Consider the following 72089-nt stretch of genomic DNA (forward strand, 5'->3'; position numbering starts at 1 on the left):
CTACCTGTCCCCTGCTCAGGGTCAGAAGGTCACACATAGCTCTCTGCACAAAGCATATGGCCCATCTCCCATCCAAGCCAGGGGCAATCCTGGCTTAGCTGCACAAAATAGGGGTTTGGCTGGGGACCCATGGGCAGGAATCTGAATATGTCTAGGGGGTCAGGTAGCATCAGGTCTTTCTGTAAGCCCTAGATGGTCCCAGGCTGTGGTCAGCTGTGAAGAGGGAGTGGTCAGGAAGGTTGAGAGTCTGTGGTTAGAGAGGGCAGGAGAAATGGCCAGAGGCTCACTTCAGGGCTTAGGGTGGCTGTCCAGAGGGAACATCTGAACAGAATCAGCAGAATGGAAAGGGAACAGAATCGCAGACAGCTATGAAAGATAGAGTAGGGTTTAAAGATAGTCCAGGAGGGGTAAGGCTTTGTGTTTAAGAAAGTAGTCATGCTGGACAGTCAGGCAGCTGTCAAGAGCCCACAGAGGACCATGCATCATTACCCTGCTAAGAGGAACGTCCTCCCATGTCCACAGGTACTCCATGGAGGCCCAAGCCATGGAGCATCAGTGCACCTGCTGTCAAGAGAGCAAGGTCCATGACGTAGCTGTGACTATGCAGTGTCCCGATGGTACAGTCATCCAGCACACCTATACCCACATCGATGAGTGCAACTGTGCCCCGGCCTGCAGCTCCCTGCCTATGACTTCCATGAATGCTTCCTAGAGCCCACTGCTGGAAGGCAATTATGTCCCCAACCCCTTATGTCCCTCCATCTGGAGCAGAACCTGCACAACTGACCATGAAAACCTTAGGCAGGCATGTTCCACGAGGCCCACAAGAACCCTCTGTGGCTCTCACTGCCTCTGGTCCACCCTCTGCCTGCCACTGGTGAGACCAGCATCAAGGAGGTTGGTGGGGCAATTAAGATCCACTTGAGGAGGGTGCCAGGTGAGGATTTGGCCCCGAGGAGCCTGCTGTCTGTTTTGGCCTCATCCTCTGTGAGAGCCTGTGGCTATAGGGCTCCCCACAGCAAGCCTGTGTGTCCTCTGTCACATAAAGTAAGCCCTGTGTCAGTCACTTCACATCCACAAAGGCAGATGGGACTGTCCAAGCAAGACCAGAGAGCTGTATCAGGCAGGGTGGCTGCCTGCTGGAGGGGCTCTGGGACCTGGGGTTGAAGAGGGGTCTGTGCTCACTCATCCCTAAGCTGCAATAAATCCTGGCACTGTGTGTCTCCTCCTGGTGTCTTTTCCTGGGCACTCTGTATGGCTCCCCGTTTGTGGTTCAAAGTTTCCAGGAACAGAGCTAGAGTTATCAACAGAACATGAGGAACAAGAGGGTGTCTAATAGGAATAGGGGAGAGGTAATTAGCCATTGGCTGGACACTGAGAGCACGGGCAGGGGCAAAGCAAGCCAGGGACTCACACACTAGCCTCGCAGCCACTGAACCCAAGATTAGCATCAGGACATCCTAGGTAGACAGAGGAGCCTGTGGGCTGAGAAGACCATCCTAGCATCCATCAGTGTGGTGGATGCAATGGGCAGAAATGTGGAGATGGGTGATTTGCACTGCTCAAACGCCAAGAGACTATGGCTACAATGGTGCTAGGACCTAAGTCCTGTTCTGCCTCCTCAGGTGCACTACATTTGAGATACACGTCAATGACTGACTTACTATACAAGAGGCTATCTGTTGCTCCTTTCTTTCCCTCCCTCTGTTGAGAGTGGAGAACATTTCACACATGTGAAAGGGAATCACAGGGCCAGGAATGTGGGGCTCTATGGCTTGAGTTCCAGAGGTAGGAGTGGCAAGAAGGAAACATGACACGGGGAACCTATGTGTGGTGTGGGGCAGATAAAGTCCTGGCTGGAAGTGTAGCAGAGCTCCTGGGCCTGGGGTAGGAGAACCTAGGTCCTCACAGATGTGGCCAGTAAGCCTGCCTTTCCTGTGCACTTGGAGAGGTCTGTCTGGCAGACAGCACACCAGGGACTGACAAACGTGGTCCAGAGGTTGATAAGGCAGCGGGTGTGCTGAGGGACAGCAGGAGGACACTGAAGCCAGCTTCTCTAAGTTCACCTTTGATCTCAGAGTGTGGCTTCCAGTACAAGAAATTCCATGTCCCTGTCCTCATGAAGCCACAGCCAAATGCTGATTCCTCAATCCCAGTCACTCTCAGGCATCCTCACCGGGAGTCAAGGGCATCATTTGACGGAGATGCTCTCCAATGTTGAAATCTTCCATGCCAAGGGATACTATGGCCAAATATATAGTGTGTAACATCGCTGTTCTACCCACTGAGGAAACAGAGGCACTAAGAGATGAAAACTGCTTTAGCAGGACAAGGCCTGCTCCAGCCAGGGCAGTAGACTCAGAGTCCACTCTGAAAATCTAAGGCCTGACTAGGGCCCAGGGAAAGTCACAGCAAGACACAGTGAATAAACAGGCAGGTCTAGGTCCTCTTTAAATAGATTCTAAGAGGGATTCTGCCTTCTACATGGGAGAATGGGCATCTCTTCCCCACAGTGACAAAAAGGAACTGCAGCCACAAGATGGATTAAGTGGAAAGCAGACAGACATCCTTGTGAAAAAGACATTAGCAATACACCAGCCATGACAGGGCAGGCCAGGGGTCCACATTTGGAGGCCCAATATCCCTCCTTAAAGGGAGTATACACTTAGCTCCTAAATCTCTAGGCCCCTGAGTCCCCAAGTGAAGCAGAGTCAGGAAACAAAATGGGACCAAGTACCAGGCACTCAGATTTGCAGGTAGAGTAGGGTGGTTTTATAGAAGTGATTGAAGGTGATTGGTGATACATCTGAAGTTCCCTCAAAGGAAAGAACTGAACGGGAGCTCTGGTGGCTAAGGGATCCAGATCACCAGTTGTTGGCCAGCCTGGGCTATACAGTGAGACTCTGAAGAGAGAGGAGGGTGTGTGTGTGAGGACCGGAATGTTCTTGCTGGTGTTACAATCATGAGAAGGAAGGAAGGATGCTGCTCAACCTGGAGAAAGCTGTTATCCCACATGCTTCCCCTCTGTTTCCACATTTACACTCCATAGCTTTTAAATGGATCTTGGATGCAGGTCGTGTTTCCATAGATAGTAGAGGTCTGCAGCTCAAAAAAAAAAATGCTGGCAGAGTTGGCTTCAAAATATAAATGAGAGGCCAGAGAGAAGGCTCCATGGTTAAGAGCACTTGATGTTCTTCCTGAGGATCCAGGTTTGATTCCTAACAACTACACAGCAGCTTACAACCATTTGTAATTCATTCCTGGGGATGTGACAACCTCTTCTGGCCCCCATAGGTACTAGGCATGCACATGGTACATAGACATGCATGCAGGCAAAACACCCATCCACATAAAATAATAAAAAATTAAAAACATAAATGAGGGGCTGGGGCATAGCTCAACAGGTAAAGGCACTTGTCATTCAAGCCTGGCTACTGAGTACTGAGTTCAACCCCAGGGACCTGCATAAGGGTGGGAGGAGAGACGTGACTCCAAACATTGTCCTCCTACCTCCATATGCACAAGGCAACACACACACACACACACACACACACGATGGCATGCACATGCCCATACATACACCATACATTCACACACAATATTGATATATGAAACTTAAAAATAAGTAAAGGGAAATGGCTCAGTTGGTAGAATGCTTGCCGCACAGGCCTAAGGATTTTAGTTGAATTCCCAGAACCCACAGAAAAGCAGGACTTGGTGCTGTGTGTTGAAGTCTTAGTACTGGGGAGGTAGAGAAGACAGGCAGACTCCTGGGACTCACTGGCCAGCTAGCCCAGTCTACTCGGTGAGGTCCAGGCCTGGTCTCTACCCTGTCTCAAAAATCAAGGTGGGCAGCACCTGAGGTACAACACCTAAGGTTGACCACTAACCTCCACATGCATGTGAATACACACACACACACACACACACACACACACACACACACACACACAGCAAAAATAGAAATAAAAGGAGTCATCTTGATCCTTTGCTTGAAGTTAAAACAAATGTGCTCTCTCTAATCGCCCAGGGAAGTCTTGAGGGCCCAGCCTGCTAAGCAAGAAGGCAAGCACTCTGGGAAAGGGTGCTCAGCAACTCTGCCTTGTGTGGCAACATGGTGGACACTGTTCCTCCCACACACAGCACTTGGGAAATGTGATGACGAGGAGGTACACACTGCTCTTGTGATCTCACAAGCACAGCTGGGTAAGGTCTGCTCCACCAGAGGCAGGGAGGATGCTGAGGAAGGAGGGGAAGTGTCTTAATGTTCTATTGCTGTGAAGAAACACTCTGACCAAGGCACCCCTTAATAATGGAACATTTAATTGGAGGCTTGCTTATAGCTTCAGAGTTGGTTCATTAGCATCATGACAGGAAGCGGATAGGCAGACTGCTATGCTGGAGCAGTAGCTGAGAGCTTTACATCCTGATCTACAGGCAACAGGCTGAGAAGAAACACAAGGCCTGGCATAGGCTTTTGAAACCTCAAAGCTCACCCCCATGACATATTTCTTCCAAAGGTCACACCTACTCCAACAAGGCCAAACTTCCTAATCCTTCTCAAATGGCTACCAACTGAGGACCAAGCACTCAAACTTATGAGCCTATGAGGGCCATTCTCATTCAAACCATTATGAAGCTAAGCAGGAAGGAGAAGTTTGAGGAATGAGGAGCCCGGGGTGGCCCTACAGGGACAAGTGAACAAGTTCAAAGGTCACAAAGAGAGCATGCAAGCACCCACAAACAGAATTGTCAGAGAGCTGGACACTGCCTTAGAGGGTCTCTGTCAGCCACTGAGATGAAGTGACAAGGAACTTGGACCATGAGGGATGCAGGACAAATGTGGGGCATAGAATAGAGTGTAGCTGTCAAGAGAACAGAAACACGGAGCCAGCGCCCAACCCTAACACAGGTCCTTATTCTTCCTGTGTTCACATGATATTCCCGGGAAGAACTGACCTCACTCTCTGCTGTTCTGTTTACTCTTCCACCATCCTGCTGATGTCCTAGATCCAGTGATGTCTCCATCTCTGCATCTCCACACTATCTGGCTGACTATGCCCTGCCTCCTGGAACCTTCTTCCCAGCTCCTCCACTGTGCACACCCTGGTGGCTGCTCTCCAGCAGTCTGGGCTGCCACCTTGCTGAGCCTGCTCTGTACCTTAGGGGCCAGGAAGGGACTCTTCTGTTCTCTGGCATTTCAGCTGCCCTGGAGCCTGAGGCACACAGTATCATGATGAGCCGTTTAGCCTTCCTATGAGGCAATCTGATTTCATGCTCTGCTGTCCCTTTGGATGTGGCTGCTCCTGCCTCCTCACTCTTGCTGCCCAAGTCTTGTCAGTCCTATGATCCTGTTGTGGTTTAAATGTGAAATACTCTCTACCAGCTCGAAATATTCTTTACAGACTCGTGTGTTCAAATACTTGATCCCCAGTTTTTTAGCACTGTTTGGAATGTTTGAGAGGTAGACATTCAAAGTAAGGCACTCGGTCTTAAAGTTTTACAGTCAGACCTGCTGTCCGCTTGTAACTACAGATTCAAGTGGCCAGCTTCCTTATACTCAATTTTGCCTCTCCTCCATGATGACCTTAGGTTGCCTCTTGTCAAGTATTTGGTCACGGCAATAAGATAATTAACAAATGTAAGTCTTTTCTATTCTCTCCTGGTGATCTCATCCTGTCTCGGTGCTTGGAAAGAACTGGGGAGACATGAATGCCACCTCTAGGCCCAGCTCATGGGATGTGGAAATTTTCAAAAGATCTACAGAAAAGCCAGCTAGGGAGAGACATGGGATGAGTACAGAGAGCAGAGGCAGTTACTGTCAACAGATCTTCTGTTTCCATCCACCCCAAGGCTAAGCACTTAGGAGAGGAGATGGGCTTAAGATTCCATCAAAACAGCAAAATGAAAGCATGATGAAGTCTAGGCACAAAGGTAACAACGATGCTCAAAGCATACTCGAGGGCAGAATAAACGTAAGACTGAGTGCTGCAGAGGGGGGCTTGCCTCTTAACATGTTGATTGTATAAATTCCAGCACGTTTCCATGCTTTTCCTTGAGCCTAACTTATCTACTATGAAATGTATCCAGGAGTTCCAATAATAATAGCCATCTTAGTTAGGGTTTCTATTTCTGTGAAGAGACACCATGACCATAGCAACTCTTATAAAGGAAACATTTAATTAGGACTGGCTTACAGTTTCAGAGGTTTAGTCCATTATAGCCATGGAAGGAAGTATGGCTGCACATGGGTAGACATGGTACTGGAGAAGGAACTGAGAGTTCTACATCTGGATCCACAGGCAGCACAAAGTGACAGGCACACTGGGCCGACTAGAACATCCAAGACCTCAAAGCCTGCCCCCTTAGTGACACACCTCCAACAAAGCCACACTCACTCCAACAAAGCCATACCTCCTAACAGTGCTACTCCCTATGGGCCTATGGGGTTCATTTTATTCAAAGCACCACAATAGCCTAGCCAGAACACTGAAAAGTGATGTCACAGACCAGGCCTGCTGGATGGTAAGAAAGAAAATTGAAGTGGTAAGGGTCCCATGGACAGAACATGGGCAAAAGAAAGATGCAGATCCTGTATGTGCAGTAGCATGGAGACGAAGGCAAAAGAGATTTGCAACTAACTGGATAATGGCCATGGCCTGGATCCAGCCTTCACATTCTGTCTTCTTGTCATTTTTGCAGTGGGCAGTGAATGGACAGACTCATGCATGTTAGATGAACACTCCGCTGCTAAATGACACTCACTCTGGGGAACAGCAATTGGGCTGGCAATTATGGAGATCTGCGTTAGAATGGCCCCCATAGGCTCATAAATTTGAATGTTTGGTTCCTGTTTTTTTTGTTTTTTTGTTTGCTTGTTTGTTTTACATAGATTAGGAGGTGTGGACTTGGAGAAATGCTGCTGTGTCTGGGTTTGGAGATTTCAAAAGCCCATGCCAGGCCTAATCTCTTTTTCTTTGCCTCCTGCTTTCCAATCAGGATGTAAGCTCTCAGCTACTACTGCAGCATCAAGCCTGCCTGCCAGCCTGCCAGCCTGCCTGCCTGCCTGCTACCACACTCTCCACAATGATCATGGACTAACCAAAACTGCCCCCAATTAAATGCATTCTTTTATAAGCCTCAGGTGCTCCAACTGCAGATTCCTGAGATGGTCACTTGTGCTGAGTCAGGACAGGATGGAATATGAGGAGGTGCTGTGGGCATAGTCCCCTGGCCCATGGACACAGGTATATGAACCACAGGCCTCCTCATGGGCTTAAATATGCCACTATCTGTATGATGACCCAACAGTCCAATAGGGAGCCAGGAGTAAGGACAAAGTACAAATGCCTCAGTGGACCCCGTTTAAGTGTCTGGGCCTGGCTGTCTGGAGTGGGTATAGCAGGGCAGAACCAGGAGGTTGATGATACAGCAAATGCACTCAGCACTGACCTGGGGTGCTGCTGGCTCCTGGATGCCGTGAACAGTGTCCCAGTAGAGACCCCAGAACTGCATTATCAATGGTGAGGGGCGAGACCATAGAACAGAGGACAGATCTGTTCTTTGTCGGGTCTTAGAGGATGCTTTACTTAAAGCAGTGAAGAACAAGGAGGGGATGAGCTGTCCTTCATAGGATGGTCTTTGAGGAGGCATTGTAAGATCATGTTCTTCAAACAGCAGGGGACCACAGGACTCTGAGATAGCAGAGAAATGGCAAACCTCTGCCAGAACTCCCATGATAAACTTAGGTTCAAGGGCACCCCAGGGGTTCTGGCCAGCAGAATCTGTGGTTGACTGGTCCTGGGCCATATAATGTTAAGGTTAACTTGACAAGTATACATACTTAGAACCAAGCATCAAGATAGCATAGGTTGAGGCCAACCTTCTTAGTGGGAAATTCTGACTCTCACCCATCTGTAAGCCTCAGGCTAACGAGGAATACAGCTGAAGGAGAGGCAAGACTCCCTTGAAAAACCCTCAGAGACGTTACAAGGCACTGGGTCTCCAGCCTCCCCAGGGCTGTGAGGCCTACTGTATGCATGAAGTGAGAACGGCAGATCAAGCTACTGCTGACATCGGGGTCAGGTGACATACCACTGTGCCCATGCGACACAGGACTTTGTGGAGAAAGGTGCCAGGTTTCCTGTCCACTCCATGACAGAACCTTGATATTTCCCATGACTCTGGATCCAGCTGGTGTGCATCCATGGCCATTTGTCCTGTTTAGTAAGAAGTACAGCAGCTAACAGGCCAAACAAGACCCAAGACAGATAGACCAAGTCCACATTGGATCTGAGGTGAACCACAAGAGTCCAGAGCCCCAGAGTCAAGATGCTCAAGTCCCTATATACATTATAACTGAGAGCCTAGTTGAAATGCTGGAGCCTGGAGCTTGGAGCTCAAAGTAGGGTCATCCTTGGGACAGAAAGTTCAGAAGCAGGTGGCCCTCATCTGTCTTGCATAATTCATCTTTCAGGCCCCACAGGAGACATGTGACCAAGACTGACCCTAATTAACCCTCTATCTATAAGAGGCCTGATAGTGTGGGCTGCTGGGGGCCAGCCCTGGCATGGTGGGAAGGAGGAGAAGGTCTTCTTTCTTCTCCTCGTTGTCAGTTCTTCTTGAGGCAGCTGAGGGGGATGGGAATGGGAGAGCATCAGCAGGGGGTAAGACTTGGCCTTAGGAGATTCAAGGTAAAGCCTTGGGCCTTACAAGATTCTTGGTAAGACTTTGGTCTTATGTGATAATTAGGGTTGATGTTTAATAAAATCTTACTTATCTACATTACTAAAGTTTACTATGTCACTGTAGCTGACCTGCCCTCTGATATCCTCTGAAGCCAGAAACTGCTGGCACTTGACTCCTCAGCCCAAGGACAGCAGAGAATTAGGCAAACAGCCTTTGTACTTTATCTGCAGGAGCTGCTAGGCTCTAACTTACTCCGCTAGTTTAAGGTCGCAGGAAGAAAAAAACACTTGGAGAAGTTATTACAGAATTTATTGCTAAGTGTGAAAAGTTTCCTATGAAAACTAAGAGGGAAAGTGGTAAGGCCTTAAGTGGGAAAAGGAAAAAATTCTAACAAAGGAAAAATTCTAAGTGAAAAAATTCGAAGCAGGGGAAAAGGGAAGGAAAGGACAAATGGCTTCTAACGAACGTCTACATCTACGACTACTCTATTCTACCACTACCACGACTACCATGACTACTACTCTCTTTGTCTTTGTCCTTAGTACTTATGCATCTTTCAGAGTACATGGTCACATGTTACAAAGTTCATCACAAGTTCACACCAAAATCAAATCATAAATTGAAATAGAAGTTTACAACAGAGAATGTTTACATGCATGTCCATTAGGAGTAATTATCCGGCTAAACATCTATCACCTGTCTAGCTCCACAGGTTCACTGAAGGTTTAAAACTATAACTAAGAAATTAGTGAAGTTTTGTATAGATAAACGCAGGCAATATTTTCTCTTCTGTCCTAGCACCTATAATAAATCTTGAGTTCCCTTTTAGTGACCTTTGGTTAATTGTTTTACAACCTCATTGGAATGTGCTCTGAGCAGGAGAAATATTGGTTACTATCTAAGGGCAATTAACTGATGACACTCAGGAGACTGGCAGAGTTCTCGTTGCAGTTTTGACTATCAGAAAGGGACCTAATAGCAGTCCCGCTATAAAAAAGCTTAATAATCATTGACATAATTTTAGGAATTTTTATAGGATCATCATTAAGACTTAAGAAGTCATCTATTTGTCTATATAGCATCACTACAAGATAGTACATCTTCATGGATCTGCAGAGATCTGCTCCAAAGGGGGGTGTACTATTGCTTAGTGATTGTTACATATGTTTAATAATAATAATAATAATAATAATAGGAAAAGCGTATTAATAGCAGGAATCTTTCCTAAAATAAGTCCCTCACAGCCTTGCTGGATGAGGGCTCACTTTGTCGCAGATTATATAATAATCCGAGGCAAGCAACCAGGATGATCATCTGCTAATAATTAGCTTGTCCCATTATGGCTCCTGACAGTGGACATGCACATTAGAACCACTGCAGAGCCCTGAAATGGCAATGTAGGGGTCTTGCTCTTTCAGAAGCTGCTCTGAAAACTTAACACGGTAGCTCACACACTCAGGCCTGTCACCCCTGTTTTGCCTCCAGTGACTCTCATTTTCACACTACTGCTGCCAGACATTAAACATTATGGCTTTGTGCTGTGCCTACAGATGTTTTTGTACTCTGGGTGTCTCTGAAATCCTTCTATCTTGTCAGTGTTCTCTGACACTGTCCTTTTGGCATGCTGCCTGCCTCCCTAAACCCTGAGACTCCATGAAGGGCTTAGTCTCCTCTGCTGGTGTTTGAATCTCACACAGTCCATTCTCCAGCTTATTCAGTTTTGGCTCATCTATGGAGGTGAGCTGATCTTTAAGAAGTACATCTAGCAGAGGATGGCCTTGTCTGACATCAATGGGAGGGGAGCCCCTTGGTCATGTGGAGGTTTGAAGTCCCACTGTAGGGGGATGCTAGTGGGTGGGTGGGTGGGGAGCATCCTCATATAAACAGGGGGAGGAGAAAAAGGATAGGGGTTTTACGGAGGGAAAACTAGGAAGGGGGACAACATTTGAAATATAAATAAATAAAATAACCAATAAAAAAACAAGAAGTTCATCTTAAGGCTTAGTTTTTACCTCTCAAGCTCAATATTCAATTCAGGTCTTGCCAGTGTTATGTGCTGATTTTTTTCAGTAGTCTGTTGATTTTTGCTTGCAATGTTTTTTCATCCTGTTTAAAAAAAACAAAAACAAAACAAAACAAAACAAAAAAAACCCCTGCACACATGCTTCAGCAGTGATTCTGGGCATTACTGCTTTGGCTGGTCCCGGCTGGTCCCAGCTGACAGCTTGTTTCTCAGTGCTCCTAACTTTTCATTGCATTTACATGTGGTTGCCATTGGATGCTGGTAGGCCTGCTTTTCCAGAAGGAATGCTTTTATTCCTACACAACCCAGAATTTGGACTACATGACTGTGGACCACAACCCAAGACAGCAGGGAGAAACTGAATCATGAATTCCTGTTGTTTATCTCTTGCCTTCTTGTCTCTGTCAGGCCAGCTTTTTCCTAGCTTGAGCTGGGGATGAAAATCTTACTCTGTCTTAGTTAGGGTTTTACTGCTGTGAACAGACACCATGGCCAAGACAATTCTTATAAAAGACAACATTTAACTGGGGCTGGCTTACAGGTTCAGAGGTTCAGTCTATTATCATCAAGGTGGGAAGCATGGCAGTGTCCAGGCAGACATGGCGCTGGAGGAGCTGAGAGTTCTATACCTTCATCTGAAGACAGAAGACTGACTTCCAGGCAGCTAGGAGGAGGGCCTCCAAGTCCACTCCCACAGTGTCACATTTCTTCTAACAAGGCTACACCTCCCAATAGTAGCACTCCCTGGGCCAAGATTATGTAAACCACCACACTCTTCTGACATCCCAGCTTGACAACAGTCTCATTCTTGAGCCGAGGCTGCAGGACCTCGTACCTGAGGCTTCAGATCTATATCCATCCACACATGCCCAGCACTGTGCTCCATCGCTCTCCTGGCTGCAGCTGCAGACCCAAGCAGGATTCTTCTACTCTTTGGCTCCTTCCTGCCAGGCCACACGGTCTCCAGCAGGGTATTTTTAACAAAGCCCACAGGGAACAGGAGGAAAGAGCCTAAAACAGACAACCCCTGCACAGGGCCAAAAAGGTGGGCCTGGGTGAGGAATGAACTGAGACCACAACTAGTATGGCACTATGGGGCCCGGACAGGGGGCTAGACTGAGATGACCACCAGTCTGGTACCATATTGCACTGGCAGGGCATGGCACTCCTGAAACTACTTGTGAGCTGACCCCAGACACTCAGAAACCTTGGTGCCACTAAGAGGAACAAGCAAGTGGTATAAAAATGGAAGAGAAACAAGAATGTAGACACAATGAAGAAAGGCAGAACTGGAGAGTCGAAGGTAGCGAGGAACGGCCTGATATAAGTAACTGGTGATGCCATCCGGGACCATGGTAGAGTTCTGGCTTATGCTGCCACTGGAGGCCACATCTGGTTCCATGGCCCTGCAGTAGCAGGAGGGGTCTGTTATTATCAAAAGCCAGGTGGAGTCCCTCCCTGGTCTGCACTGACACCTCGGGACATGTTGATGTCTGAGGGTTGTACAGAACTGGCTCTATCCTTGCCTGGGCATCATAGGAGAGCCTGGGGGTATGAGAGCAGGAGAGTTCACCCTCCCCCACACCCCCAGCTAGCTGCAGTACTTTGAAGAACAGGCCCTGCACATCACCCAGAAAGCAAAGTAGATTTGACTCTGGTGATGGTAGTTTTAGGTGACTCAGCCTAGGGGGTATGAGTGTAGGTCCTGCCATTCATTTCCTGTGTGGTGGTATGGATCAGAGAGAGATATCTGCCTCTCCAGTCACCCCTAGCTACCTGCAGCAGGCTGGAGACCTGGCCCTGGTGTCATGAAAGCAAGAGAGCAGGCCCTGCACCCCACCTGGGCAGCAGTTGGCCCCGATGGTGCAGCCGTGGATGAGCCAGCCAAGGGCACGAGAGCTGAAGAGCAGGCTCTGTCCTCAGCTCAGATAGCTTCTAAGGCCCAGATCCAGGGCTTTGAATTGGCCCACCCAGCATCTACACCATGAATAAATTGCTGGAGTGCATGAAGTAGCCGGTCCTATAGATCCAAAGCTGCAGGACCTCCATGACACAGAGCACCAACAGGATATCCCAGAGGAGTCCCAGCATCTATACAGCAGCAGAAACCCAAAACCTTATACCAGACCAATCCACATTCTAACAATGAACATTTGCAAAAAGTGAAGACAAAAGGATATACTGTGGGGCACACTGTGACCCGCTACAGCTTCCACAACAAGGTATTTTCCCCTCTGAAGGAGAAAGAGGTTGCAAGAGTGGAAGGCAGGTACTAGGGGAAGGGGAGATAAGTGGGATTGGTGTGTATGATGTGAAATTCACAAAGAACTAATAAAAAGTTAAAAAAAATACTCAGGAACAAAAATGGTAAACATTTCCTTAGAGGACTTTATTTTTCTATTTTATATAGACCACTTATTAAATTAGAAGGCTGAAAAGTAAAAATATATCATATAATCAAAGAAAAATCTGGACATGGACCCCCATCCCCAAGATAACTGCAGACAAGAGTTCTGAGAACCATTCCCACCAACCTCCAGACAGCGTACCAGATGATACCAGCTCTGTAAAGAGTGGCTGGGAGGCGAGGCAGAGCCCAGTCGCACAGCTCTTCTCTCATCAGGTAAGCATCACTCACACGGTGAGATGCAAGCCCTGGCCATGTCAGACCACAAGCGTGCAGCAGGGTACAACTTCAGCCAACCAACATGTCCAGAGAAGAAAACAGCCAATGCCATCCCTAGACCCATGTCTACCGAGAGCTGGCCTGAGGGCAGGGGCTCCAGTGGACACCTGAGAAATTTTGCTACCTACGCCAATCTTCAAACTTGGCCAGAGCAGCAATGACACCCAGTGAAAGCCTGGTCCCCATGCAGAAGCTTGTCTGCCTCGTTGTGGCCTCTGCCTTTGAGCTCCTTCCAGAAATGACTTTTCCTCTCAAGAAGATTCAGGATGGGATGGAAGGCTAAGCAAGCCATGCTCTGATGTCTTGGTACCTGCACAGGTGCTGACAAGCACTGCCTCTTTCCTTGCACTAGATGGGTGCTGGCATGAAAATCCAAGACAAAACAGCACAAAACCTAGGAGAGTGGAGTATCACTCAGGCCTTATAAAATGTGATCTTTCTTCAATCTATTAAAAAAATAAAATGTTCATGACAAAGGGAAGTCTGTTTCAGCTCAAGTCTTAAATCTGTCTTAAAACCATCACTCTTCCTCATGTGAGCAAGCACAAGTTAGTGAATGCTGCCTCTGAGTGCTGTGGGGGCTGCTCAGGGGCTGGCAGCAAATCTCGATGCTCCTTACAGAATCTCACATGAACAAAGTGGCCCTGTGCTAGCCCATACCTCCTTAAGGCAGAAGCTGATGCACATAGCCACACCTGAGACCTAGAGACAGGTGTTGAAGTTCCTGTTCTGCTGGTAACACTAAGCAGACCACTTAAGGAGGTCCTGCCTGCTTGACTCATCCACCCTGTAATAGGGCACCTGCTTACCAAGCACAAGGCCGCACAACAGTCTAGAATGGAGACTTCCAGTGCTTGGTTATGTTAAAGTGAGTGGTTGAATCTATTTAACAAACATTGGTCTTTCTTCTCCATTGCAGTTAAAAGGTTTAAAGACCTACAACTAAAGAAAAGTGCTTGTTACCACCACCCCATGCTCACTGTCACCACATACTGCCTTTAGGCTTACAAAAATAAATACTTATGAACAATATATTTGACAAAAAGCACCCCCATGGAAAACAGAAAGTAGTATATTTTACTGCGTTTTTAGGAGGCAAAGACCAAAACTGAAGCACTAAATTTTCTTACTTGAAGTCCTTCACAATAGTCCAAACTGCTAGGAGTCACCTTCATGCCCATATTGGGGGATCACATATTCAAACACTGGATGTGCAAATTCTCAGAAAAACAAAAAGCAATTGCAATGTAAGGCAAAACTGTTACACCATAAACATGTGACAATGCTCTATAGCTTCTTAACAGTACCTGTACAGTGTATCGATTCTGAGAAAGCTTTCAAGGTCTGAATCTTAGGACAAGGTGCCACCCAACTTCTCCCTAAACAGATCTATAGCCAGGTCATGGGCTCAAAGGTTTGCAACCCAAAATATAACACACAATATCCACTGGTCAGGTACAGGCACCTCTACCTCCATGAAGGTTTAATTTAAGCATAGATTTTTATCACTCAAGCCAAGCTACAGTATGGGTCCACAGAGTATACTGCAGGTCAGTAGTGTCACGATGCTTGAATTTTAGTAGTAAGCACAGAGTGCCACACCCACCCATCTCCTTCACTTGACTCTTGGGTCTGTGATGAAGGTCTATCAATAAGAACAGCCGCTGGAATAAGACCCACAATGCTGGTACTAAACAAGAGGATGTGAAAAGCAGCCTCCAGCAGTGAGAGCCAACGTGGGGCCTTGCCAACCAAGCACCAGGTCCAGACACCTTCTGTTTTCAAGTTGGATTTCTGTGGCTGAAGCCTAGCCAGACAGTGGCAGGTAAGCTAGACAGGAGGTTAGAGACCTGCTGGATATGGCTGGGAAGCATATCTCACTGGCCTAGGACTAGCTGAGAGGCCCAGACTCATATACAACATCAAAGGAGAGAAGGAGCTTTTAGCTTGAAAGTTCTAAAATAACCTGTAAATAAGGGCACACAAACTCAGTGCACCCTCAACAACCATCTCAGCTGGGCTGAGTAACTAACTCCATGCCATCCATCAACTCAGAAGGATGCTGTACAGTTTCTAGAATCCTGGCAGAGGCAGTTACTTTCTGTGAGAATGTATTCCAGAATAAGGTGAAGACAGGAGATGCAGGTCCTCAAACAGGACCACTGGTCTGTGCAATAACAGGGCCATGCCACCATCACCCAGCTAGAGACAAGGAGAGAACTGTCCCCCAGCAACAATGAAGAGGACTGCCTGCCTAGAACCAAAAATCCACATGCATCCCCAAAATATGTGGGAAGGGGCGGCGCAGATGTCCAAGGAAGGGTATGTGGATGATCTTTCATTGGAATCTTGTGGGGATGGTGACCCTGGGGAGCCCTGGATGGACAAGTCCAAGGGTCAGTGGTGTGAAGCCAAAGGCCACAGGTGGGTCTAGGACTCTTCACCCATTTGCAGCAAGGAATTGATGGCAGCATCTTTGTTCCCTCTCTGGGCTTCAAGCACAGAACGGATTACTTCCCTGTCCATGTTGGGAAACATGTCCTGGATAGCCTTGAGGTCCTCCTCATTACAGCGAGGCTGAGGAGCCACAGCTGGTGGGGGCATGGCCACAGGCACCATGCCAGGGCTGCAGACAGCAGGCATCCCTGAAAACAAAAGTGAAGTCTGGTTAAAAAGAGTGGGACCAGGCAGGCATGGCGATGTATGACTTTAATCCCCAGTACTCGGAAGGCAACAGGAGAATCTCTAAGTTCAAGGCCAGCCTGGTCTACAGAATGAGTTCCAGGACAACAGTGGGGCCACAAAGCTGCAGTGCCAAAGGAAGAAATAATACATCTCACTGGCCTCAAGGGGAAAGGCTACCTTAAGTCTGACTTAAAAACAGACCCCACAGGGATGCCTATGGCAGATGGAATGGGCCATCCTCCTCACTACTGAGGCCCCCTCTCCTCATGTTTTTTTTTTTTTTTTTTCCTGAACAAAAATTCAAGTTGAATCTATCTAATCAGAAATTTACAGGGAGCAAGATGGAAATTTGGTAACCACATGTGCTACTTCAAGAACTTAGGAGACTCATCACAAACATGTGTCTTTACTGAGAATGATGACACCAAAGTCTAGAATTTACTTTGACAGCCTAGCGAAGACATAACAGTAGCCATGCATATGGTAAGGTCTTAAAGCTACATAAAGCACTCCCTGAAAACTTCAAGAAAAGCTGCATACTAGCCTTTCACAATGAAGACAGTACACATCAGAAGTATATCACTTTTCAGCAGCCTGAGGCATCAGGGCCCTTAGTGGGGCAAGGGAGCCAATCCTTTTGCCATGAGAACAACAAAAGGATGCTGGCAAAGGGCTCAGCATTGATGCTACATGGTCCCTGCACCCTGTAGATGAAGGGCTACAAACTGAGAAACAGAGGCAGGTTTCCTAAGTACCCTCTGGGCCCGGCCTTCACCTTCATGCCTTTGTCCTGACTGACCTGGACAGGTTGTCATCAGACACCTTACAAGTTGTCACCATATAGTGGTGTAGCTGGTGTTTGCTACTTTGAGGGTTTTTCTTTCTTCTACCCTTCTCCACCCCTTTGAACTCCTAATATTAGACAGAAGAGGAAAAAAAATGAGAGAAAGGAGGAGGGTGCTTATCATTAGATTACTTCCTGCTGATCAGGGGCATCAAGATCTTTGGGGCGAGTCTGATCTTTGTCATCAGCATATCTAACTACTTCTTGTTTCTTCTTTGCACATGATTACTTAACAAACCACAAACAACAACAAACAATAAACAACCAACAACCCACCCTGCCTCTTGGGGCCCTAGCATTTATATACCCTCTGAAAAATCTTCTAAATACTACACAATCGCAGAAACTATCTGTTGCTGGCAAAATCATGCCTCTGCTAGAACATGAGGCAAATCATAGTCGGCTGCTGTGAACAATCTGAAGCAGTCTCATGTCCCACACCTGGGATTAAAACAAAAACCTATTGTTATAATATTTCTGTATTTTTTTTTAAAGAAAATAAAATCGCATACCTTTAATCCCAGCACTTGGGAGGCAGAGGCAGGCGGATATCTGAGTTCGAGGCCAGCCTGGTCTACAGAGTGAGTTCCAGGGCAGCCAGAGCTACACAGAGAAACCCTGTCTCGAAAAACCAAAAAAAACAAAAACAAAAACCAAAAAAAAACAAAAAAAAAAAAAAAGAAGAAGAAAAGAAAAGGCCAAAATTGTTGCCTGGCCCAGGTGTAAGACAGCAGCCTGTTGTTTCTAAAGGGACTCAACCAACCTCACTAGAATGAATGTAGTGCCTGTGTGCACACACTGCCAACTGAGGCAACACAAGGAAAGGTGCAAAATGATATCCAGGCCAGGCAGTTTCCTTTGAGTCCTGCTCAGACTATTCCAACACTTTTCAGCCTAGCTGGGTACAGGGAAGAGAGAGGACTGGGCACTGCTGCAAAACCTGCAGACCAACTGCATGGGGTCGACGTAAGAAAGCTGTCTGTAGTCATCTGTTCCAGACCACTACACACAAGGAAGACTGACCCTGCTGTCTTCCATTCTCTAGAGTGGATATCATATTCCCAATCCAAGTCTGACCTGTCACCATGACTGAGTATGGACCAGTTTACCAAAACTTCCTTGTCTTTGTGAGAACAGATGTGGGGTGACCAGCCAACTCTGCTGGTAAAGAATGGACAGGACCCTGCAGTCTTGGGATGCAAACAATGTGTCCTCTCAGGTTCAACTGGGTACTGTGAGGAGCCATGCTGATGGAAGTGAACATGTAGCTCACACTAAAGCACTATGTTGAATAAGAGCAGCTCAATGCCATAACCCTATGACCCCTTCATCATAAACTGACACAAACTGATAGAGTAGGACCAATTCATTTCCAGTAGGAGGACACTTAGCTACAATGTACACATTATAAACAGTAGGCAGACACAAGTCAGTGAAGCAAGAGCCTTTTCACCAATAGAATGCCACCCAGTAAACAAAAGCAAGGGAGCTTTCCATTCAAGAAAAACTGGCGCTTAACACGGCAGCAGGGACAGCCTGGGTCCTAAATGGCCTCACTGCAACAGCCCAAAACTGACACCAACAGCTACAGGCCTCGGAGGCCTTGGAGGCTACCCCTGCTGGCTAGGGAACTCAGGAGCAGGTGCATATCACAGAACATTTCTAAGTTCTCAAACTAATAGATTCATAAACACACAGGTAACACTTGATCCTTAATCTTCAGCTTCAGCTCTGCAAAGCAGCAGCTGTGATCTTGAATCTAAGACCTCAGACACAGACAACAGGGTCTCTACTTCCTGATATGCAAAGGGCATCTACTGGCTATGCATTGCCCCCTGGGCATATGGCAAGGTTACACCAATGCGCAGTGAGAATAGGCTAATGTGAGTCTCCTCACTCCTGTCTAACTGTGCTTGAGTGCAGTCCTCTTTCACGAAAGGTCTGTGTACACATACCTCACACCCTGAATAGTCAAGGGTATGAGTATTCTCAAGAGAGCAAACTCTGCAGCATGAAGCTGATATGAAGCAAGAAACATCATGTGACTTGACCTTACTTTTGAGAAGCCAGAGAGCACAGGAATAAAATGCCCTGCTGCTCCTGCTTCTGTAGACTGAGATAACCTGACACATCGACCAGATGGCAGCCTAATCATCTCTGCACAGGATCCCCCAAGTACTCTGCTAGGATGGCTCTGCCATCATAAACAGAGTAATTATAAGAACCAAAGCTGGGCATCCAATTTCAATGAAGCAACATGCTTATTAATGGCCCCAAGATTAAGACAAATTAAAAACAAAAAGCAATTCAACAACTTTGTTAGAACCGATTCTCCATTAGTGGAAGCCTTGGTTCAGAGAGAAGTGGCTAATTCTGGGGTGGAAGAAGGAAATGTACAAGATAGCCAGAGGCTTCCTGTGCCAAAGTCAGGAAGCTCACACAGCATGGAAGACATCAAAAAGCACACAATTCAGCCTAAACGCCTGGCCAATCTGGGATCACCGAGTGACAAAACAATACAGTAACAAATTAATAGCTCAGAAAATAAAACAATCCTCAAATCCACAGTGCTACAACTATCAGTGGTCAGCTCAGTCTGACAAAAACTAGGCAGCAACTGTGACCTTGAATACAATCCTCGAGGAGATACAAAGGGTTCTCAAGAGAATGAAAAGGCAAACTGTGTCACCTTGCCAAACACTAAGATGTGAGGCAGCAGAAATGAAAGAGAGCCGCTTTCTAAACAGCATCTGGGTGCACCTTGCCAGAGAGTGAACAGGACTGCAGAGCCTGTCACAAGTTCTGGGCAGACCTAGACCACTAGCCCTGTGACCTGCAGCACATCTCCTTGGGAAGAGTCCTCAATTTCAGGAAGGATGCTTACATGGGGACAGAGCAGACATCAGAGGCTGTTCTCCAAAAGAAAAATATCCTTTTACTTCTGTGGCAGCTTTTTTATCAGTAGGAAACTATTTCTATCTTTCAAAATGTACATCAAAAGTGAGGATCAAAGTCTATTTGTAGAGGAGCCTTCCCTAAAATACACATTCTAGAGCAGTCTAGAGGCACTACAGAGAATGAAGGACAGGAGCCAAGAAAGAGTAAACTGGTCAACAGCTTTATCGTTTGTTTAGAAGTAGTTCTCCTATTTGTAACTGGACAGAAGTTTGTCTTTGTTGCTTCCCTACCCCTTCTGCCGCCACTCAAAGATATGCCCAGTGCCTGTAGATGGACTTGGAAAGAGGGTACCCTTGTTCAGATAAGACCATGAAGGAACAGAAGAGCCCCTGTCCAGTGACCTTACAAGACATAAACATACAAAGAGGGTGGCGATCACAAGAGTATGAAGACAGACCAGGGAGATATGGCCAGAAACCAAGTCACACCAAGAGCTAGAAAACATAGAAGTTCACTCTCTGGAGCTTCAGAAAGGATTGCAGCCCTTGTTTTGGCTTCTGGTCTCAGAATCTGAGGGAAGAGACTTCTGTGGCATTGTCCCATCTGTAGCCCGTTGCCTCTGCTACACTGGGGTACCCTTTGTGCTCACTGCACTTCATTCGATTCTCCCTCCTCAGACCTTCAGTTTGGGACGAATTCCATACCCTAGTCAGACTGCAGTTCAAAAAGGAACCTGGGAGCCACTCTGGGAATCCAACCTTCATACCTCAGGATCCGATCACTGAACTGGACAGGTCAGGATCTTTTATTGACGACTCCAGAGTGCACACATCCTAAAACCCCACTCTCCAGATTTCTAAGGCTCTCGGTGAACAACCACACTGCTTTAAGGTTCTCTAAGGTCTTGGGTCACTCACTCCCCACTTGACTGTTCGCCTTCTACTGCAGGCTGTACATTCTGGTCTCTGCTGATCTGGTGGCAACCTACTCCAGTCTCAAATACTGCTGGGACCAGGAAACCTGTGAACTTACCCTCCCTTTCCTTTGCAAAGTGCTACCCTTTGTTCCTGCAGGAAGATTTGTCATAGGCAGAAGGCCCAAGTTCTGTCTGTCAGGGCTGTTTTCAGGATATGTGTGGGTGGATTTCATTCCTGAGTCCTGCACTATCTTCCCTAGCTCAGTAGGCATAAGGGCAGAGTTTAATAAAGGCTAATAAGTCACTCCATTCTGGCTGTGTGGGACCCTCAGACCCCACACCACTGAGCCAGAGCAGCTCTGTGCCGTCCTAGATCCAAGGCAACACTCACCCTGAGCACCAGCAAGTAGGGACTATGTAGGCCAAGTCCCATCCAGGACCTCATATTCCCTCTTGCCCTATAGACTGGCCATCGCCACTGCCTTAGCCTTTGAGTTCCTTGGGATAGCAGACTTCCATGGTCTGCTTGGACTCCATTTCCCTGGACTCTCGCAGAGAATAGGGAGCCTGCAGGCCTGCCCTGGTGTCTACTCTCAGAGCTTTTCTTGTTGGCTGAAGCTAAGAAAGCAGCTGTGTGATCTCATCTGGCTCGCCCTATTCTGGTAGGAGGACCAGTTGGACACCACACACTGTGGACACCACAGGAAGATTGGAAAACTAAAAAAATACATAAAAGCCACATCTTGAGTTTGTGACCCAAGCAGATATTAATTTACTGGGTAAATACTTCCAATGAAAGCCATGATTTTTTTTTTAAGATGTATGCCTTGTCTAATAGGAACCAGGTTTTCTTATTCCAGTAACTCGCACATGAAAATGTACCTAGACAATGTTTCTACACCTCCAAAAATGTCAACTCACCTTACTTGTGGCAACAATTAGGGCAAACACTATTTCCTATGTATGCATAAACAATTCAAATATGACACTGGAATAAGCTTTAGAAGGATCTTCATTTAAAGTAGCCATGCTTACACAATTCTACACTACTCAAGTTTTGCAGGAATGCTGGGCCCGTCCCTCCTCCTGTCCTACTTTGCCCCAGGATTGCCTACCAAAGAGGCAGTACACACCTGCAATGGGCACATAGCCAACACCCTGCTGGTACACAGTTGGCATCAGGACCACAGGCTGAGGTGGCATCATCATGGCAGCTGGGAGGGACTGAAACACAAGAAAGAAAAACATGGTGTCAAGGAGGACCATACCATATGTCAATCTTGTTACTTCCGGTATCATAGGAATAGTCCCAGCCACAGCCCAGACAGTAACACCCAAGACAGGGAGTCCTCAGCAACAATGAATGTTCTGGCCACTGGTTTCATCTGCACCAAAACTCCTGTAGACCACTGCCCTTAAGTTGGAAAACTTGGGCTGCAGACTTAGTTAGAAAAGTGCTTGGTACACAATCACAAGGACCTGAGTTCAATCCCCAGCACCCATATATAAAGCCATGTTTGGTAGCTCATATCTATAAACTTAGGGCTAGGAGGCAGAGACAAGAAGATCCCACAAGTTCATTAGCCAGCCAATCTAATGAAATAAATGAGCTTCAGTTTCAGTGAGAACAAAAGTCAGGGTGAAGATTAAAGAAAACAAATGATGTCAACCACTGGCCTCACATGAGCTGCAACCGCCACCACTTTTCACACAAAACTTACAAAGCTCCCTTCAGGGTCTGTTCCAGAGACTGCACCAGTATCAGTAGCTTCTCTCAGAAGTTATTTATTTCACGTGTCTTAGTATTTTGCTTGCATGTATGTACGTGCATTATGTGTGTGCCTAATGCCAGTGAAGGTTAGACTAGGGTACTGAATCCCTTAGAATTGGAGTTACAGTTGGTTATGAGCCACCATGTAGGTGCTAGGAATCAAACCTGGAAATTTCCACAAGAGCAGCAGTGCTCTTACCTGCTTAGCCACCTCTCTGGCCCCAGCTCAAATAATCTTGAACTGTAGATGAGCTAGTAAAAAATGGACCTATGCTCCTGTAAAGACAGGTCACACTCAACTCCAGAAGGAGAGGCATGCAGGATGGTCAAGCTGAGGAGGCCTGCATACAGGTCCTTTATTCTCCCCTGTTCTTTCTCAAAGGCTCAAGAACAACTAAAATGAAAGGCCTAGATAACACAAAGGAGACAGTAGGAGTCCAGCCCTGCCTCCCGTGACTTCCCAGGGTTATGGGAGTAATAGCTGCCTCAAGGAGGTGCCAGAACCTCTTTGAAGATGGCCTCTCTGGACAGTGAACTTACCGTGTAGGACATGACCAGGTTAATCATGCCCTCCTTGTCATCGCCCTGCCTCCCACTCAGGCTATACCACTCGTCCTCCACTTGGCCCTGCTTCAGGGACTCGGGGATGGTGATGTGGGTCCAAGCTATGCGGTCATCCATGGAGAAGGCTCGCTGAGGAAGACAAGAGTAAAATGACCTCATCATGGCCCACAACAACCCATATCACACACAGAGACCCGCTTCTCCTATGGCTGTGACTCCACCTGGACTGCTGCCTGCATCTACCTTCTGTCTTCTCGGCAGGACAGGGGTCCGCCTCACTGCTCCAGCTTCCTTCAAGGAGCTTTTCATTAAACCACAATCCCAGACCTTCATAGATCACCTGTACCTGGCCGCCACCACCACTTCTGCATCTTCTGAGTAACCACTATAAGGCCAGGCCAAAGGACAATAAAGACTCTCTGGGCTGCCATCCTTGTCAGGGATGGACACTGTGTTCCCCAGTCCTTGTGGCTCTACTCTAAGTCTCAAGCCCAGTAGTTACAGATGAGGACAAGAGCTCCAAGCCACCATCCATAGCCCCACCCCAAACCTGCTTCTGATAGCCCTACTATTCTCAGACACAGAGAAGGAGAAAGGGACAAAACCAACCAACTAAATGAACAAACAAGAAGAAAGCAGAGGAAGAGGCAGAAGGTCAAGACAAAGGAGAAGCTGTGTCCCCCTTGCTGGACTGCCCATGCCCACTTCCTCTCTGGTTCTCACTGCCCTGGTTCTCTTCCCACTGTCCTTTGCTCTGTTTCAACGAGGCAAGCACATGGTCTCCAGAACTGAGCTACGAGGAGACATCTTCAGCCACCTGCGTTTCCTGACTGGCCTCAAAAAGTTGTGTGCCTAACTGCTGGCACGGCCATGGGACATTACTGGCAGAACCTTGAACTCATGCCTGCACAAGAACAGTGTTCCCATCCCTAGTAGAGCCTGACTCGACTGACATGTGACCTACCCATGAACATCTATTTTCACACTCTATTCATGCTTCTATCACTGGTGATGTTCCAATGGACACTGTCAAAGGAGCTGAGAGATAAAATAACTGTACCTTGTTATTCAGCCACTAAATGTCAGGTGTCCATGCAGGTCACATCCTATCACCAGCCACTAAATGCTAGGTACACATGGCCTGAGCACCAGGAGAGCAGCCTTGTGACTACAACCACAAGGCACACTGCAGCACACCCATGGCTGTCAGATCCCAAACTAGACAGGTCTGTAACATTGGGGCATCTCTCACCTCATCAAAGATCTCAAGGTAGAATGAGTCCACCCCTGGGGGCACTGTGCACTGAATGACCTTGTTCCAGCGAGGGTTCTTGGCGCCATTGTGTGCTGTGGGAGTTTCATAAACAGCATAGCCCAGACGCAGACGGCAGTAAGGGTCCATACGAGTCATTCCATAATTCTTTGCCAATTTTGCCTGAAATAACACAAAATTTAGAAAAACGAGGCATCCACTAGAAGAGACAAAGGCCAGTGTTTATATAAACTGCTTTTCTTACAGGTATTTCCCAGTGTGTGAAAAAACAGCCTTCAAGTTCACCTACCCGTGTCAGTAACCTGCTCTTAAACATGCTGCTAGTCACTCCTGGACGCATGTGACTCTGGGAACCTGGCCATCCCTGGCAGTAAGCAGGAAGACAAGGTCTCTCATCTGGCACTGTGCACTGACTGTGCACATCCTAGGGCTCTGCATGGAGCTGAGGTTGAACGGGAACCACAGTTTGCAGGGCAGTTGTGCAGGACTGAGTAGCTAACACCTCAGCTGCTACAAAGAGGTCAGGGAAAGCATCCTTATGGAGGATAATGTCCGACATGGACCAACAGTATCTTAGGCAGATCCCTGAGAAATCAACAGGTATTACCAGATATTTTAAAAAATAACTAGAATCAAAAAAGCTCTACTGTCCACATGGGAAATGAGGTGCAAAGCCCCAAGCCCATGCCTCCTCTTCAGCTCAATCCCTGCAGACTTCAACAGAAAACTGAGACCCACCTGTACTACAGTGATGCTGAGGCGACCCACAGTGCCAACTGCTGCTCCATACTGCAGCTGCTGGGCTGCCTGGGCATCCAGCTGGATCTGCTGCTGCTGCTGTGTGGGTGTTATACGGAGGAAGTCCTGGGGGAGTTCACCGATGTACACCTTTCAGTGAGGAGAGAGAAAGAGTAGAGTCAAAGCAGGTAGCCAAGCAATCTCACAGTACTATCTAGCTTACCTTGGAGCAGTGTGTCACTCAGTCCCCCCCCCCTTTTTTTTTTTACCTACAAGAGATTCCAGCCTGCCCTCATCTGAGCTTCTTTCCTCTGAAGACACACACCTTCTTATTCAGGAGGTACTCAAGGCAAACCAGAGCTCTTGGAAGGTTAAGTATATTTCTCAGTCACTAAAAAGGCTAGCTATTAGGGCTCCAGGGAGACCTGAAGTACACTAAGAAAGTAGAGTTTTTCAAGAAAAAGAGGAGAGCAAAGGAAAGGGGGAAAGGTTAACCAAGACTCCTAATGGTGGCCCTGGCTAAGATTCATTTTGGAGTTAACCACAGGGCCCTACCACAGAGGGAGACCACAGGAATACATGCTGAACCAGGGCTTCCTGGGAAGAAAACACCAGTTGGAAAATGGCATACCTGCCTGGGGCCCAAGAAGGAAGGGCCAAGGACCCTTTATAGCAGATGAGATGTTAGCTACTTAAGACCAGTGAGCCTTTGGAGCAAGCATCCACAGCTTCAACCAGATAACAACCCAACAGAAGGCAGGACTGCTCCTTGCCCAGTGGGTGCCAGTGTGAGCTACACAGAGGACATACTCACAATTAAGGAACAGCTGATGAAGCTCTGAAGGCTGAAAGCCCACTGAAAAAGGACCTGAGCAGCAATCAGGTGCCTAAAGTGGTCCCATCTTGCATGTTTTCCCAGAAGCACCAATGTCACATGTGAGCTGTGACACAGTGAATTTACTGACAGCTGCTGGGAGCACTTGGTATGCAGGTTCTGTGACATCCTGACTACCTCCACTGCACACACTCCTTGCCTATCCACCTAGCTGTGGGCTCCCACTGATATGCATTATGTACACTTCCACTTTCTGCAGTGTTTTCAGCTCCCAGCACACTGAAGACACCTGTCTCCACGGGGTTTGGGTCTTCTTTCCAAAGGTCCTTGAAAAAGGTAGACATGGCGGCTCACTCTCACATCCCCAGCACTTGAGAAACTGAGGCAGGGGAGTACAATGAGTTCAAAGCCAATCTGAGCTACATAGTGAGTTCCAGGCTAGCAAGACCCAGTCTCAGAAAATAAATCAAATAAATTAATAAAGGAAAGAAGCAAGCAAAAGTCACTAGATCCCCAAGTCTAGCCCCTTACCCTCTCCCCATTTCTATGTTTCTAGAAAATACAGACTAGTCAGATGTTCAGAACCAACCAAGGATACAGGCAGAGTTCTCTGTGGGCCACTCTTGAACAGTTGATCTGATGATGTTCCCACTACTCTCCTCTAACTTGAAAAAAGCATGTCACACTTGTCTGTGAGTGGTGGCTACTCAGCAGCATGGCCCTCTGCACCTCTGGGGTCTTTCAATCCAGAACCAGGAGGAAGCCCAGCCCTCACAGGCAGAACCACAAAGTAGCTGTGGCCAGTGAGACCCATGGTTAGCAAGAATGGCAGTTTCCAAAGCCTGAATGAAGCCTTTCCCAAGGCACATTACAAATGCTTCCGAGGAGTTCAAGAGATGAGAAAGGGCTGTGTTTCGAGAAGAGAAGAATCAGTTATCTATGGTATATAGGAAACACTGAGTCCCTCCCAGAGGAACTCCTGGCCCATATCCATGTTAGTCTATAGTGAATTTTGAGGGTGCACCTTCAAGATGTATACCCAGATTTATCTATACAACATAAATGGGTTATTAGGAAAAAACATATTTTCTTTAGCCAGGTTCTTGGGGTTATCCTATATAGGCCAAGTTCTCACTTGTCATTGGAATAACTATCAATTGTATGCCACTTATTATAGCTTTAGGGCTGTAGCAGGACACACTTGTGTCTCTGAAGGATACATACAGGAGGTCAAGCAGGCCAGTAGATATCACAATGATAGGTCAGGATATAGGCAGTCATGGGGGATGCTTAAGGCATGGAGGTCAGGAAAGACCATATGGAACAAGTCAGGGCTGTTTTTACTTTAATTGTTTCTTATCATCCTCTTCTTGGGACTAGAAACTTCAGACACTTGAGATTTCATATAAGGAGACTGTTGGGGTGGGGTGAGATTAAGATAAAACATGATCAGAGGTAGTGCTCTGTGGTAGAACATTTTCCCAGCATGCACAATGCTCTAGGTTCAATCCCAGGACTTTTGTTCCGCAAAGATCAAATTCAAATGTGCTATTTTTCAATAAGGATTTAATCATAAAATTATAAATAGGAAAGGAAAGTTTTAACAATGTGAATTTAACAGTGTTACTGAGGAGTAGAAAAGCAACTTTGTGGTAGAGAAAGCTAACCCATTCTGCCTTAGTTAGGTGATCCTTCATCCAAGCCAGGGAGCCAGGGATATGCTACAATACCCTCAACAATGTACCTTCTCAAAAAAAAAAAAAAAAAAAAAAAAACAAGGAAGCCTGAGATATGGTCAAAGGCAAGGCAAGATAGTGGGAGGAGCCGACAGCAGTAACAGGAACAAGCTGAATCTACAGCATGGACTGAAGCCAGTTTCATGGCAGTGATAATGGTCTGTGAATATGACATCAGGGGAAAGGATACGAGGAGAACTTTTTTCTATAGCTTTTCTCAAGTCACAACTTTACTAGAAAAAGTTTTACCTTAACCTAAAGAGGGAGCAGGGAGGACAGGAAAGACTTCAGCCTGAACCAGATAAACAAGGTGGTTATACAACCAATACTCTCTGTCCTGGGAGGGAAAAGACAAGCCTGCCTGTTGCTGTGGGTCCCTGATGATTTGTCTAAATGAGGACACCTCTTGCTGTATCTAAACGAGTCACCACTGTTAGCATAGTGAGGAATACTTCAAAACAAGAGATGAATTCAGGCATTGGTGCAAATTCTATAAAGTCACTGACACACTAGAAAATATCATCAATATATAGCTATTTTTAGTAAGGTTTTAAAATACAGGAATAATCCTAAAATGTATTTTTGCCATATACTGGTAGAGAAAATTTTTGCCATATATTGGCTACATTAAATATAAATTTTTATCATGGCTTAAGACTCAGAAATATTAAATAATGATTCTGTTAACAGACTCACAATGGATCTTTTTTACAGTTTATCTAAGAGTACAAGATGAATACATAGTTCAATACTAATAAATGACTTCAAACATGTGGGTTAAGACCTAACAATTTCAATTCCAGGTACCAGTCTATGGAAAAGCTGCAAGAATATAAGTATAAGTATGTCCATTTCTTATGGCCTAGGACAAAGGAAGTGCCACCAAGCAATGTTTGACTTCCCTAACCAGAAGCATCTATGTGGTCCAGACTCACAACTGTCAAAAAGAATGGGATATTTCTGTATCCCTAAAAGAATGAAAGAAATCCCTAGGATCCTGACCAAAAGGGGGGCAAGCAGGCAGGGCACAGCAGGCTTCATCCTTGGCTCTGTGTAGCACCTGAGGGCAACTCAGAGTAGGAACAGGCAGACAAATCTAGTGAATGAGGGCACACATAATACCCAATCTTTATAATCTGTGGCACAGGTGATGGGATGTCCCCATCCACCGAGAAGTTAGCTGTCTCGCCTAGGGTTGTCCAAAGGCTTTTGGCCTGCCTGGCACAGAGAACCTGTCTGCCAGCATGTTTGGGATACTGTAGGAAAAGTCAGGAAGCTGCTAGTCTAGAGTACAGCAAAAAAGATGGACAGTGACAAAGTTACTTCAACAGGTTAGTGTGCATATGAGTGTGTGAGTTGCATGTGTGCATCCATGTGTGTGTGGCTGTGGCACCAGCAAAGCTAAAGTGAACAAAGAAGAATCCTAAAGAAGCACCAGCTAATAGTTTAGAGTATCTGTGGCAGCGGGGCAGAGGTGAATCTGTTGCCTGATGCCAAGGCCAGGACAGGCTTCCAGAGCCAGTGATCACAGGGATTCTTATGCACAAAACTAGCTGCTACTGTATCTCCCCACAGTCACCACAGCTAGTCCCATCTGCCTTCAATAGGTACCTGCCAACTGCACAACCCACCTGTACCCAGCTCTACTGCCTCTCTGGTGTCAAAGCAGAATAGTATCTGAAAAGGATTTGATCACAAAAATATGTTTTCTGAAAAATGAAAAATAATTCATAAGAACCTAGAATCCTACTAGTTCATGGCATTTCCCATGAGCTGGGCCTGTTGCACTCTCTATGCATAAATCTGGCACATCCTTGTGAGCCTCGACAACAGTTCTGTATATGGTGATTGGCCCTCAGTTAGGACGGAAAGTGCACTTAAAGGTGTTCAGTGGTTTACACTGAAACTCCAAAGAATGGAAGACTAGTAAAGAAGTGACTGGGATGATAGCAGGGCAGGCATGCAGTGGACTGAGTACCACTGCCTGCTGCCACTCTACACAGAGCCCTCAGGAACTACAGTGAAGAGTTCTAAAAGAGGAACTTGAAAGCTCAGCAAAGGGATCCTGACAAACAGACACAAAGAGGATGAGGAAGAAAATTACACATCTCAGATCTGAACAAGCACTGACATAAAAATACTGCTGCTCAAAGGAAGGGAGAACCATCAAACATGGCACATCACTACCAGGTGGGATGGGACCACTGAGGCACCACCAACTATGGTCTTTGCACAGACTGGGGAAGACAGAGATGCAATCAACTTCAAATCTGCAAGACTGTGTGTTAAAATTCCTAGGGAAACTCCCAAGAGAAAAGAAATAAACTGTACATTTACCAAACTGATAAAGAATTTACTACTGATTACATACATTAAAAAAACGTGATTACTACTAATTACATACATTAAAAACTCTATTTTATGAATCAAAGCAAGAATAGAAACAAACAGAAGCCTTAAGGTGTTAAATGTGTATATATTTATGTCATATAAAACAAAATAGGTTCCAATAGAAACTTGTACTTCTTAGATTTGACTTTTAAAGATACAGCTATATGTTGCTGTGGGTAGAACCCTCCTAAACATAAATGTTGGATTAAATGTAAAGTCAAAACATAAACGAAAAAGAAAGAAAAGTCCTGTAAATACTTTCTAAAAGGAAAAGCGGAGTAATCACAAAACCACATAAAGTAAAGGCAAGAAGCCAGTAGAGGTCACTATCTGGTCACCACAGCCTGATGCAAGATTGTTAGACTTATACTCAGGTATAGCCTCACCTCAGAATCCAGAGCAGACATTCTCAAGGACCCAGAGACATAGGCCTAGTGGCCAGCTGGGGAGCACAACCTCTTGCTCAGGTTCTGCCCTGTGAAGATGCATAGACAAGAGGATGCTAACTCACACAGGAGGTTTGAAAACTACAGGTATGTAGTAACATAAATAAATAAATAAATAAATAAATAAATAAATAAGGCAAGCAAGCTGACATAGACCCTAAAGAACTGAACTCCCTTCTCCATTACTAGACAATTAGAAACCTACATTTTACCTTACTTTAGAAACTGTTTAAGGACAATCCAGGCTCCTCTGGGTGATGAGAAAAGCTTATCTTTAACAACAAATCCAGTTACCAAGTACAGAACATATGAACAAATTAAAAAAATGACTTTTGCCAGGCAGTAGTGGCGCACGCCTTTAATCCCAGCACTTGGGAGGCAGAGGCAGGAGGATTTCTGAGTTCGAGGCCAGCCTGGTCTACAGAGTGAGTTCCAGGACAGCCAAGACTACACAGAGAAACCCTGTCTCAAAAAAAAACAAACAAACAAACAAAAAGACTCTTTTGGGCCTAGAGAGATGTTTCAGTGGTTAAGTGCTGTGGCTGCTCTTCTAGAGGACCTGGGTTCAATTCCCAGCACCTACATGGTTCACAACCATATGTATCTTCAGTTCTGGGGAATCTTAACTTCCTCTTCTGACCTCCATGGGCCCCAAGAATGTACATGGTAATACATACATGTACACAGTCAAAATACTCATACACATACAGTAATCTAAAAATTAAAAAAAATCACTTTGCCATCACTAATCAAGTCATTGGCTCAGCTAGGCATGGGCACTAAGGACCACCCATAGAATGAGGAGGGGCAAAGCTCTCTGGTTAACCAGCATCTCAAGCAGGACAAGTCAGTACCTGTGGGACTCTATGCAACACATCTTATAAAGGAGGACCTTCAAAATGACACCCCTACATCTGGTGCAGCCTCCAGGCAGCAAGACCTCCTGCATGTATCCCTACAAGTCACTCACTGTAGGGAAGGAATGGGTTTGTGAACTGGGTAGCAAAAAGGGTTGGTAATTTCAAAATACCAGCACTTTCAAAGTGATATGGATATAGCATAGGGTGCAGTGCCCTGTGGTAGCTATTTACAAAAACAAAACCAAAAGAAACCCTAAAGTCTAAAAATGTAAAAGACCACTTATTCTGGGGAAGAACGTACTCCTTCAATAACATGTAGGTAGTGGCTAACTGTCCTCATACCTTCCCACTTAAAACCTCAACCAAGGATAGAGAGCCCTCCTCGCCCAGATGAGATTGTCCTCTGCCTTTTATAAGAGTGTCTTTTATAAGACACTCTTGTCAGTCCTTTCCCACTAGTCAGAGGTCAGCTACAGAGTCAACTGTCCAAGCCTAAGTCCAGGCTCCTGGGTTGGAGACACTAGGCATGGCCTAACCCCTGCTGGGACTACACAAAGAAGGCTGCTTGCAGGACCCAGCACTGACCAAACGCACACACTTCATCTGTTTGGAAGCAGCACTCCATTCACACAGGGTTCATACAACCCTGACATGACATAAGTAGCAGAGAAGCATACCACTCTCTGGCAGTTCTACTAGACCTTGACAACTGGCTAAAAGCCTTTGCAAATATTAGTGAATCCAGAGGTAGATGGGTATATCATTGCAGGTGAAGCAGCCAGTGAAAAGCTGAAAACTAAAAAAGGTCTGCACTCTAAGAAACAGCACTTCCCAGATGAAGTTCAAGGCCTTCTATTCTACAGAGACCCTGGCCATGGGCCATGCAGTCCTCCCACATCAAGTCCATACCTTTCTGGTTTCACTGGAGAGACCCACAGATCTGATGGTGACTGTCATTCTCTGGCTTACAGAAGTTACTATGCATGGCTGTGTCCCTGTGCTCCACACCTGTGGCTCAATGTCTGGTTGTTCTAGATATTGTGGCCACTAATACTACGATGAAGTCATGCAGATCAAAGTGAAGCTTGAGATACCAGTCACTTATGACAAGTCCTTACAGCCCAAAGTTACAAGTCATCAAGAGTGCTCCTAAAACCACTCAGCTGTCTGTGCTGTACTTCTGTGACTATGTTATCCCTAGAAAACTGGGCAAGCAGAAAGATCAAACATCAGGATTTGACTCTTGAGATTCTGCTAGTACGAACATCATCTGACACTCCCAATTACTCATCACTGTGTAGGTTATTCCAGCTCTGCACAACACCAGAGTTTCTCTAAGCAACAGGGAAAGATAGCTTCTTGCTCATGACAGACATGGAGCTCACCATCAGATGAATTCAAACTCAGCCCGTACCACAGGAAGTAAGGACATTCTCAGACCACACAGTAACAAAGGGTCCACCCTCCTTGGCCATGTGTCCACTTGGCAGGGATATGAAAAGGGCAAAGCTCTGCTCCATTTCTCCTCGGGCAGCCACCATCAATCTTCTATAGTTTGCTGAGACACAGTGAGGATGAAGAAGGGTTGCTGAACATGAAGGTAACTCCAACTCAAGAAAGCTCCATCCAAGTTTGATAGTGGGTCAGGAGCTCTGGCTTCAAAAGCCCTCCAAAAAAGATCGAATCAAGCCTGGGGCTTTCTTCATCTGTTTTACACACACACACACCAGTAGGTTAAAAGCTGTCAGGGTGAGGAAATCCTGGCCATAGGCTTTACAGGCTAAATTCAATATTAACTTCAGGGGAAAAGACACGGTAGTACTCATCAGAACTGTATCCTACTACACAAAGCCACTGTTACAACGTCCCACCCACATCAGTCTCAGGAAGCTACTGGGAGGACATCCACACTAGGGGAGGTGAAACAGGTAGTATCATAGAACCCAAGGCAATCCTGAAGAGACAACTCTGTTGGATCTTCCAAGTTCTCTGCTCCCTTTTCCTCATTTATAAACGAAGAAATTGAGGCTTGAAAACGTAGCCACTAACGGAGCTCAAGAGATAGTTCTCTATTTCTATAGATGTTAGAAACTGTCACAACTAAGGACTGACTACAAAGTGGGATCTTTGACCATTTTTGAAACCAAGGAGACCAGGATCTCTCTCCTTTTGGGGACCAATGGTGTCTGGCTCCACTCCTCTGAGAGACCACGGAAGCCAAGGCTCCTCTCAGTTTGGGAAATTAATGCGGTCAGGACCACTCTCCATTTGGAAGAACAAGAGTCAGAGCTCGAGTCCATCTGGGAGACCAAGTGGGTGATAGATCTGAGAAAGTAAGGGGTTCAGGGGCCTTTCTATCTGACGAACTAAGGGGAGTCGGGGTCCCACTCCATCTGGGGACGAATAGGGTAAGGCTTCCTCTGTGTAGAGGACTGTGAGATTCAGGGCCTCCACCCAGGATGAACACGGGAGTCAGGACCCCTCTCCATAAAGGGGGCCAGGAGCTTCAGGGCCCGTGGACATCGCGGGAACCATCAAGTTCTGCCTTCCTCCACCGGAGAGGCCCGAAGAACGAGAGTCGCTACTCCGTATGAGTACCCAAAGGTAGGACCCGTGAAGCCCCGGACGGCATAGCAACCTGCGAGGGGTCCCGCGAGAGACTGAGGAGTCCGACCCCAGGCTCCGCTGCCCCAGCCAGGCTCTGGCTCAAAGGACTCACCGGCCCGCGCTGCGTGCTGACGGTGGTCGCCATGGTGCTGCGGCGGCCCTCTGCCTCGCCGACTGCACAGTAACCCGCCGGGAGAGCTCTTCCGCTCCCACCACAACCTGCGTGGCCGACCGTTGTCCCGCGAGGCAGTCGGCTCCTCAGTCAGCTGACAGTCGCCCCGCCTCGCCCCACCCCGGCGTTCCCAAAGCACAGCACTTGGCAATAGCTGACCCCGCCCCTTCCGGCTAATCCGCGCACGCGTGCTCCTGGCTCAGGGGGACGCGGGTAGTGTCTCCCCTATGCGCCTGCGCAGTGGTTCCCTTCTGGCGCTCATTAGCCCCGTAAAATGGCTGTCAGACTGTCTGCGCATGCCTAAACCTAAACGCTCCCTTGCGGGCAGAAGCCTGCTTACCCAGCAGCACGCACCTTGAACAGTGACGTTCATCTTAACTCGGTTGAGTCGCCACAGCGGCTGGTCACCTAGCTGGAGATACCTGTGTTACCGCTGCCTACAGGTGCCTGATCCACTGGGAGAAACTGATGTTTGGCAGCTTGAGGAAAAAACAGATGGCAGAAGAACCAGCTACACTCAAGCTCTTGAATTACCTCAAAATTCTGTGGGAGGGAGAACATTTATATTTAAAATTTAAAAAAAGAAACCAAGCTGAAGGAGAGACAAGAGTGGGCCGGAACATTTCCACCGGCCTTGGATTTGCTAAATGAATGGAAGAGATGAAGATATGTCCCTAGGAAACCCAGGCCACCCACTCTTGCCTTTTCAAAGCACTCTCTTCAGAAGAATCTTTGGCTAGATAGACTCAGGGTAGTTCCTATAAGGAGTTGAGCCTATGGTGGTCACCAATCTGTAGGTCCCTTTTTACTTGTGCTGCAATAGACTTGGTACTGTCATTACTCCTAGAATATTTCCTCACTTACACCGTGTTCTCTTGTGTTTAAGATCACATCTTCCAACTCCAGTGACAGTCTGTGCTTTAACATAACATGGGACTGCATCTGGGCTCTGTTCCTGGACACTGGTCTATCCAGTACTCACTGGTCTCTAGCTCGTGTTGCCCAAACTGTCATCTCTATGCTGATAAAGATAAGACACAAAAGATTCAATCCATTGTGGCAGACAGAGTTTTAAAGAGACTCCTGATCTCTCCTGGTATCCACATTCCCGCACAATCCTTTCCTCTTGGTTATAGGCAAAACCTGTGACTTGTGTCTAAACATGCAGGAGACAACCTGTTGTATAAAATTATATCTGGATAGCAGAATAGGAACCCCTTGTGACTAAGACCAGATAAAGTTGATTGAGTTTGAGATGTCTACACATATGGCCTCAGATGGATCCCAAATCCTTCAATATTAAGCAGGTTTAAATACACACACACACATACACACCACCACCACCAACAACAACAAAATCAAGGGGGAATTGTTCCCAAGGAAAAACTTTATCTCCTAAAATGCTTCAGTAAGTCTCTGAAGTCAGTTCAAAGTCTGACACAGTCTGTCAGAGAAGAGTCACAGCATTTCCTCTTCCTTGACTTAAATCTCTCTAAAGGGTGGAGTCACATGGCTGGACATAGTCGTACTTGTTTCCACTAGATTTGCTGCAGATAGAAACTCTGTTACAGGTGGGCTATGATAAAATTTGCCTAGGTTACTTTGCAGAAACTAGAAAACTAGCTCTGCTATTAATATTGACTCTACTCAGCAGAAAGATATTTATGGATGAAAGGCTTAGCAACTCTGTGTTCATCATCTTGTATTTGTCCCCTTTGCTGCCTTCACCCTTGACTCAGATTTGTAGTACTTTTCTATTGATATGATAAGACCAAGGTAACTTACAGAAGAGTTTGTTTTAGACTTATGGTTTCAGAAGGTTAGAGTCCATGATGGTGGAGCAGGGATAGCAGGTGGCTGGAGCAACCACTGAGAGGCAAGCAGGAGACAGAGAGCATATTGGAATAGTATCAGTCTTTTGAAACCTCAAAGTCTTTCAGCAGTGACATACCTCCTCCAACAAGGCCACACCTCCTAACCCTTCTCAAATACACCAGCTGAGGATCAACTAGTCCAATATGAGCCTATGGCTCAACTGCTACAAGATCCTACTCAGCTCTGCGTGAAGACATAGAAACTCTGAGAAATGTGTTGTTGCTGGGTACAGTGGCACAATCCCATAATCCTGACAATTAGGAAGCTGAAACAGGAGCTAGACTGTGAAATTGAGGCCAGCCTGGGCTACAAAGCAAAGGGTGAAAAGCAGTTATGTCCAAGACTACAGGGCTAACTTGAACATTGGAGCTGGTATGTGCTTCTTCTTGCCAAGCATAGTGACTTAATTATCTGAGGTTCTATGACCTCTTAAGGCTCAGACCAAATCACAAGGCCAGAATATTTAAGCGAGACACTGATGCCAGTTCTAAACATAAAATTAAAATTTTAATTTAAATTTTAAATTAAAATTTCCTAGATTAAGTCAACTCAGTAGACTTGAATGCCAGAATACTTTTTCACAAGAAAGAAAAAATGCCTATGGACAAGGAAAAATGACCAAAACTTTAGTCTTTCCCAGAAAAAAAAAATTAATAAAAGCCTGCTGATACCTTAGTTAAGTTAGCAGCCTGGTCACCTTTTCAACTGGCATTAAGTCCCTTTGCTCATGAGTTGAAGTCTCAACAAAGCTTTGCCTGTGTTGTTCACCATACAAGGTTTGGTCCCCTTTCTTCTGTTTCCATACTGTAAGATCCAATCATCTTATAACTGGTAGTAGTTGCATAAATGTATGTAGAAGATGTGATTTGTGCATTGTCATGTATATAAGTTCTGTCTCAATAATTTTAAAAGTAACAAAACACTTCCTTTGTATCTGACAGGGTTGCTAATCTCAATTTATTAAAAAACCTTGACAAATTTACAAGAAAAAAGAGTAAAAACTAAAAGAAAGAAAAAGTTGGAAGTAACATAATTATCCACATACCCATTGTGAAATTCTCTCCATGGGCTCATGTGCTTAGACATTTGGTCCCCAATTAGTAGGCCTGTTTTGGAAGATTGCAGAACATTTAGGAGGTGGAAGAAATGGGCTATTTGATCCAGGCTTTGAGGTTCCAAACAACTGCTTTATTTTCACATCTTGAGTTTGTATTATCTTATTTCCAACAAGGGGATGAGGGACGCATCTTTTGTTAGTCTAGAATATTCAATAAGTCTACAGGCTCTGTTTTTTTTTAAGTGTGTGTGTGTGTGTTTGCCTGCATGTATGTCTGTGCACCACATGTATGCCTGGTTCCTGAGAAGGCCAGAAAAAGGCACTGGATGGATCTCCTGGTATTACAGGAGTTACAGACAGTTGTGAGCCGTAGTATGGGTGCTGGGAATAGAGCCCTGATTCTCTGAAAGAGCCAGTGCTCTTCAACCACTGATACATCTATCTCTCCAGTTCTCTCTAATCAACCACTGATACACCTCTCCAGTTCTCTTTAATGCTATTTTAATACACCCATGTGTTCACAATCTACTTTGATAAATTCATAGGTGATAGTCTTTTACTTGCACAAACAAGTGATTTTTCAGTCTGTGTTATAGGTAGTATTTTCTGTGTGCTCAACAAGTGAAGAGTTCTCCTGTCCATTTGAACTCAAAATGGAGTTAAATGCTGATTGTAAGTGGAGTTACCTAGGGCACAGCCCCAAAATCCAGGATTCGACACAATATGTGGTCGCTTTGGGCACATAGCCTGCCACGAACAGGTTAGCTGAGCAAAGCCACTGTGTGAACATGAGGTAATCACATGAAAACAATCAGTCGGAATACTGTTTGTGCTGGTGGGTTTTGTGATTGTAGTTGTTGTGTTTGTTGTTTGTCAACTTGACAGAAGCTAAAGTCATCTGGGAAGAAAGATCCCCAACTGAAAAAATACTTCCATCAGATTGGCCTAGAGGCAAATCTGTAGGACATTTTCTTTTTTTTTTTTTTTTTTTTTTTTTTTTTTTTTTTTTTTTTTTTTTTGGTTTTTCGAGACAGGGTTTCTCTGTATAGCCCGGGCTGTCCTGGAACTCACTCTGTAGACCAGGCTGGCCTCGAACTCAGAAAGCCGCCTGCCTCTGCCTCCCGAGTGCTGGGATTAAAGGCGTGCGCCACCACCGCCCGGCCTTGTAGGACATTTTCTTGATTAATTGTTGATAGTGTGTGGGAGGGGGCAGCCTATTGTGGGTAAGTACTGGGTTGGATAAGAAAGCAAACTTAGCAAGCCCTGGAAAGCAAGCCAGTTAGCAGTGTTTCTCCATGCCTGCTGATTCATTTTTTGCCTCATAGATCCCTGCTCTGCTTGAGTTCCTGACTTGGATTTCCTCAGTGTTTGAATATGATTGGGACATGTAAGCCAAAGCTCTTTCCTTCTCAGGTTGCTTTTGGTCATGGTGTTTATCAAGTAATAGAAAGCAATTAGGACACCATCTAAGCCAAATAAGCAGGCCTCCAATCCTACCTAGTATGACTGCCATGGGACCAGACTAGCCTCAGTTCCATAATGTTCCATCTACACAAGAATTTCTAGAAGTCTAGTAACAGACTTGCCTCTTCTCCCTAGCATCATCCAATCCAGACAAATTCCACTTCCCAAACCCTCTCCCATATGTACCTGTGCTGTCTTTTTTTTTTATTGGGAAAAGAACAATCTTGGTGTTACACAAAGGAACACATGAACAGAGTGAAAGAATTTGGCAAGGTGATTTCTTTTTGAAAAAAGAGCGTGCCAGAACCCAAACAGGGATACTGAACGCACTTACCAAAATGGCTTCTGTCTTTTATTCTTTCTTGACTTGAGGATTATTCCATTGGTGGAAGCTCAACCTCACTTTATGATGCAATTAGCTAATAAGTTCAAAGGAGAAAAGGGGAATTCTGAGAAGCAGATAACTTCTATTGGGCTGACTACTTTTGACAGAAAAAAAAGTTTTCATACTTTTGTTATTTTTTATATTTTAATTATTTTGTGCGTGCACTTGCATGCTGTTGTGTGACAGTCTTAAGAATTAAAACACTCTCCCAAGTGCCTTAGGAGGTCCTATATCTAGATCCTTTATCTGGGAAAATAGAAATTTTATTCTTACAGTTCATCCCCAGCAGAATGAAAAGACAACGTAACTTCTGGGAGAAAAGACTCTTACCAGCTGAGCTGCAGTAGAGAGAGAAGAGGATTCTGGGACTGTTGATCCACCTGCAAGTTGTGCAGAGAGCTCCAAGACTGCATCCTTTGTGTTGGGGTGGGCTTTTCAGTGATGCAATTGATTTTGAGTCACCTTTGATCCTTGTAAGTAATCCATCACCTATATTGCTGTAAGTAACCTCAATAAAAGCTCATCAGTTCACCAAATTGGACTTTGGTTCAATTGTAACTGTGATCTCTATTGGGTCCTTTTTCTGGTGCAAGCAGAGATAGGTGTGTGTGTGTGTGATCTCCCAAGGGAAAATTTGTCCCGCAGTAGTGTCTGTCTGTCTGTGTGTATATGCTTGCCATACTGCATGTGTACATGTGTCAGGACAACTTATGGGAATTGGTTATCTTCTTCCACCACAACGATCCTGGGGATCAAACTCAGGCTATACTTGGAAGCAGTCACCTTTACCACCTTGTCAGCTCACTATGCTGCCCTCTTAAAGCCACTCTGCAGTTTCCATGATCTGAGTTCTCCTGCACACAAGCCAGCCATGACCCTGCCTTGTTCAGCTGGAGGTGTGCTCTTGAAAGTCTTTGGCCAGAGGGCTTTGGCATACCCAAGGCTGGAAATGCCAAGTCCAGTGTGTACAGCTCTCAGAAATGACACAAGTGGCCCATTCTCTTCAATAGACATCTTCTGTCATAACAACTAAGTGCCTTAGCCTTTATCTACTCAATTGATTATCCTTCTGCTTATGGCGAATCTTTTGCATCACTGAAGGGAGTTTGTCGCCTTGTGATACCAACTCCCAATGTTTCACTCACCCCAGCAAGGAGTACATCCATGTGCTCATCACTCTGTACTAGAATCCCACTCCAAAAGTCTGTTTCCTGGGACCACTTCTGCTACCAATTACTGTGTTAGTCGGGATCCCAGTAGGGAACAGATGGCATGCTCAAAAAGATAATTAATGGGGACACTCCGTCCTAGTAACCACAAGTTATATGCTGATAAAACACCTAGAAAAATGGGCAGATCTAAGGATCTGTCAGAGAATTGAGGTCACGGGGCAAATGCCCCTTCCAGATAAATTAGAGAGACAGACAGAAGAAAACAAAGAATCACTAATTCAGCGAAGCAGACGGCACAGTAGAACAACCTGGCACCTAGCTGATGAAGTGCAAGAGACTCAGCATGCCAAAAGGACCCAGTGTGAAGCTGCATGTTTTGTGAGACTCAGCTCCAAGGTTCTACCAAACCCTTTCAGGGAAGATCTAAGAAACACCTCCCGGGAATGCAAAGTAGGCAGCAAAGGAGACTGTTGTGACCTGTGCCACATGCTCTGCTTTTCTTAAGAAGGCCTACCCTCAAGAGAGACAAGTTTACCAGCATCAATCAAACCAGAGTGTTATCACTCCAGCGGATCTGGGTACAGACCCTGCTCTGCCTAGTTTCTCACTCTAGAAAGGAGACACTCAATTTCAGATCTGTCTGTCTCATACAACCTGAAGTTGTGTGGAAATCCAAGAAGCTCTGAGGAGATGCCTCTTGGCAATGGGCCCTTTCCCTCAATACATTAAGTCAGCTTTTCCACAGAAGATTACAGGGTACAGCAAAGAGCAGAAAACATCTCTGTGGAGGGTGGAGTGGAACACCAAAGCCAGACTTAGATACACTAGGAACAATCAGAATGAGAATTCAAAATAACTATGGATAATACTCTCAGGGCTATTACAGAACATCAGGAAACCTGAGAGAGAGGTGGAAAAGGTAGACAGTGAGATGAAAAAGAATCAAAAGAAAGTGACACACAGAGGGGAAAAAAATGTCATGAAGATGAAGATTGCCCTTGTGAGCTCATTTGTAGACTAGACGTAGCCAGGAAAAGGAGCTCTGACCTCCACGATGTATTGATAGAGACGTCTAAGTTGGAAAAGCAGAGCAGCAGGGCCTGACTAGAACAGAGGAGATGAACAGAGAGCTGTGTGGGCAACTGAGAAGGTGTGAGTACTTGTGACAAGAGTACCAAGAGATGAGTAAATAAAGAGAGGAATTGAACCAACATCTGAAACATATGGCTCAGAATACCCCCAAATTACTGTTAGATGTCAAATGAAAGGCACAGGAAACTCAGGAAACACTAGGCAGGATAAACATAAAACAAAATCAACAAGACAGTTTCTAAAATTCTTGAAAGAGAGAAATATTTCACACAGAAAGCAAAGACGATAATTATTTACAGCTCTGTTTCAGAAATTGTACAAATAAGACAGTGATATGGAGTGAAATGTCGAGAGACATATCAACCTCCATGCTGGGGTTGACTGTGTCCTTAAAAATCCTCACAAAGGAATAGGAACGCACACAATGGACCCACCCTGCCAGGAACACTGAAAGAAGTTCTTCATTCTCCTTTTAGCTTAGTTTAGTTGAGTTTTGAAGTGCTGGAATCTAAAACTGGTTTGTATGCATGGGAGACAAGCACTATACCAACTGAAATATGTTCCCTGCCCCAAGTTACTAAAGCAAACTCTTTTGATGGGGTTAGTGATAAAGTCAGTAACTCAGACCCATATAAAGGAAGAACACCAGAGAAGAAACTAGTGAAGGCAAAATAAAAATGTCAATTTTCCTCATTTTTAGTTGACATTTGACTTAGGTAAGAGGGGGCTGAAGAGATTACTCAGTGATTAAGAGCACTGACTGCTATTCCAGAGATTCTAAGTTCAATTCCCAGCAACCACATGGTGGCTCACAACCATCTAAAATGTGATCTGACACCCTCTTGTCGTATGCAGGTGTACATGGAGATAGATCACTCAAATACATAAAATAGTAAATAAATAAATCTTTAATTTAGGTAAAAGTTGCCAGTTCTGGTGATATACACTAGTAATTCTGGTTCTTGGGAAAATATCCTTGAGAAGGATTGTGAGTTCGAGGTCAGCCTGGTCAGGAAGGAAGGAAGGAAGGAAGGAAGAAAAGGAAAAGAAAAAAGACAAGACCAAACAAAGCCAGAAGCATGGCAGGTAAGTTTATTCAAATTCACTCATGACAACATCTTTTAGGATTTCAGCCTATCCATGGTTTTGATAAATGGAGACCGTGCAGATTGAACCTGTCCAGGATCAGGGAGAAGCATTAGAGTTATTTTTCTTATTGAGTTTATACTGCCTGTGATGCTGTGTTCTGTTAGCTGTAAATATTTATTTAACATGAAATATAGGGCAACCACTATGAGTTTTTTCTAAATATAATTAATATGCATTTTATTTTTTCTCATTGTTGTGACAAGAACATGACAAAAACAATTTAATAGAAGAAAGAAACTATTTTGGCTTAAAGTTTAAGTTGAGGAAGTCATTGTGGAAGACTCGCGTTCGAAATTGGACAGTTCTCTGCAAACTGCTCTAGAAAATTCAATTTCTCAAACAACTTATATTTATTGGAAATATAAAAATATTTACGTATATAACCTTAAAAGGTTATATTATATATGACAGGAGGTTATATATAATTTGTGTGTGTATGTATATATATATACATACACACACACACACACACACACACACATATATATATATACACACAAATAAATGTTTTAATTAAAAAAATAGAACAATAATTCCTAATACAGTTGGTCCAATAACTACTGCTGAATTCAATACCTGTATTATGTTTGCCAAATGATGATCAGGAAGTCACCCATGCGGTGACTCACTTGGGAAAGCTTGAGCAAGTGCTGAAGTGTTGGGAAACAACAGGTGTGCTGTGGAGTCACTTAGTAAGCCAAGCATAGCAGAGAGGTGCCCAGCAGACTAAGGCAGCCTGAGAGGGCACACAATACTATGTTGTACATGAAAAGGTTGCACTCAAGGAGAGGAAAATCAAGCCAAGTGGGCCATAAAGGCAGTTTCCAACTTAGGGAAGGACATTAGGAGCCATCACAGGCACAGTGATTATATTACGACAGATTCTCAGGAGATGTAAACAAAAATGTAGCCCTAAGTGATAAGGGACGTGTCTTCTCATCCTGATGAGTGGGATGTTCTGTTTAGATGAACCACTAAAATCCTACCCCATCCAAGTGAGCAGGGAAGGTGTTGCCCGTTACAGATTGTTGGAAAAGGATATTCTTGGTGTCTTACAAAGAAACAGGTGAACCAAGTGAAAGTAAATTTGGCAAGGTAATTTTTATTTCTCCAAAAGCATGCATCAAGACCCAAACCAGATGAGCAAGCACACTTTGGGCAGGAAGCTCACCTTGTTTTTATCCTAACCCAAGTAGTGACTGTGTCTCACCCCACTGGTGAATTGCTCAACCTCACAGGCTGACATAATTAGCTAATTCACTATTAGCATGAAGGGAAAGGGTGTGATAGAGTCAAGTTTCAGGAATGTGGGCATCCTAGATGAACAGGGATGTGCACAAGAGTTTCACAAAATGGGCAAGTTTGTAGACTATAGACCCTTATGGGCTAGCCATTGTTGATTTGGAAAAAAAAAAAAAGACTTTCTCACAAGGTGAACAGGGAAGAGGCAGGCCATCATATCATTCAGGTGAGCAAGGAGAATATCTCCTTATCCTGACGACCAAGGATGATACTCTCCCATCATGGTGAGCAGAGATGGTGTCTTTGGCAGGAAAACTATAAAAGGGGGTATGGTGAAGGCCAGGAATCCAGCCAAATGCATCTTTGTCCTTAGTGTAGACTCTGTAATGAATTACAACTTGAACTTGAGTAGCTCCTGTGAATTGTCTTAGGCATCTGATGCCAGTGCTCAGAGCCTCATATTCAAGGAGATGGTCTTCTGTGTTTCCCACAGGAGTATATTCTGTCTCAGTCTTTTGTTTCTAACCTAGGCTCACAATGGCACAGGTGCCTTCATGTTCATGGGATATTGTAAGGATTCAGAGAGCCCAGCTACGTTTCCTGCATATCTTTAGGTTGCATTATTTTTGTTGTTGCGGCTGCTGTTTTTAAAGACAGGTTCTCAGTATGTAGTCCAGGCTGATCTTGTGCCCAAGATCCTCAGCCTTCCCAGTGCAGCTGGGATTATAGGCTTGTGACTCTTTGCCTAGATCAGTGGACTTCTTGAACGCTGAAAATGTTACATGATGTGTTTGAATACTTAATGTCTTCCAGACATTGCTCTCAGTCACAGCCATCATCTCAGTGACTGGGCAACACAGCCCTGAGGAGTTTGGGGTCATTTGCACCAAGCTGAGGGTGACAGATGGAAGATGAAATGTCTGCAATGTCCAAATCCAATAAATGATTCATATTCGTGCAACATATAAATAACTACTAAATATCAAAAGGAATAAAGAAACTATAGTTAAATGAATCTCTCTTGTAAATTAAAAGCATAAAGGTAAATCCCAAATGCTTCCCAGATACATCAAGGGGCTCTTAAACTCACCGATAGGAAAAGAAATTAAACAACAGTGAGATTCCACTTGTGTTTATCAGAATAACAATTAGAAAAGGGGGTAGCAAGTGCAGGTGATTGCCATGGAGAGGGAAAGCACTGGATGGGAGACAGACGGTATAGGATCTCTGAGACATGGTACAGGCTTGCTTAAGGAAGTCAAAAGACACCCCTGATGAGTTTCCTTGGAGTCTGTTTGGTAAACACTCTCACCGGGACTCACAGGGGAACACACTTCAGACTGGCTGTTGCACAGTTGTTTGTGTAGCAGGAGTTGGTAGCTTAATTATTCCTCTTTAGAGAAATGAATAAGCAAACGGTGATGGATATTCACTATGGGACGCTGTGCAGCAGGGAGAAGTAACAAACCAGATGTTTAGAGAACAACTTGCATACTTTTATTTTTAATCCAGAAAAATGGGTTAGGCAGCAGTTTTCAGGGCATCAGGTACCAAGGGAGGAAAGTCAGCTCACCCTGTGAGACAAGCAGCAAGTGATGAGAACCCTGTAGTTGTCTCTGTTTACTGTTAGGAAAGTTTCTGGGCTGCAGCACAAAGAAGGGGAACTGAGGCAAAGACCAGGGCCCCCTAAGCTGAGGAAAGCAAAAAGGCTTGAATTTTCAGTGAACAGAACCAGGGAAGAGAAATCTGCACAGAGAACAAGCAACAGAGGGCTGCAGAGACTCCGAGACTCAGGACACATCGATACAGGCATCTCATGCGGCTGCTTCCAGAAAGAAATGGACTTACACCCTGTGCTCAGGAGGAGCAGCAAAAGCTTCTCCACTGCCAGTCAGAACAAGAGACCACATAGCTGTCAGGATATTGTAGAAGGGTCTCAGGAAGGAAACAGGGACCTTCCCAGAGGTATGTAGGTCATTTCATAAAAGAAGATAAAAATCCTGGAAGTTTACACACCAGTTTCAGAGCTAAAATATACTTGAAGCCAAAATGGAACTGTAAGAAATAAAACAAATACCAAATTATACCTGGAGATCTTTACATCCCTCTCTTAGTATTCAAAAAAAAAATGTAGTGAGGGTGTAAAAGACTCTATCACCCAATTAATATTTATTTTACAAAAGTCATTATACATTCGACAACAACAGAATATGTAAGTAAGTTGCATATCAAACATTTACACAAATAGGCTATATTTTAGATCAGAAAACAAGTCTGAATTTATTAAAATAATAAAAAGTATGCTTTCTGGTAAAAATGGAACTAAACTAGAAACCAGAGCATAAGAGAAGAGAAGTCTAGGGGTGCAAGAGATGGCTCAGAGGTTGAGAGTGTTTGCTGCTCTTGCAAAGGACCTGAGCTCTGTTCACAGCACCCATAACAGGTAGCTCACAATTGTTTGTAACCCTTTTGTGGCCTCCTTGGGCTCTATACTCACTAGCATACCCACACACAGACACGCTCATATACACACAACTGAAAGTAAAGTAAAATATTTGAAATGCCCTTGCATCCATTGTGGACAAAATAATGTCCAAAATGAATGAACAAGATTCAGGAAGGTCGATGACTGCCAAGCTCTGCAAGGACCAAGAGGACAAGGTAGGTGAGTCCATCATAATTCCTGCTTCACAAAAAAAGTCTGTTGTATACTGGACCAGAAGGCTGAAGATGATGCTCCTATGATTCAGAGACATTTGGGGGACTGTCCAGGAAGCCAGCTTTCTCTGTCATTTCAACAATTTTGGAAGCTGCTTGCTCTATACTTCTGTATTCTCTGGTAATATTTATTCCTTCTCGATCTCTGATGGGGTTGAAGACTAGATAGTCTCACAATCAAGCTTAAATTTTTAGGATTTAGAAAAATGTTATAAGTTATGATAGAAAATGATTTAAGTACAGAACTCTAACTCATCAAGATAGATAGATAATAGAGTACTTTTTCCAGAGTCGCCAAATGCGAATGAACCAGACATTGTAAATGTAATTCTTATCTGATGTTTCATAATTTTTAATTTAATATTAAAATTTTTCAATTTTTAATATTGTATCAATAATTTATTGATGCAAGAGAACGAGCCTTTAATTGGTCTAAAAGGGGGAAATGTATAGAGAACCTCTTATAAACATTACCTGGCAATAAAAAAAGCTGATAACCAATTAGCTGAGACAGAAATTAGGAGATGGGACACTGGCAGGGAGAGAGAGAATTCTGGGAAATAGTAGGAGATAAAAGAGAAACTCAGGGAGAACTGTGAAAGACAAGAGGGGAGTTAAACCTAGGAGATGAGGAGATAGACTGAGGAGAGAACTGGAGGAGACAGATGTAACTGAGCAGGGAGATGAACTCAAGAAGATGCTGAGGAAGATGTTAAGAAACAAGTGGACCAGGAATCAAGAGAGGTATCTAACCAAGTGGTAGACATAGAATAGTTTAAATGGTTAAATAAGTTAAGAGTTAGTCAGGGAATGAGCCAACGCTTATGGGCTAGGCATTTATTTATTAAAATAAAATAAAATCTTTGGAAATATTTTTTCAATAGATCTTGAAACTTTTTCATGTTTTAAAACAAAATACAACAAAATAATCCACACATCATGATGAAATAAAAGAGGATATTCCTTTGTAATGAATAAAATAAAGCATATAATGCCTTGTAGAATGACTGAAGCAGTATTTAGGGGAAAACACAGCACTAAGTATCTACATTAGAAAAAAAAGAAAGCAGCATTTTCCTTTAGACATCTGTAGAAAATTAATTTTAAGTAAGAAAGGTAGGGAGAGAAAATATATAAGTGATAGAAGAAATCAACCACATCATTCATCTTGAGAAGACAAGTGAAGTCAATATACATCTGGCATATGGGGAACAAAAGCCAGAAGACACAAGTTATTAGTACCAGGCATGAACAAGGAGACATCACTACAGCTCCACAGAGTTCAAACTCATAAACATGTCAGGGACAACTTTCACTGAGTTAAATGTAGCAAAATGAAGCTAATCCTTCGTTGTCATTGCTTTATTTTGGAATAGGGTCTCATGAAGACTAGGCTGTCTCCTCAAAATACCTATATAACTGAGAATGGCCTTAAATCATGGACCTCCTGTCTGCACCTTCTGAGTGCTGTGATTACAGGTTTGTGCCACCAGGCCTGGCTCAGACAAATTCTGTGAAAGAAGCAAATGACTAAAGCTTTCCCAAAGGGGAAATTGACAACCTGAACAGTCAGCCCTTGCTTATTAAAGAAGTCTAAAACGTTTCCACTGAGAAATCTTGGGCTCAAATGGCTCTCCTTGTAAGTTCTAGAAATAGTTTAGAAAGAACATCAGTTCTAAAGAATATAGTACAGAGAACACTTTCCAGTCCACAATATGAAGCCAGCAAGCCTATTTCGCCTGTGAACTAGATGAAAAGCTATTGTTTTTTGATATAGAGTCTTGTTATGCTTTCCAGGCAAATATTCTTGTGGTATATCTCAGATTGGCCTCTGCTTGCCTCAGATTTCCAAATGCTGTAACACAGGTGTGTGCTACTACAGCTGACAAGACAAAAGTTTTTAATCCCATCCTGTAAGAGGCAGAGGCAGGTCTCAGAGGGTTCAGCCTTGTCTACCTAGTGAATTCCAGGCCAGCCAGAGCTACATAGTGAGACCGTGTTTTTTTTAAAAAAAAAAAAGGCATGAGGAGCTGGAGAGATGGCTCAGCAGTTAAAAACACCAATGATCTGGATTTGGTTTCTAGCATCCACTCACAATTACTTTTAATTCCAGTTTCAAGGTATCCATTTTTCTCTTCTGGCCTCTGAAAGCACTAGGTATGCACAGGGTGTTGCAGGGAAGTCACTCACATACATACAAAAAAAAAGTAAATAAATCTTTTTAAAAACCCAAATTGTTTTTTAAAATGTGATTATTAATATATATAAAGACAGAGCACGAGCACAGAGCAGCATCTACCTCAGGGATGCCAGGCAATTTTCACCTAAAATCATCTCTCAGTGATGTCTCTCACATAATACACTAAAACAAAAAAAGGAGGAGCATCCACTGAAGGGATGCAGAAAGAACTTCTTTCTGTCGAAAGAAAAGCAACCCAATCTGTAGTTAACTTTGCAGAGTAGGAATGGAAAGAACACCCACTGAGCAACAAACAAAGCAGGTACCAGAAGATGAAGGACAGTGCTCCCAGGTTCCAGAGCAGGGCGAATGCCATTTCTGTCATCTTTATTTAGGATACACAGAAAAGTATGAAAAGAAAACACCAGGCATCCCAATGGAAAAATGACAGGTGCAATTTCACAGACAAGAATATACATGGAAAAACCTACCAAATAGTTATTAGAAATAATTAGTGAATTTTACCAATTACCAGACTTTAAGAAAACATAAAATGCTGTTATATTTTTATAGCAGTAATATTCAGAAGTTAAACTTATATGTACAATTTATAATAATATCAAGGCTGGCCAGATGGCTCAGCAGGTAAAGGTGGTTACTGCTTAAACCTGGTGACCTGAGTTCAATCACAGACAGACAGATAGACAGACAGACAGACAGACAGACACACACACACACACACACACACACAAACACACACAAATAAATAAATAAATAAATAAATAAATGTAAACTTTTTAAAAATTAAAGAGAATAAAAAGACATCTAGAGACAAGAAAATATTTGCAAATTACCAGTCAGATAAAGGATATTCATGCACAATGTACCAAGAATTCTTTATAACAAGAAAATCAACAGCTGAGCCAGATGGGCAAAAGATGTGGACAGAAAAGGGCTGTGCACAGGGGCACACACTTGTAATCCCAGCACTGGGGAGCTAGAGGCAGGAGGATCATGAGTTCAATGTCATTCTCTGCTGGCTGACCCACAAGCTGTGGATAAATATTCCATTTAGTGGCTTGGCCCAGCCTCATCCATCAAAGCCCAGATTTGAACGATAGCACTACAATACATGGCCACTTCTAACACAAAACTGTCCCTGCTTCCTCTTGTGTCTCTGGAAAACCTTGGAAGTCCCACCCTCCCTACAGCAGAACTGGTCCTTTGTTTTGGCACTCAGGTTTCTGAGGCTGGTAGTCTCAACAAAGCTATGTCACAGGATGAGTCATGTCTGCCCCAAATCTCTGAGTTGAAACCCTCACCCCTAACACCTCAGAATGTAGCATATTTGGAGGTAAGTTGTAGTGGTTTAAGTGAGTGTTGACTCTGGAATTTGCACATCTGGTCCCCGGTTGGCAGTGCTGTCTGGGAGGTTGAGGAGGTACAGCCTTGTTATAGGAAGTAGTCACTAGTGGTTGGGGCTTTGAGGTTTCAAAATGTGATACTACCCCCAATTTTCTCTCTCACTGATATCATGGACTCTTGCCCCTCTGGAACCAGAAGCCAAAATAAACTCTCTTTTCATTCAGTTATCTTGGTCACAGAGTTTTATCACGGCAACAGAAAAATGACCAATACACAAGTAATTTTTTCCTTGTTTTTTTTTCTCCCTCCTATGCCTCTTTGTGAGCTCCTTCAGGGGAGGAGTGTTGCAGGAATGTTTCCCTGGAAAGATGTAAACAACTGTCTACCCTGGTCTTATAGAATACAAATGACAAACCAAAGTATGAGCCAACCAGAGTCCAGCTTGGTGAACCTTTGAGTTTATTGGGCTTACTTAAAGAACATGGGTGATAAGTTACAGGAGTGTAGGTGACCTCAAAGCAGCCACACTACTAAAACATCTCACTCTGGTACAGATGATGATGTCCTTTTAGCCACAAAATGGGGTCCTCATGTCAGTTAATGTTTTTACAGTATGTTCTAGTACCTTCAGAGATCACAAGACCAAAAGCAGAGCTATGTGCAGCTGGCTCACAGGTGCAGGAGAAAGTGATTGGGGATTGGTAAGGGTCCAGGGGCTCTCCTTACCAGCCCTCTTACACTGGGAATGTCAACAGTCTCCTGCAAGCACCCACAGATGCTCTGATGAAGATACTCTCTGCTGTGCTTACAGAACAAGTGTCCAACAAGAGGCCAGTGTCATGCAGGAATCCTAAAATCAGCATAACCTGAAGGAGCATAAACGGGTGAGCAGGTCAGGGCACCAGCCAAGCACTGCAGGAACCACAGGGACAAGAAACATCCGTTCAACTGTCCTCCTTGCCAGCCATGGAAAGACAGGCTACAGGGGAATTTTTGTCTCTAGGAGTTGATCCCAAGAGGATAGAGTCATTCTGCCTTTAAATTAAGAAACAGAAGATAGCAAGGTGGAAATTTACAACTGCACCTCTTTAAAGGGTTGAGTGCTCATCTGGGCTGCTGTCTGGGGATGAGCCCAGGGAATGCGGCTTTCTCTCCCTCTCTTCTCTTTCTCTGAGACAGGGCTTCACTCTGTAGCCCAAGCATCTCTCAAACTCATAGCAATCCTCCTGCCTCAGCCTGAGTTCTGGGATCACAAGTATGAATCACCACAGTCATCGATTTTGAATTTCACCCACCCTGCGTTTTTGTTTGCTTGTTTTGTTTTTAGTTTTGAAACCTGGTCTTGTTATATAATCTTGCCAGATCCTGTGCCCACTATGTAACCAAAGCTAAACTTGACCTCACAGAAACACCCCTGAGTTCCTTAAGTGCTGGATCTACAAGTGTGTATGGATAAGCCTGGCTCTGTGTGCTTCTCTCAAGCATGGGTTTGTCTTACGAACAGAAGCTGCTGTGAGACCCTGTGTGGCTCAGGCACTTCTGGTGTGTAGAGAAGGGTCAGCTCTGCAGAGTGTAAGGGAAAGCAAGGGGGACCACTTTGCTCCTTCTTGGCTTCGGTACCCACTTTGGGGGTACACATAGGGGCCAGGTCCTGTGCTTGGCCCTACAGCAAGATACCCCACAAGTTTCAGCTCAAACAAGGTAAGGTCTTCTTTCAAGGATGAGGCTAGGCATTTTTTCTAGGTCTCCAGATCCCTTCTCCCCACAGCTGCCTCCTACCTCAATTAAGAATAGAGGGGCCACTGGGCGGTGGTGACGCACGCCTTTAATCCCAGCACTTGGGAGGCAGAGGCAGGAGGATTTCTGAGTTCGAGGCCAGCCTGGTCTACAGAGTTCCAGGACAGCCAGGACTATACAGAGAAACCCTGTCTCGAAAAACAAAAAAAAACAAAACAAAAACAAAACAAAAAAAAAACAAAACAAAAAAAAAAACAAGGCCAAGAACCCATGCTTAGGATTTGATTCTGCTGCCCTGTCTTCTTGGGGTTTAGTCTAATGGCCTGAAGGGATGGACTGTGTATTTCTGACCACTTACAAGAGGCGCTTTGAAATTAAGAAGAAGAGAGAGGAAGCAAAGATCCAGGTAAGTTTCTGAGGTTTCCTTGGCAAGCCTCTCTAGAGCGGCTGGGCCTGTAGTCGAGGGAACCTGTAGCTGGTCATTGTGGAAGCAGAAAGCTTGAGATGGATGTGGAATGTGACTGTAGGCCTTGGGAAGCTTACTAGTGACTGTCAACTTGACAGTCTGGAATCCCCTAGGAGACAAAGCTCTGGGTATGTCTGTCTGTCAGGGAGATCAGGTTAATTGAACTGGGAAGATCACCCTAAGTGTGGACTGTACCATGCCATGGGCTAGGATCCTGGGCTGAATTAAAAAGAGAAAGTTCCTGACTGAGGGTGCAATGTGACCAACCACCTCAACCTTCTGACTCCATGGCTTCTCCACCATGATGGACTCTATCCTCAAACCATGAGCCAAAGTAAACCCTTCATTCTTAAATGACATTCGTCAGGTACTTGTCATAGCAACAAGACAAGTAACCCATGGAATACTCAAGCCCATTCAAAGATTCCACAATCTCTCCAAACACAGCACCAGCAGGGGACTGGAAGTTCCACTGTTTGAGTCTACATGGTCATTTTGTATTCAAACCATAGCATTTCCCTTCATACTTAATGGGCTTTTCTAAATATATTCTTATGTTAGAAACATGATGGCAGCAGGTGACTTTGTAATTCAAATGATATGGAAATGACATGGTAACCAAGCAAATGACAGTATGTGGTCATCTCATGAGTGGTACTGATCCTGGCCAGTTTTAGGTGGCTCAGCTGTGATACAGCTTTGCAGGTCCATCAGCTTCCAGCCACCTTGCAGCCTAAAGCTTGCCTCATTTTTTGTACTGATGTTTGCCTGTAGCCTGAGGTGCTTTTCCCTTTCTAGTGACCATTAACTCTTCTTGTTCCTTTATTTCTCTGCTTTTAAGTCTTCCACCACCTTCTGCCTGGAAATCTCTTGTTCATTCAGCAAGACCCAGCCTTAGGGGTTGTCAGGACATCTTGGGGGAATAAAAACACTTGTTGTCAATACTCAGGACTTTGAGTTTCATCTCTGAGACCCACAGGATGGAGAAAACTAGTTCTCACAAGAACTGATTGTCTCTGAACTCCACACTCATGCCATGGCACATATGTACCCACATATATACATGAATACACACTAAAAATAAATAAATAGATGGATGAATGGATGGACAGACAAATGGACAGGTGGACAGGTAGGCAGGCAGACAGACAGACAGACAGAGTCCTGGGTCAAGGAAGTCTCCACAGTCCTAGGCACCAGCCGTCTTGCTAGCCATCTTGGAATCTGGCAGAAATAGCCCTTCTCACAGATGAGCAGATTCTCGTGTACAGGGCAGAGTGGCTGCTGCACATATAGCTAACATCCATGGAAAGGCTTGGGTAAGCTTAGATGCTTCTCACTCCTCACAAGAGCCTCACACCCCACAAAACAACAACAAAACCCAGACGCGTCCTGCTTCTACCACCCATCACATATTAGGAGTGCAAGGATTACAGTAGTATGTTTCTGTGCCCAGATTTGCATGGGTTCTGGGGATTTGAATGCAGGTTCTCATGCTTGTGTGCAAGTGCTTTATCCACAGAGCCACCTCCACAGCCTTTTCAGACAAAGTCTCTCATTGGTCTGGAACCTTTCCAATTAGACTAGACTGGCCATTCAGCAAGCCTTAGGGATCCTCCTGTCTCTGCCTTCCCAGCACTGAGATTACAAAGTTACACCATCATGTTTAGTTTTTCTATTTTTAAGTGCGTATAAGTGTTTGCCAACATGATTTGTATAAACCATGTAGATACAGTATCCACAGAAGTCAGAAGAGAGAGTCAAATCCTCTGGAACCAGAATTACAGACAGCTCCATGAGCTGTCATGTAAGTGCTGAGAATTGAACTCAGGACCTCTGGAAGAGCAGCCAGTGCTCTTAACCACTGAGCCACCTCTCCAGTCCCAATCCTCAGCTTCTTACATGGATGTTGGGGATTGAACTCAAATCTTGGAGTTTACATAGGAAACACTATTTACTGAACAGCACAAAGGACTCAGAATTCAACTAACTTCCTTGTAAACTGACCGAGCATAGACATCATGAAAACTAGAACATTTTTATCCTGGAAAGGGGTGGGAGGCTCCTAATACTCAGAAAGTTCAGGATGCTTACCATGCTCTACCAAGATTAAATAAGATCTCAGTAAGCACTGGGGAGAAGAGATGCCTTTGTGAAGCTACCTGCAATCCATGCTCTAAGAAGGAAGCTTTAAGTCATTGGTTCACCAAGCTAGACTTGGAGGGAAAGGATTTCTTCGATCTTACCTTACCGAGATGATACCTTACCTAGAGTGAACAAACATTTTGTTCATGTCTCCCCAGAAAATGTCACAACAAAGGCAGGAGGGCAACCCCACAGAAGTGGATGCACCTGGCTGTGATTCATGGTTAGAGTGGACTTCAGAGCCCCTTGGGAAGATTACTGATAATGTAGCTAGAAGAGTGGCTGTCTCAGTCAGCTGATTGTGGAGAAAAGATGTCCAGGTAGGGAATACTGTGTCCTATGACCCCGACTCTGTGGTAGAAGACATTTGTTGAGCCTGCCTCTTGTAAGGCTCCTTCCTCCCACCCTACACCCACCATTGTCCCCTAGCCTCCTCTGGACAACGTTTCTAAAGAGGGAAGAAAGGCCACTGATTAGAAATCAGAAATACTTTGCCTTACAGAAACTTTGCAATTTTATGAAGTCCCATTTGTCAATTCTCGATCTTAGAGCATATGCCATTGGAGTTCTGTTCAGGAACTTTTCCCCTGTGCCCAAGTATTCGAGGCTTTTCCCCACCTTCTCTTCTATTAGTTTCAGTGTATCTGGTTTTATGTGGAGGTCCTTTATCCACTTAGACTTGAGCTTTGTACAAGGGGATAAGAATGGATCAATTTTCATTCTTCTACATGTTGTCTTCCAGTTGAACCAGCACCATTTGTTGAAAATGCTGTCCTTTTTCCACTGGACAGTTTTAGCTCCTTTGTCAAAGATCAAGTGACCATAAGTGTGTGGGTTCATTTCTGGGTCTTCAATTCTATTCCATTGATCTTCCTGCCTGTCTCTGTACCAATACCAGGTAGTTTTTATCACTATTGCTCTGTAGTACAGCTTGAGGTCAGGGATGGTGATTCCTCCAGAAGTTCTTTTATTGTTGAGAATAGTTTTCGCTATCCTGGGTTTTTTGTTATTCCATATGAATTTGAGAATTTCCTTTTCTAACTCTGTGAAGAATTGAGTTGGGATTTTAATGGGGATTGCATTGAATCTGTAGATTGCTTTTGGCAAGATGGCCATTTTTATTATATTAATCCTGCCAATCCATGAGCATGGGAGATCTTTCCATCTTCTGAGATCTTCTTCAATTTCTTTCTTCAGAGACTTGAAGTTCTTGTCATAGAGGTCTTTCACTTGCTTGGTTAGATTCACACCAAGGTATTTTATATTATTTGCAACTATTGTGAAGGGTGTCATTTCCCTAATTTCTTTTTCAGTCTGTTTATCTTTCATGTAGAGGAAGGCTACTGATTTGTTTGAGTTGATTTTATAACCAGCCACTTTGCTGAAGTTGTTTATCAGGTTTAGGAGTTCTCTGGTGGAAGTTTGGGGGTCACTTAAGTATACTATCATATCATCTGCAAATAGCGATATTTTGACTTCTTCCTTTCCTATTTGTATCCCTTTGACTTCTTTTTGCTGTCTAATTGCTCTGGCTAAGACTTCCAGTATTATATTGAATAGGTAGGGGGGGAGTGGGCAACCTTGTCTAGTCCCTTCTGTAAGGCAAAGGACACTGTCAATAGGACAAAACGACAACCAACAAATTGGGAAAAGATCTTTACAAATCCTTCATCTGATAGAGGGCTAATATCCAATATATACAAAGAACTCAAGAAATTAGACTCCAGACAACCAAATTACCCTATTAAAAAATGGGGTATAGAGCTTAACAAAGAATTTTCAACGGAAGAAACTCGAATGGCCGAGAAGCATCTAAAGAAATGTTCAGCATCCTTAGTCGACAGGGAAATGCAAATCAAAACAACCCTGAGATTCCATCTCACACCAGTCAGAATGGCTAAGATTAAAAACTCAGGTGATAGTAGATGCTGGCGAGGGTGTGGAGAAAGAGGAACACTCCTCCATTGTTGGTGGGACTGCAAGATGGTGCAACCACTTTGGAAATCAGTCTGGCGGTTCCTCAGAAAATTGGACATAGCATTACCCGAGGATCCAGCTATATCACTCCTAGGCATATACCCAGAAGATGCTCGAACATATAACAAGGACATATGCTCAACTATGTTCATAGCAGCCTTATTTATAATAGCCAGGAGCTGGAAAGAACCCAGATGTCCTTCAACTGAGGAATGGATTAAAAAAATGTGGTATATTTACACAATGGAGTATTACTCAGCTATTAAAAACAATGAATTCGAGAGGTTCCTAGGTAAATGGATGGAACTAGAAGTTATCATCCTGAGTGAGGTAAGCCAATCACAAAAGAACACACATGGTATTCACTCACTGATTATTGGATATTAGCCTAGAACCTTGAAATGCCCAAGATGCAACTCACAGGCCACATGAAGCCCATAAAGAAGGAAGACCAAGTGAGGGTGATTCGGTCCTTCTTAGAAGGAGCAACAAAATACTCAAGGGAGCAAATATGGAGACAAAGTGAGGGACAGAAACTGAAGGAGGGGCCGTCTCAAGACCACTCCACCTGAGTATCTATCCCATGTGCAATCACCAAAGGTAGATGCTGATGTGGAAGACAGGAAGTGCATGCTGATAAGAGCCTGATATGGATATCTCCTCAGAGGCCTTCAAGAGTCAGACATATTCAGAGGCAGATGCTCACAACTAGCCATTGAACTGATCATGGGGTTCTCAATAGAGGAGTTAGAGTGAAGACTGAAGGAGCTGAAAGGGTTTGTGGCACCATGAGGAGAGCAACAATACCAACCAACCACAGCTCCCAGGGTCTAAACCACCAGCCTGGGAGCACTTAGGGGGGGGATCCAGGGCTTCAGCTGAATATGTAAAAGTGGAGGGCCCTGCTGGGCATAGGTGGAAGAAGAGAACCTTGACCTCATGAAGGCTGGATGCCCCAGGGGGTGGGAATTTTGAGGGTGGGGAGGTGGGAGTGGGGGGGTAGATAGAGGTTACATCCACAGAGAAGAAGGAGGAGGGCGAGGGGATTGGGGGTTCCGAGGGGGTGGTGGGGGATGGGGTAAGGGGACAACATAGGAAATGTAAATAAATCATCCAAAAAAAAAAAAAAAAGAAATCAGAAATCATGGTCCTGCAGAAGCCAAGTCAGGGGCCTCTAGCGCCACCTGGCGGTCGAGGTGAGCGAATCTCCGTCCCCCACTCCTACACCCTGAACTGTGAAGAAGGAAGGGATTCAGAGGCCAGGCTAGGGCAGCCAGGATGGCAGTGAGGTTTCCAGCTCTTGAGGCTCCAGCCAGCCTACCCTCACCTTTTCAACTTTCTGTCTTTGTATCTATCTTCGTCACCAGGTCTCTCAATTTCACTTCCTGCCTCCTTTAAAATGCTTTCTATTGATCTTCTGTTTCTCTTTCCCCTGCCCTGGCCTCACTCCCACAGCAAGAAGGGGGCACTGTTCTTCACTGGTGGCACCCTGACTCCCTTCTTTTTCAGGATATGGAGGTTGTCCATGTGGCCAGAGTGTCCCCAGAGCTGAGAGTCCTCCAGAGACTGTTGACTGTGTGGCCCACTGGGCTCCTGGAGCATCAGGCTGCAATGGATAGCCTTCAACATGGTGGCTGTTAACAGCTGCTCAGGCACTAATGGTAAGTATCCCTTTTCTGAGTCTCTGGGGATTAGTGGACAGAGACATAGCTGTCCCTGAGAGGACAACACTGACCACCTGAGCCCTGTACCCTGTTTCCATCAGCACCTGTCCCACACCCTTCAACTTCTATTTCCAGGGCACTATCAAGTGTCTACAAGGACCTAGCATCTCAGGGGGACAAGCCAGAGAAACATGAAGGACAAAGCCAGAGCAGCGAGGAGGGCCAGGCCATGTGGGAGTGAGCAATAGGGTGTGCACATATGTGTGGCTGAGGTAGGTGAGGGGTCTCCCACATGCCTGTGTAGCTGTGGTACATGATTAGTCCTCATACACTGTGTAGGTATTGTACACAAAGGGGCCATATGTGTATGCATGTATGTAGTTCATGTACATGTATGAGCATGGATATAGGCACAAAAGTATGTGATGTGGATATAGACATACGTGGTGGAGTGTGGGTGTACAGTTGTACGTATGAAAGTGTGGTGTGTGTGTGGTTACGTAGCACACATACATATCTGTTTTGTATGCACATACATGAATGTGCAGTACACAATGGGCAGATGTGGACATACAGGCATGCAGTTCTCAGAGTGTAGTTGTTTGTATGTGCGTGTGTGCATTGTGTGTAGGTGTAAGTGCACTTGTGTAGATGTGGGGCCTTTCTGATCCAGTGTATGGGACTCTTCCTTTTTCAGAGGGGAAATTCGGCTAATGACACCCACCTACCAAGAGAGTGGTAGGCACTGAACCCAGGTGCTATGAGGACTCACAAAACAACAACACACCAATTCTGTATGTGTATGTGTGTGTGTATTGGCATCACACCATGACTGTCCCAAATGCTGTTAAGTAATTGTCCCTCAGGGGAATGGTTGCCCCACCTGGGTGGACCGCAGGGGGTCACTTCTGATGTTGATAGAAATACCTTTTGGTGCATAATAAGTTATGAAGGGTAGTTACCAGAAAATAGATGTAGAGTGTAAAATGTGCAACCCACCCCTGAGATGAGAGGGGAAACAAAGTTCCATCGATACAGTGAGGACTATGTCTTAGCTATTTTTAGTCTTGTGACAAAACGCCATGACCAAGGCAACTTATGAAAGGAAGCATTTAATTTGGTTTACTGTTTCACAGGGTTACAGTCCATGATGGTGGAGCAAAGAAACAGCTAAGAGTTCCCATCTTGATCCATAACTGTGAGGCAGGGAGAGAGAATTGAGTCTTCAAAGCCTGCCCCCAGTGACATATCTCCTCCAATACACCAGCACTTCCTAATCCTTCCCAAACTGTTCTACCAACTGGAGATCAAGTATCTAAATACATAAACGTCTGGGAGCCATTCTATTTTAAACCACCACATCTGGAGAAGGAAGTTTGGGCCTGCTCAGAAGGTGGCAGGAGTGGATGGGAGTACTGGGAATCACAGATGTGCCCAGGCCTCAATCTCTACTGAAACTTCCAGATTTGAGAGTGTTGGGAAGGAGGCCAGAGCCAACATGCCACTTACAGTAGACACAATAGAAAATGAACACCAAAACAGGAAGGAGAAAACAGAGGTTAGGCAGCGAGCCAAGAAGACAAACAGAAAACAACTGTGCTTATGGATACATGTAATACATGCTCATTTAAATGGTTAGGCATGGAGCTAGCAAGATGGTTTAGTGGTTAAGAGCACTGTTTGCTCTTTTAGAGGACCTGGGTTCAGGTTCCAGCACCCATACCAGCTGTAATTCCAGTTCTAGGGGATCTGATGCCCTCCTGTAACTTTTGTGGACAATGGACACGCTTATGTACATTCAGACAAAACATCCAAACATATTAAAGAAAATACATGCAATTTTAAATGTTGGGTGTGGGCTGGCTTACAGCCACAGATAGCTCATCAGGTAAACGAGCTTGCTGGCAAACCTGACAACCTGAGTTTGACTAGAACCCATGTCGTGGAAGGAGAGAATTGACTCTTGCAGATCATTGTTTGACCTCAGCAGATAAGCCATGGCATGAACATGTGTGTGTGTGTGTGTGTGTGTGTGTACAGAAAGACACATAGGCACACTCAAAATGTAATAACTTTTTTTTCTAAAATAGTAAGTCAAATGTGGTAATATGTACCAATAACCCTGGCCAAAGGAGCAGAATTGTGAATTTAAAACCATCCTGGACTATATTGTGAACTCCTGTCGCAACAAAACAAACAAATATGGATGCCATCCCCCTCCCAAACCATAAATAAACCGAAAGTGAAAACTCAGCACATATAGAAAAAGGAAAGGAAAGGACGAGTGTTACAGACATTTTACTACTTATGCCGATACACTTGCAACTATTGAAATGACCAATTTGTAGGTCAGAATATTTGGAGTCAGAACAAGTTCATTCACTAAACTCATTCCCAAATGTTCCGTGAGGTCATCCTAGGAGCCAGGCCAACTAGAGTAGGGACAGGGAGTAGATAAACATGGACTCCTGCCCCTGAGACTCCAACTTTGTAACAGGACCCAGAGAGGCAGACAGCCAGGCTGAAGGTGACTGAGGGAGTAGAAGGTAGTGACTTTTGCCCAACACTGACAAGGTGGGGACCTGACAACAAGCTCAGTGAATAGTCAAGTTGTATATTTGTCCAGATGTGAACATAGTGTCCCTAAAGCTGCAGACAGCTCTCTCAGTCCTGGCTCCTGCACAGTCTCAGACTAGACAGAGAAGCACACATAGACATACACAGATATGTACACGGACAATCCACATGTCACACACACACACACACACACACACACAGAGATACACAGACAGTCCACATGTCACACACACCTAGACACAAATTTACACAACTCAGTCTCACACACAAGCCCAGAGAACACAGACATATAGACATAGACATGCATACACACACACACACACACACACACATAGACTTGCATACAGACAGCCTTCATGTCACACATCCATAGACACACACTCACACCAAGAAAGAAATACACCAAAAGAGAAAGCCACAGGACAATACCTCAGGGGAGGCAGACACAAAGATTCCAAGAAAGTCCACTCTTCAGTTTATGTTAGCCCCTGTGCCACATACTCAGGAGCTGTCCCTGTCCCATGGTTGTCTCCTATGACCTGTCCCCAGCCCCTCCCAAGATAAATGGTTTTCCAGGTTTGGAACTGTGGGTTCTCTACACTTGTGGAAATGCACAGAGCTGCCTTTGTGCTTCCTAAATAAGACACTAGGAACGGGAGGATGAAAATAGCAGCTAGTCCTGGTGGGAAGCGGGTTATCTCGTCGCGAGGGCGGCAACAGTAGGAAGTCTATTATTGCACCCGGCTCGGCGCACAGAGCGGGAAGTGCATCAGGAATAGAAATCACTGCCTTAGCAGCCCAGGATGTCGCTCAGAGCCCCCTCCCCCTCCCACAATGATCCCTGACTTCTTCCATGTCAGATGGACAAGACATTCCTTATGTCTGAAATGAAACACAAAGGAGAATTTGGGGAGATTTAACATGTTTGGTTCCAAGTTTTTGGCCCATGGCTGAAGCATTTTTCTCTGCTTTTGGTTATGAATTAAATTCTCACAGACTGTCACGATTTCTGTACAGTTCTCTGACACATCTCTTGCTGGATTTACTCACGGGGATTTGATATTTGAGGGGTATCATGAACATCATCTCCACTTAACCATGGTTTGATGCTGGCATGAGAACAACTTGGTTTTGTTTTGTTCTCGCTTTGGTTTGAGTTTAGTTTTTGTTGCTGTGGTGGCTGCTGGCTTTTTTGTTTTTGCTTTAGACATGATCTAATTAGGAGAGGGTGACCTGTACCTCCAAGTGTTGAGAGGACATGTGTACAATATCTGACATGGCTAACAACTCATTTTTTTGCACTGTTTTTTTCCTTTTTTTTCTTAGTAGTTCTTGCCTATGTGTGTATGGTAGGTGTGTGTCTGCATGTGTACTGGTGTATGTGTGTATGAGTGTGTGTCCATGTGAGTACATGTGACAGCCCAAGGCTGATGTCATGAGTCTTCCTCGAACTTTCTTCTGTCTTTTCTTTGGACTCTTAGATTTAGCTAGTAGTCTCACTAGCCAACTTGCTCCAGGAATCCCCTGTCTCTGCCTTCCAAGGCTGTAATTGTAGGTGGGCTGCTTTGCTCGTTCTCCACTTGTGTGGTTTCTGGGGATCCAACTCTAGTCCTCTCACACGAATGGAAAGTGCTTTACCTGCTGAGTCCTCTTCTCAGCTTACATTAATTTTTTTTTTTACAAAAGAATTATTTTTTTTATGTATACTGTAGCTGTCTTCAGACACACCAGAAGAGGGCATCAGATCCCATTACAGATGGTTGTGAGCCACCATGGTTGCTGGGAATTGAACTCAGGACCTCTGGAAGAGCAGTCAGTGCTCTTAACCTCTGAGCTACCTCTCCAGCCCCCTTAAATTAATTTTTTAGTGAAGCAAAATACATCCGATGTTAAATATTTCACCTTAACAATTGTACATGCACACACAGCTCAGCAGCAATAAGGACCTCACTCTATTGTGTGGCCATTTCTCTCCAGACCTTCGACTTCTCAAACTAAAACTACTCCCTCTGTGCTGATTGCGCAGTTTGCATCAGCCAGTGTCCCAAGGAGCCATGGGCCAAGGGTTTGCATAGAAATTCATTTTCTCATAGCTTTAGAGACTGGAAGTCAGAGATGAGGGTGTCACAGGGCAGATTCCTCCGAGGTATAGAGATATCCTGGTTTGAGATAGTATCTTCTGTCTTCACTTAGTTGTCCTCTGGCTGTGTGTGTCCTGAAATGCCTTCTGTTCATGTGTCTGTCTGTTTCTGTGTACACATTCACATGTGTGGGTGCAGTCATGTATGTGGAGGTCAGAGAACAGCCTTGGGTACGAGCCTTGCGTCCTATCTTGTCACTTATTCCCTGTTGCATACAGTAGGCTGGTCAGCCTGCATACAGTCTTCTAGGGTATTCTTGTATCTCTGCCTCCCATCTTGCCATGGAGCACTGGGATTACAGATGCATGCTCCCACACTCAGCTTTATGTGAGTTCTGGGGATTCAAATTCAGGTTCTTATGCTTGTATGGCAAGCACTTAACCCACTGAGCCGTCTCCCCCAGCCTCTTCTTCTTAAATACGTTTTATTAGCATATAGCAATTATGCATACGTGGATTTTACTGACAGTCATGCATGTATATAACTTACTTTGATCACTTTCACCCCTCATGATTGTCTATTGCCCCAGCCCCACTCCCACCAGTTCCCTTCCTATTCACAACTAATACATCTTCCACTTTTATATCTTTATTTTTTTCCTTGTGACCCGATGAGTTTCATTAGGATGGATTATAGGAAATCCTTTTCTTCTAAGGACCCCAGTTCTATGGGTCAGGGCCAATCCTGGTGACCTCCGTAAAACTTTGTTACGTCCTACCTGGCCCCATCATAGGGTTACAGTGTGCAATACTGGGGCTGGAGGCTGGATTCTCCAGGTGTCCAACTGTGTCTCATGTGAGGGTAGCACTCTGCTTTTTCTCTGTGTTCTCCAGAGCCTAGGGTTGAAGGCAGTTTCCCACAAGCCTGAGCTCCATTCATAATGTCAAGGATGGCTTATGTGACTCACCAGGGTGCTTGAAGACATTTTCTCTGTTCCTAGTTGGCTGCTTTTTTTTAAAATTATTATGAATGAATGTTAGGTCTTATTGAAAACATTACCAGCATCTATGGAGAAAAGCCAACAATTTCTTCCTTCCCTCTGTTCACACACAGGCTTTGCTGATGAGTCCTCCAAAGGTCCTTTGTCCCTGGTGTCCCATGTACTGTAAATCCCAGGCACGTGTTCACTTGCCATCTTCTCTGAAGTTCATCTGCCGTATCACAACCATCACTTCAGTTTTGCTAAAGTGATAGGCTTCTGGGTCCCCTTTAGGGCTCAGGCAAGGTTGGGGTCTCTCCCATGAGCACAGAGATATATAGAGGAGGGGTCTAGGGCTGGGTCTCCTGGGAGTTCTTACATAGATTAGAACAGCAACATGGGTGCCAGTCACTTAAAACCTCCCTTGGATGACAGTGGCAGCTGCCATGAGCCATGCTGCTGATGTAAGACCTATAGGGGGCACCTTTAAATGGCCAGTAGGGTATACAAGTCACCTAGTGAGTGAAAGAAGTATCTCCTACTTGTGATCAGAGGACCAGTCCCATGCTGATGTCAGCTCTTCCCATGTTAATCTGGGCAATTCTGGTGAAGATTCAGGACCCAAGTAATAGAATCAGACACACTGACCCCAAGGTTCTGGCAAAGAACCCAAAACACCTGTATCAGAACAACCAGGGTAGAAAACTTTCAAGGGAGGCTTGACAAAGTAGCTCAGCAGGGAAAGGCACCCTTTGTCAAGCCTGATGACCTGTGTTCAATCCCCAGGGCCCATATGATGGAGGGAAAGAACAGATTTCCATGTTGTTCTTTGACTTCCACAACCATGCCATGCCGTGCACACATACATGCACATGCAAATACAATTCAATAAAATCAAAGAAAGGAAAACTTGAAAAGGAACCAGATGGCACAGACTGGGAAACTCCCTGCAAACCTCTGGGAAGGATGCAGCCCAGATGTTTATGACAAGGAAATGCTCCGAGTCACAGACAGAGATATGTTAAAATAACCCTCTGCCTTCGAAAGAGAGTGCAGACCTAATCCAGAGGATGCTGGGCTATGAGGCTGTGTGGGGCAGGCAGGGCCCTCAGGAACAGATGCTCTGCACACTGGGGATCAAGAGGTGCTAGGAAGAGTACTATAGTTTCAATCTGTGACAGAGTCTTCCATGAGAAGGATGAGAGAGGAAAGCACTGCTTTTAAGTGGATGCTTGTGCAGGTCAGACACTGCTGTGGTCTCAGCCCCTCTCTCATGTTGTCCTTTTGATCCAAACTTTTACAAATGTCTATCTATCTGTCTATCTATCTATCTATCTATCCATCCATCCATCCATCCATCCACCCACCCACCCACCCATCCATCCATTTATTCATATGCATGTGTCTCTATGAGTTTATGTGTACCACTTGCATATAGGTGCATATGGAGGTCATCCGAGAGTGTCAGCTCCCTTGGAACTGGAATTGTGGGAGATTGAAAGCCGCCCTGTGGGTGCTGGGAACTGACCCCAGGTCCTCTGCAAGACCAGAAAATGTGCTTAAGCCACTTTCTGCACACTGAGCCATCTCTCCAGCCCCCACATAAATCTCGCTTATTGATTAAATATGAGTTTCCAGAAGAGACTGGACCAAGGAAGATAAAGATAACAACTCTGCTCTGTAGGTAAAAACAGCCTGATGCTGCCATAGGACTTATAATCCTCCTGTGTACCTGAGTTCTGAAGACTGAAAACCACACAAGCAGTGGGCTGGGATGCTTTTGTTTTGTTTGTTTTGTAGTAGTTCTCTCTTTCCTTCTCCCTCTCCCTCTGTCTCTTTTCCTTCTCAAAACACATACACACACACACACACACACACACACACACACACACACACACACACAGAGAGAGAGAGAGAGAGAGAGGGAGAGGGAGAGGGAGAGGGAGAGGGAGAGGGAGAGGGAGAGGGAGAGGGAGAGGGAGAGGGAGAGAGAGAGAGAGAGAGAGAGAGAGAGAGAGAGGGAGAGAGAGAGAGAGAGAGATTAGAGACTTACTTTGTAATACCTATCGGTCTCCAATCTGTAATTCTCCTGTCTCAGCCTTCTCATGCTGGGATCACAGACATAGGGTATCATATCAGTTTAATAGTTGAGGGAGGATCAGCCATGCTTGGCACAGATGGAATCGTTTTCCTCTGCTTGGTTGACCTTTGGGTGCAGGGTGTGCCTGCAGAGGTGAACAACAGTCACGTGTGTCTCCTTGACTCTGGAGAGCTAGACCTTTTATTTATTTTTCTTCAAAATGTCAGCTATAGTTCTTAGGTCATGGAACCATGCTCCAAACTAATTAAGGATATTCACTACGGGGCCAGTGAGATAAGCAAAGGTACTTGTCACCAAGCCTGATCCCTGAGTGTAGCCTCCAGAACTCACATGGTGAACAGAGAGAACCAACTCCTACAAGATGTTCTCTGATCTCCACGTGTGCACCAGGCAGAACCATGCAAGCACACACACTATAAATTTTTAATACATGTAATTTTTAAATTATTTAAAAGATTTATCATTTTTAACTCACTCAAGGCGTGATGATGTGAGTCTTTAATTCCAGCACTTAGGTGGACCTCTGTGAATTTAAGGCCGACTTAATGTATGTAGTGAGTTCAGGGGCATAGCTGAGACTTTGTCAATTAAATCAACGCACACTGATGCCAGGAGCAGGTCTGTCATGTAACGATCCTGAAAACATTACCAAAAAGTACCGTTAACCTCCAACTCTCTGTCACTGGCTGGCTTCTAGTTAGCTCAGCACACACTCTGCCACTGGCTGGTTTCTTTTTTCTATTTATTTATTTATTTATTTATTTATTTATTTATTTATTTATTTATTTATTTTAATGGTTTTTTGAGACAGGGTTTCTCTATATAGCCCAGGCTGTCCTGGAACTCACTCTGTAGACCAGGCTGGCCTCAAACTCAGAAATCTGCCTGCCTCTGCCTCCCAAGTGCTGGGATAAAAGGCACCACTGCCTGGCTCCACTGGCTGGTTTCTAGCTAGCCCCAGCACACACTCTCCAGAGCCTTTCAGAGGACCCCTTCCTCACCCTCTTCTTTAAGGAGAAAAACATCGAGGACCTTAGTCAGTGGATCTCCCTCACTCTTCACATCTTTGCTTGGGGCACAGGGCTTGCCCCAGATTCTGCCTTTCTGCCTTGTAGTAAATAAGTGTTTTGGGTTTTTTTGTTTTTGATTTTTTTTTTTTCGGAATAGGATTGCAGATGTTTCCATAGTCTTCGGGAATCTCTCCTACAAACCCCATCCCCTTCACACTACTCTCCACAGCATTTCAAACTCATTCTGCTTCTCCTACTGCTGAGGTTCAAAAACCTAGGCCTGGATTCTTCCTGTCTGTGCACATAGGCGCAGATGTGTGGCCCTGTTGGGGACCCAGTGAGTGCCAGGCAGTAATATCCCCAGCCAAGGCATAGGCAGGGCCCAACGTGGGACACCACACCCATCTGGAAAGGGGCATCTATAATTCCTTGTACATAGGGTCAGCTGATGGCAGAAAAAAAGTCTGCATCAGATGCATTAGGGCCCAGGAGAACTCGGTCCTCATCAAGCAGGGCTGGCCAGGGTCCAAGAAGACCCCTCTACAAGCAGGCAGGGGCCGTTTACAGTTCCTTCTGTGGCAGGTGGTCCAATCTGAGTGGATCTCCAGGAAAGCGGGGGTGGGGGGCACTCATACTCTGTTCTCTGGGATGCAGCCTCTCATTGCCTGGCCCTGTGAGGCCCTGGGACCTTGGCTGGTGGATCAGCTGCTCCATGTAGTCCCCACCCCCTTTCTCATTAGAATGCAGATGAGGGACCTTCAGGTTGATGATGGATGGTGTATATCAGGCCCCAGGCTGACAGCACAAAGCCCCAGTCCTGGTGGTGGCCCGCACCTGCTCCGTCTGGTCTGACACTGGGAGATAGGCTGCCTGCTGTGGGGGCAGGCTCAGTGTCCAGCTGCTGGCCTTCCATCCCTTTGTCTCTCGTTCACCAGGCTGTGGGCTTCCACTCCTCAGAGGAGGGGTCTGGCCAGGAAGATGGGGTCTGATTAAGAACAGGGTGGCAAGGTTTTTTCAGTAGAATCACCTGCCTCTTAACCCTCATGACCTGCCCTGCAGGGGCCTCTATGGTCCTTGGGTCAGTGGTTTTGGCTTCTATAATCTTCTGCCTTGTTCCTTGTCTCCCTATTGGTCTGGGAGCTCCCAGGACATTTTAAGATCCTAGCAGGCCAGTCTGTCACTCACACCCTGGGTAAAACTGCCCATCTGTTTTCCTACTGCACTGACCCACAGCCTCAGGAAAGCAAGGTTCTGTCCCAAGAGGCCAATAACTCCCAGGCAGTTCCAAGATGACCATGGTAGCATTGCTGCACTAACTTTGAGGCTGGAGAAAGGGGCCCCTCATAGCCCCAGGGCCTGTGGGAGCAGATATCACCTTAAGCCTCAGCCTGCAGTCATGGAGAGCTTCAGAACCCCCTCTGTCATGGTTGCTATGCATCCTCTCCCTTTGCAGAAAGTGAGTGTGATGTTAGTCAGGGCTCTGCCAGGGTTCAACTTAGGCCTTCATCTGGGGGTTGCAGACCTAGTTAGAGCATCTGCTCCTTAGAGTGGCTCTTTCATAGCCAATGACACTCAGCTTGATGTTGGGCTCATATCCTTCTGCCTTCTGGAAAGGTCCATGGCTTGGATGTTTCTTAGCATAGGGCTTCCAGGATCATGTTTTTTCCAGCCTACATATGATATTCTGGACTCAGCCCCATCCTCCACTCCTTGGGAAAGAGCCACTACTCCCACAGGCATAATGGGTTTGGGCCCTTATCCAGGAATCTGGGTCCTTTGCTTTTATAATCATTTGGGTGGACATCATAGGGTTGTATAGAGTTGGAATGGGCTATGTAGAGATCCAGAAGATCCACCTATGTCCAATCCACAGCATCTGTGAGGGCATATGAATGACCAAAAGGACCTTTCCAGGGATAATCGAGTTGGGGGAGCTACAGATGACATCATCTGGGATTAGGGTGGCCCTGGTACAATGTGCTAATAAAAGAGATCAAAGGGGAATGGACAAAAAGGAGTGGGGCCATGAGAATTCAGAGACAGGCTGAAGCGAAGCAGATACAATCGAGGAACACCAAGGGGAGCCAGGAAAGACACTGCCCAGGCTCGGATGCATCTTTCATGCCTCTAGCCCTGGGCCCGGGAGCAGTTGGAATAGTTTCTCAACCTTTCAACACCCCCTCTCTCTGTGTGTGTTCTCTCTCCTCTATGTGTGTGTGCATATGTGTGCCTGTGTTGTCATGTGTGCTCTCTGTGTATGCACATGCACACACGCTCATAAGTATTTCTGTTTATTTGTAAATGCACATGTGCTTGTGAATACACGTTAAAGGCCACGTTAAAGGCCACAGGTTAACTTTGAGTATTTTTCTTCAGGCCCTGTGTGCCTTATTTTTTTGAGACTTGGCCTGGAACCCACCAGTTAGGCTAGGTGGGCTTCCCGTCTATACATCCCCAGTACAAAGCACTTTGATCATCCCCATGTTTTTATGTTGGTGTTTTGGAGATGGTGTCTGGGTCCACATGCTGTTGTGGGAAGCATTTTACTGACTGAGCCAATTTCCAGCTGTATTAGTTAATTTTCTGTCACTGTGATAAAGCACCATGGCCAAAAGCAACTTATAGAAGAGTTTATTTTGGGTTACCGGTCTAGAGGGAAAGTGCATAACGGCAGAGGAGGCTTGGCAGCAGGAAGCTGAGAGATCCATCTTCAACCACATGCGAAAAGCAGAGAAAGTAAACTGGAAGTGGGAGTGAGAGTCTAAAGTCCTTGAGCCCGCCCCCAGTGACACACTTCTTAGAGCAAGAAGAGTCCACCTCCTAAAGGTTCCATAAACTCCCAAACAACTTCATCAACTGGGAGCCAAGTTTTCAAATACTGAGCGATGGGGGACTTTTCTCACTCTAACCCCCATGCCAGCCTAGGTTGCTTCTGTCTTATTTTGAGCCCTTATCCTATGAACGTAACACATTGAAACTCAGGAGGCGTGATGGGAACCCTTGCCCACTCGCACCTGTGCTCAAGGCTCTTCTCCAGCAATGACACTGATGTTTCTGGTGTTCCTCCCATGGGATTCAGAAGAATGTTGTCTTAGGCCAGTTGGTGACCAAGTACATGAGGTCTGAACAGTTATCCAGTCCCTCCTGTGTTCTGATGAGGCGGTCCACCCACAGGACAGGTAAAATATAATCAGACTTTCAGAGGAGGCTCTGACACATGCACGCTACAGCATGGATGGACCTGGGGGACAGGCACAACAAAATAAGCCAGAAACAAAAGACTAGGTCCTGCAAGAATTTACTCACAAGATGTCCTCAAAGTCATCAGAAACAGAAGCATGGGCTCCTAGGGGCTGGGGAGGGGTGGGAAGAAAACATTTCATGAGAACAAAATTTCATTTGGAAGGATGGAAATTTCAGAGGCGTTTTGTGCTGTTGAGCTGTACACTTGAAAATGGCTGAGAAATTTTACGTGTATTTGACTAATTTTTATTTCATGTATGAGTAAAACATGAGTGTCTGGTGCCTGTGGAGGCCAGAAGAGAACATCAGATCCTCTGGAACTGGAGTTACAGATGGCTGGGAATTGTCATGTGGGTTCTGGGAACTGAACCAAGGTCCTTTGCAGAAAAGAGAAAGTTCTTTTAAGTGCTGAACTCCAGCCTCTATTTTTAATTTTTATTACATTTATTTATTTTATGCCTGTGTGTATATGCATGAAATGAAAACCATGGAGTACCTGTGGAGGTAAGAGGTCAATTTGTGAGAGTTGACCTCTCCTTCCACCAAGTTGGTCCCAGGGATTGAACGAAGGTTCTCAAGCTTAGTGGCAGGTACCTTTATCTCCTGAATCATATATTACCAGTCTCTAAGGAGGCTTTTGATCTGGAATCTAGGATGCTCTTTAGATCCCCTGGGATGAAGCATTGGGCAGGAGGTTACGTGCCTCATTGCCTTCACCGGAAATACTGACATTCCATTGGTTGTGATGGTTTCTTCTCATTTTAAGGAAAGTCAGTGATCTGTGGTGTCATGCCTGCAATCTCAGCCTTGGAAAGCAGAGACAGGAGGATCATGAGTTTGAGGTCATCCTTTGCTACTTAGTGAATTGAAGTCAAGCCAGGGCTACATGAAGTTTTGCCCCCCAACTCCAAAGGAAAGAAAGGAAGGAAAAAAGAAAGGAATAAAAAGAAAGAAAAGATAGAAGAAAAAGGAGAAAGGAGAAGAAAGAAAGGAAGAAAGAAAAAGACGAGAAGGAAGAGGAGGATAAACAGAAAGGAAAACCAGTGCACTGGAAAAGCCAGGGAATGTCTATCTGTTACCGGGACCCTCTTCTTCCGTAAACAATAATACATGATGCAACAAAAAGCCAGTGCAGTAACCCCACAGGAGCGTGAATGCACCACAAATGCACTTCTTCCCAGAAATACCACCCTCAGAGGCCCCTTTTCAGGGATTAAGTGGATTATTCACTTAATACCCAGTGCTGAGGTGCACACGGAAAGTATCAATGAGGAGGGAGGCTGGTATCTGGCAGAGTTATCCATACAGTTTGGATATGAGTGCTGCAGCCCAGGAAGCAAAACATGACTAGGAAACATGACACACACACTCTCCGCAGCTGTTCAGATGTGTACCCCAGCCCCTCTCCTTTGCTCCCCAGGCTGTATCAGGTCCTCACCTGACCCATTTCTTGGAATCTTTTCTACTCCATTAGAAAGTGCTTTGAGGGATGGGGTGGAGGATTGTACCCATGCAGATCTGCCTGCCCTGAGAATTCTTTCCTTTGGCTTTCAGATAAGTCCCTGGGTCTCTCTAGATTGGCATCTTTCTCCATAGTCTCTCTGTTCAGTAAGACATATATTACCTGGACACATATTACCTGAGCCCTATCTCTCTCACCTGTGTCCTGGGAACAATGGAAAACATCTTGCAGGCTATTTGTTGAGTGGAGCAATGTAGGTAAACCTGTTTGAGAGTTCTGTTCACAGCAAAGAGTTAGATTCATAAATGTCAAACTAAAGTGATGAGTCCTTTGCGACCCAGCATTTATGCTGGTGACAAAGGGACATGTTCAAATTAATTTAACAGATGGCATAACTACAGAGTGTGTAGAGAGGGGTCTGGAGAGTTAGGTGGAGCTCACTGAGAAACTAGCTTTCTGCAGGGTCCTGATCCCTTACTGGGAGCCTACGGCTTTAGGTTCAGCCCAGAAGACCCTGCTCAGAGGGTATGGACCCAGCGCAAGGCTCCCCTTCTGGGATTGGCTGAAAGAAGGCACATGGGAGAATTTGAATGGCATGGGAAGACAGTCAAGTAAGTAGTGGAGTCAGGGTGGCATGGGACAGGGCTGCTCCTTATGCTCTATGCCTAGACTTTAAGGCACCATGGCAGGGAGACGCTGTGGGTCCTCAGAACACAGGGGCTGGGAGGTCAGCAAGAAGAAGAGGGGTAGGCTCAGGTAGTCCTTCCGGATGGGAAGAGTGTTTCCACGAGAGCCTGATGCCCGTTTTGCATAGTG

At 45.2% G+C, this 72089-nt stretch overlaps 2 protein-coding genes across 3 annotated transcripts in view; one reads left to right on the forward strand and one right to left on the reverse strand.

The window, feature by feature from the left end:
* Muc5b (mucin 5B, oligomeric mucus/gel-forming) overlaps positions 1-712 on the forward strand; it is a 31871-nt gene extending 31159 nt beyond the window's left edge. The window contains 1 exon segment of the mRNA XM_028786892.1: positions 523-712. Within this exon segment, the coding sequence (XP_028642725.1) occupies positions 523-712 (190 nt within the window).
* A 12367-nt stretch (positions 713-13079) lies between these two features.
* Positions 13080-34259, reverse strand: Tollip (toll interacting protein). Of its 2 annotated transcripts, none has more exons than XM_028786855.1 (6): positions 34074-34259; positions 25087-25236; positions 24328-24510; positions 23052-23204; positions 21874-21964; positions 13080-16042 (listed from the first exon to the last, which is right to left on the reverse strand). In XM_028786855.1, exons 1-6 carry the CDS (start codon positions 34104-34106, stop codon positions 15828-15830), a joined length of 825 nt encoding a protein of 274 aa, XP_028642688.1. In that variant the 5' UTR covers positions 34107-34259; the 3' UTR covers positions 13080-15827. The 2 variants fall into 2 exon arrangements, with proteins under 2 accessions (XP_028642688.1, XP_028642689.1); XM_028786856.1 differs by lacking the exon at positions 34074-34259 and adding an exon at positions 30435-30523.
* Between the last annotated feature and the right edge of the window lie 37830 nt (positions 34260-72089).

This window comes from Grammomys surdaster, unplaced genomic scaffold (genome assembly GCF_004785775.1).
Source record: "Grammomys surdaster isolate TR1022 unplaced genomic scaffold, NIH_TR_1.0 125603, whole genome shotgun sequence".
NCBI lineage: Eukaryota > Metazoa > Chordata > Mammalia > Rodentia > Muridae > Grammomys > Grammomys surdaster.

Bases quoted from the DNA above. Each gene is read 5' to 3' on its own strand.
- Tollip (XM_028786855.1), bottom strand. From the start codon at position 34,106: ATGGCGACCACCGTCAGCACGCAGCGCGGGCCG. The intron at 24,511-25,086 runs GTGGGTCTCAGT...GTGTTATTTCAG, and splicing joins TCAGCATCACTGTAGTACAG to GCAAAATTGGCAAAGAATTA. The intron at 23,205-24,327 runs GTGAGAGATGCC...TGTCTTCCTCAG, and splicing joins ACCTTGAGATCTTTGATGAG to CGAGCCTTCTCCATGGATGA.